Genomic DNA, 60,948 nt, shown 5'->3' with positions numbered 1-60,948 from the left:
CTCTCAGAACCAATAACTAGAGCATTATGATCTTTGCCTTTCAAGACAACCAAAAGTGATGCTCAAACCACAGTCCTGCCAGGCCACAATCCTATGACTCGAAGCCACTAAGGCAACCACAGAGCCCCATGAGTCCCCACACTTCCAGCTGCCCCCGCAATGCTGAGCTGAAGCCTTCTACCGCCGTCGGCTGCCACCTCCGTGTGTTCTGAACCGTGCCGCCAGATCTTCCCACACTAATGAGCTGATTCGTGGCTCTGGAGGTAATAGGACTGTTTTTTCCCTTTTCTATTTCCCAGTGCTAGTTTCATACGGCAGTGATAATAGGAGCGTTCTTGATCCTCTTAAGCTCTAGCATGGAAAAATAAATGTGGATAAATATCCCCCACACTCCTCACCTGTATCAAAGCCCTGTGGAATCAATTCCGCCCCACCGAGCCCTGCTGAAACGAATGGAATAAGCTCCTGAATTCATTTCCATGGGACTTGGCATGGTAAAAATAACTGGATTGCGCTGCACCCTCATGCTTCTTCCAGGAAACAGAGAAAATGTGCCTTCGTTGGAAGGCGGGGGTGGAAACTCCATGGAGGGCAGCCAGGTTTCACCCTGTGTTTTGGGTACCGCCTTGGGGGCGGCCTTATCAAGTCCCCAGTGGGCCTGGCAGCACTACCCTCAACGGGGTGTTTAAAACTGGCTTCCATTGGGAGAAGGGGAACACTTCTTTTGTTCCCATCTTTAACATTAACTGCACAGTATTACCGCTACCAATGAGGTATTTAACATCAAAATCGCCTTCACTGGTGACAAGAAAAACACCATGTTTTCTTCCTTAAAGCTGAGGTTTTTGAAAACTCATTCTATTCAACCAACAGTGGCATAGGAGAGGAGGAGAGAAGATGGGATTTTTTAAATCTTGCCTTTGATTGGTTGCCTGTCAAAGGTTCCCAGCATTCTTTCTAAGTGTCTAGACTACTTAGCCAAACACTCATCTGTCCCTCTGCTTTATTCCCCCCATTATATTTTAATTTTTTATTTATTCATATGAGAGAGAGAGAGAGAGAGAGAGAGAGAGAGAGAGAGAGAGAGAGAGAGAGACAAACCTTGATTTGTTGTTCCACATATTGACATGTTCATTAGTTGGTTCTTGTAAGTGCCCTGACTGGGGAGTGAACCCACCCCTTGGTGTATCAGAACAGCGCTCTAACTGACTGAGCTACTCGGCCAGGGCTAGGCTAAGGGTTTTTTAAGGGGTGAGGGAACAGATGTGTAGAAGTGCTGCTGGGGTAAGTTTTAACTAAAGGACCTTGGAACTTGACTATCTGCGGTAAAGGGGTGCCGACACCAGATCTTCCTGAGCAACCGCCTCTTTGCTCCTGAAGGTTATGTCCTGGTCCTTTGGTTCTGCGTGTGTGTTAGGGGGAGACAGGCAGCAAGACTTTGGTTCTGGGTGCAGCTGGAGGTCAGAGTTCCCTCATCTGCCCATGCTTCGGCTGTCTGACATGAAGCTGTGGTCTGTTGTCTCTGAAAGCAACTCAGCATCTTGTTAAACAAGACAGGACCATTTTGAGCTGGTGCTGTGGGTACGCAATCACACATTTGTGTCCTGGAGCCTCGGTACAAAGAAACACAAATTGTCTATCCTAGTTTCCAAACTGCCTAATAATTAAGTGGATTATTACTGTTGTAATCTTAGTTTTAGCTCAGTTCCTATTTCTTTTGCAGCCACTACACCTTGTGAGTTCATCAAAATTGCTGAGTCATTAAACTTCACCAAGGAGTAAAATGTGTCAGGAGACAAAATTCTAGACCAGAAGTCAGTAGACTACATGCCTTGCCTTCTTATTTTTCCTCTTACATTAACCAGTTGACCTTAGGCAATCACTTAACTGCTCTGACCTCAGCTTCCTCATCTATAATATAAACACAGTCTTCAGTTTCCCTTCCAGCTCTAACTTTCCATGATTCTGAAGGGCCAGGATCAATCTGTTATTTTATGAGAACTGAAACAGTACTTCCTCAAATAGTAACCCCTCTCTGATATCTGTCTGTATCTTTCTCCTAAAGTTATTTTTTAATTTTTTAAATAGTTTATTGATTATGCTATTACACTTGTCCCATTTTTTCTCCCCATTATTCCCCTTCACTCTGCACCCCTCCTCCCACCAGCATTCCCCCACTTAGTTCATGTCCATGGTCGTACATATAAGTTCTTTGGTGTCACCATTTCCCATACTATTCTTAACCTCCCCCTGTCTATTTTGTACCTACAATTTATCCTTCTTATTCCCTGTACCTTTTCCCCCATTATTCCCCTCCCCCTCCCTGCTAATAACTCTCCATGTGATCTCCATTTCTGTGATTCTGTTCCTGTTCTAGTTGTTTGCTTAGTTTGTTTTTGTTTTTGCTTTTTTAGGTTCAGTTGTTGATAGTTTTGAGTTTGTTGTCATTTTACTGTTCATATTTTTGATCATCTTTTTCTTAAATAAATCCCGTTAACGTTTCATATAATAAGGGCTTGGTGATGATGAACTCCTTTAACTTCATCTTATCTAGGAAGCACGTTATCTGCCCTTCCATTCTAAACGATAGCTTTGCAAGATAGAGTAATCTTGGATGTCTTTGCCTTTCATGACTTTGAATACTTCTTTCCAGCCCCTTCTGGCCTGTAAGGTTTCTTTAGAGAAATCAGCTTAGTCCTATGGGAACTACTTTGTAGGTAACTGTCTCCTTTTCTCTTGCTGCTTTTAAGATACTCCCCTTATCTTTAATCTTGTGTAATGTAATTATGATGTGCCCTGGTGTGTGCTTCCTTTGGTCCAACTTGTTTGGGACTCTCTGTGCTTCTTGGACTCACATGTCTATTTTCCTTGCCATATTGGGGAAATTTTCCATCATTATTTTTTTCAAGTAAGTTTTCAGTTTCTTGCTCTTCCTCTTCTCCTTCTGGCACCCCTACCCTATAATTCAGATGTTGGAATGTTTAAAGTTGTCCCAGAGGTTCCTACGCGTCTCCTCATTTTTTTGAATTCTTGTTTCTTCATTATGTTTTGGTTAAATGTTCATTTCTTCTTTCTGCTCCAAATTGTCGATTTGAGTCCTGGTTTCCTTCCCTTCACTGTTGGTTCCCTGTATATTTTTCTTTATTTCACTTTGCATAGCCTTCACTTTTTCCTCCATGTTGCGACCATACTCAACCAATTCTGTGAGCATCCTGATTACCAGTGTTTTGAACCCTACATCTGATAGATTGACTCTATCTCTTCATAGCTTAGTTCTATTTTTAGAGCTTTGATCTGTTCTTTCATTTGGGCCATATTTCTTTGTCTCAGAGCGCCTATTACATTGTAAGGCATGGAGCCTTATGTATTCGCCAGGGCAGGGCAACCCAGGTCACTGTCTTGTGATGCTGTATGTGGGGGAGGAGTCTGAGAGGGAATAATGCTGCTCGCTGAGCTCTGGCCGGTTTTCAGTCACTTCCCCCGCTACCTACAAGCAAATCAGTCCCTTGTGGTGCTGATTCCTGGGTGGGTGGGCTTGTGTACATTCGACGACCCTTTGGGTCTCTCCAATGTACTCTCTCGGGAGGCTGGGAGTTTCTCCTGCTGCCACAACCCCCACAGGTTTTTACAGCCAGAGGTTTTGAGGCTTTCTTTTCCCACGCTGGAACCCTGCATTGGGTGGTCTATCTCGCTCCCCAGCTGTTCCTCCCAGTTTATCCACACATGATTGTGGGACTACCCGGTCCTCCTGCTGCTTCCTTGCCTCGCATCTGCTCCACCTCGGTTCCCATCTCTGCCCCTCCTACTTGTCTGGATGGATATTTCTTCTTTAACTCCTTGGTTGTCGGACTTCCATACAGTTCGATTTTCTGGCAGTTCTGGTTATTTTTTTATTTAAATTGATTGTTGTCCTTCTTTTGGTTGTGCAAGGAGGCAAAGTGTATCTACCTACACCTCGGTCTTGGCCAGGAGTCTTTCTCTTAAATTTAAATCCCCGCATTCTGAGATCAGGCACAGGTGAAGATTTTCACAAAGGAACAGGAAGTACATACAATAATATCTCATCTCACTCACATTAGGAAGAACATGAAGACTAAAAAGACAAAATTGTTTTCAGGAAAGCTCTTCATACAACTAAAGAAATGTGAGAAGTGTGATAAAAAGATTATATCAGTTTGGCTACAATGTGGAGAAAAAGAAGGCCTCCAACAAAATTGTCTTGTGTCATGTGAAACTGCTTATTATCACCCTTTCTGGTATTGGTGATTCTTCTGTTCACATGGTTGTTACCTCCATTTCCTGGAGTATAAATTCTTTCATTTATTGAGTTTATTTTCCTTGCATGAGACTGACCCTACTCAGATGTTTCATTACTCTTAGGATGGACCCATGGATCAGATTTGTACAATCAGAATACTTCATACCCCTAGTTAGAATGTTTATTTAAGGCATACATATATGACCCAATAGAACCAATGGATTCTTAACAGAACCTTGTGGGATTGGCAGAAACTCTCAGGAAAAATAAATCCTGGTGGAGAACATGTGCCGTGGACTACCAGGAACCATCTTACCACCATGCAGGAAGAGCTTGCCCAAGATTGAAGCTAACACAGCGAAAGCACAGAAGTGAAAAGAAAAGCTTCCTAATTACAGCATATTGTTTGAGTACCTGGAGCCCACAGTCTACAGTCTACTCCCTGGACTGTGAGTAACAGCCAATAAATTCCCTTTTTCTTTCAGCAAAAGCCATTTTAAATCATAATTTTTGTCACTGCAACTGAAATTAATCAAACTAGAATTTGTGAACCTGTAGAGAAAGTCCTTAGTTCTCTACGTCTTCACATCAGTAGATGCCCAAGGAGGCTTTCTAAAATCGGGGTAGTCACTAAGCCACAAGGAAAGAAGGTACAGACATACCTCTGAGACATTACGGGTTTGGTTCCAGACCACCACAATAAAGCAAATACCATTCCACCATTATTCTAAACCTGCGTAACTTTTCATCAAATAATTCCTTTCCTTTTTAGCAATTTCTGGCATTGAGAGCCATAGTCCTGAATACCGCAATAGGCATAAAGAACCTAGAGTAACAAAAGACTCTGGGGGTGGAGAGTGGGGGGTGGGGAGGAGGTTGTTTCTGTAACAATACCACAGTAAACAGAGTCACATGAATTTTTTGGTTTCCCCGTGCACATAAAAGTTATGTTTACACTATACTACAGTCTATTAAATGTGCAATAGCATCATGTCTGAAAAAACAATGTACGTACCTTAATTACAAAATACTTAGTGCTAAAAAACGCTAACCATCACCTGAGCCTTCAGCGAGTTGTAGCCTTTTTGGTGGTGGAGCATCCTGCCTCAATGTTAATGAAAATGCAGTATCTGCCGATCAAGGGAAGTACAATTAAACAAGGTCTGCCTGGGCAGTGGAATCGTATTTTTCATTTACATGTTGAGCTTAGAAACTAGCCCCCATGAAAGATAGCTTCACAATCTTACTTCATTCTCACGGCAGCAAACAAATGTACTGACGTTTATTTATGTTGGCTTAATGTAAAACAAAATCATCCAGGCAGAGCCAACGCTTCCCTCCCTCACCAACCCCACCGTTGATTTTCACAAGTTAGTTTCTCATCTTTTCTCTCTGAAACCCTCCAGGCCAGAAAGGCATGTAGGAATTGGTCCCCTTATGATGGGAAGGCCTTTAAAAATAATAAATAAATGCTACTCTTCCCAACTTTGTGGTTCTTGGTCTACGCCCTCAACTTTTATATGCAATGTCAACTTTATAGGAATGAAAAAAAATACATGTATCTTTTCTGCCAAGTACCCACTTTTTTCTAATGAAAACTTCAGCTAATAAAAACCTGAAGGTCTCTTTGCTCTTATTATAACTTTATAAAATAATTTGAAATTCAGGCTCTATTTCTCTCCCTTCAAGGCAAAGAAGCCCACGTGGAAGGCTATAGGGCAACAACCAAAAAAGTGAGAACATTCTTGGTTTAAAATGCTCAAATATTATCTAGGTATGTAATCATAGAGTCTTTTACTTGCTAACTCCCCCTTGCCAAAGAGCTCATGAAAGCAGACCATAAAATTGTCCAGTCTTTTAAATTGCTGAATTTCTGCATTCTTGCACCCCTCCAAAGTTTTGGCAATTTTCCCTGAAGAGCAAAACTAGATGCTAGACCCAAAATTTCAAAATTTCTTTGTGCTTAAATGTTAAGTTTCTTTTGGCACAGAAGCAAAGTGGACAGTTATTTTCACAGAATAGCTGAATTTTTATTGTTCCAGCAAGTATACAGGGTGCGGCAAAAATACGTTTACACTTGAATACACAGAACAGTTTATTCTTGTATACATTCTTAATTATTGTATTAATTTCCATACAAACAACTGTAAGCCTACTTTTGCCCCATGTATAAATACATGGCTTTTTAAAATTGTTAATCTCATCTACGTGATCATTTTTTTGATTATTCTGATTCCAGCATTTTAAAATCAAATCTACATTTAGTGAAAGGACCTTTTTATTTCATAAATTGTCGTTATTATATTACCTATTTTAGTTTATTAATCATATACAGGGTCTGGCACAAATGCCCCTTTTATTACAAAATCATAAGCATGTAATTTTGTGACGTGACAATATCACACTCAAACACACCATATGACATTTTCGGTGAAATGTTCAAATTAAAACTATAAATTATTACACCCATATTATTATTCTACTAGCAACACTCAAGCAGGCATTACTTCTGCTGGACCCTGTACATGAAATTGGAAACATATAATAACCAAGCCAGCAGTTAAGTGCTGTTAGTGGGAGCATTCTATAGTACGGGGAAAAAAACGCAAGGAAAAAATAGCTCTAAAAGGAAAAGGGTTGGGGCGGTGGGGATAAACAGGCACTTTTCCAAACCGCCGCCTGCCTATTTGTCCATTTGGGGGGTTATTGTTAAAGGAAACACGACAGATGCAGAACGTCCTCTGCGGGGCGTTGTCACCGACCAAAAACCACCCCGGGAGCAAGCGGCGATTGCGGGGCAGAACTGCGGAAAGCACACCAAACCCAACCCTGCAGGGCAAGGCCGAGTATCAAAGACTGTGCTCCTCAGGGCAAAAAGAACCGGGTTAATGGTTACACCGTATTATCTCTGTTATTACTATTAAGCTATCATGCACCCACGCATTTCTAAATGCGCGGACACCGGGACAGCCTCAGAAGGCTTCGCTGGTCTGCATTCAGACAGCGCTCCAAGCTGTTTCCGACACAATCAAAAGATGGAGGCGAGCTTTTATTTTGGCTCCGCTCAAAGCCAGAGACTCGGGTGGAGACGTACGGCCCCGGACGCGCCGAGACGACGGGAGAGGACTTTGCCCGGTCGCTGGGCGGCCGGGAGCCCCGCCTCCCTCGCCAGGACTCCCGGCGCCGAGGCGGGCCCGGGCGGGGGAGGGCGGCTGCGGAGCACGCGGCGTCACAAAGCCGAGCCCGAACGCTTGGGTTCGTGCCGAGGTCCCGGGCACCCCGTGAGTCCACTTGCGGCCCGCCCTCGCGGGGCGGGTGGTGCGAACCCCACCTCCCCTCCCTCGCGTCCCCGCCTCCCGCGAAGCTCCCCAGTCTGGGCGGCTGCGCCTCAGCCGCAAGCACGCCGCGAGGCGTTCTGGGAGAGCCGCGCCGGAAGGACGCACGGGCGCTCGGCGGCAGCGAGGTTATAAAAGGGAAGGAGCCGGCGGCGGGCGGAAGTGGGCGGTCCAGCTGCTCCGGGCGTTGTTGTTTGGGGTCTGGGCCTCCTGAGGGGCGTTCTCTAGGGGCCCGCCGGTGCAGGCCGCAGTGACAGGGCCGCTCGCCCGGCGCACCCGCCTCGTTCCCGGTGCAGCGTCTGCTCGCGGCCTCCGCGACCCTGCAGGCCCAACATGGCGCAGGAGGTGTCGGAGTACCTGAGCCAGAACCCGCGAGTGGCCGCCTGGGTGGAGGCGCTGCGCTGCGACGGCGAGACTGACAAACACTGGCGCCACCGCCGGGAGTTTCTGCTCCGCAACGCCGGGGAGCTGGCCCCCACGGGCGGCGCTGCCTCCCCCGACACGGAGGACGCTGCCGACGCCGAGGGCGGGAGCCGCAGTCGGCAGCTGCAGCAGCTCATCTCCTTTTCCATGGCCTGGGCCAACCACGTCTTCCTCGGGTGCCGGTGAGTGAGGAGGCGCCGCGGAGCAGCTCTCCGGGTTTTGCGTTCAGCCCGGGGACGGCGGCGCGGAGCCGTCCGCGGGGAGGGGAAGCTGTGGAGCGCGGGAACCCGCGGGGCCGGCTGCCCTCTAGGGTGAGAAGGGCGTCTCTGCCGGAAGCCGACATTGTGCACGGCCCGTCGGCGCCCCGTCTGTCGGCGCCCCGCCTGGGGGGCGGGGGTCGCCTGGTGGTGTCGGCCGACGGCGCTCTTGTGGCTGGACGCCCAGTTTGAGGTTGGTAAGGGGCGACCCCGCCTCCCAGGCGCTGGGGCACTTGTGTCTGCGGTTCCAGGAAGCAGTTCCTGGCGGTTGGGACACTCTTAATTACAACCAGGAAATGCCGTTCCCGTGGCCCGTGTTCGCACACCAGAAGTGGTAACTTAAGGGAAAAAAGGAAAAAAACCAAACACTTCTTGAAAGTGGCTTTTTCTTCTTTTTCAGGTACCCTCAAAAAGTTATGGATAAAATACTTAGTATGGCTGAAGGCATCAAAGTGACAGATGCTCCAATCCATACAACAAGAGACGAACTGGTTGCCAAGGTGAAGAAAAGAGGGATATCAAGTAGCAATGGTTAGCAGATCATAGATGTGAACATACATAGGAGCTTAGAACATAAGTTTGATATAATTAGGAATTACTGTTGTTATGTTTTTAACGAGCTGGAATTTATGTAATGTTAATCAAGTTGAAATGTTAAGCCTAATTTATGTGTCTGTGTTTTTTAGGCTCTGAGTTTGACAGTTTCCTTTAACCGCTTTGGATTTTGAAGTGCCAAATGTCTATGCTGTTGATTTTTTAATATTAGAAATTAATGATCTTATTCAGTGCTGTTTTAAGAAATTAATGAAGCTATTCCACACATTTTAAAGAAACTACAGTTCCTGAAATATTTTTGCCTTGTGTTTTTATTTTAATGAATATATGTCTTGTAAATGTTCAGCTGATGTGTATAAGGGAGACTTAGTCACATATCTCTTTTTCTTCTTTTTAGAAGGGGTAGAAGAGCCAACGAAAAAACGAGTTATAGAAGGAAAAAACAATTCCGCAGTTGAGCAAGATCATGCAAAAACTTCTGCCAAAACAGAACGTGCATCAGCTCAGCAGGAAAACAGCTCAGTGGGGACGGGGTCCTCTACCAAGTCAGAGAGTGGTGGGAACTCCGCTCGGAGCTCAGGCACCTCAAATCAGAGCGGCTCCACAAGTGACGGAGATCCATCTGTCTCCAGCCAAAGCAGCAGCAGCATTTCTTCTCAGGTAACAACGGCAGGGTCTGGAAAAGCTTCTGAATCAGAAGCCCCAGATAAACATGGTTCGGCATCACTTGTTTCTGCGTTGTTGAAATCCAGTGTGAATAGTCATGTGACCCCGTCCACAGATTCCAGTCAACAAAGTGGATCACCTAAAAAGAGTGCTTTGGAAGGCTCTTCAGTCTCAGCTTCTCCAAGCATCTCAGAGATCGAGGTGCCCTTGTTGGGCACCTCAGGAAGCTCAGAAGTAGAGTTGCCACTGTTGTCTTCTAAACCTAGTTCAGAGACAGCTTCAAGTGGGTTAACTCCCAAAACCAGCTCAGAGGCAAGTGTTTCATCATCGGTTTCTAAAAACAGTTCCTCGTCAGGCACATCCTTACTAACTCCCAAGAGCAGCACATTAGCAAACACATCCATGCTGACTTCCAAAAGCACTTCGCAGGTAGCTGCATCACTGTTAGGTTCTAAGAGCAGCCCACAGACCAGTGGACCTCTTGCTTCCAAAAGCACTTCTTTAGCAAGTGTGTCCCAGCTGGCGTCTAAGAGTAGTTCTCAGACTAGCACATCCCAGCTGCCTTCTAAAAGTACTTCCCAGTCAAGTGAAACGTCTGTCAAATTCTCATGTTCCAAGTTAACCAATGAAGATGTGAAACAGAAGCAACCTTTTTTCAACAGACTGTATAAAACAGTGGCGTGGAAGTTGGTAGCTGTTGGTGGCTTTAGTCCCAATGTGAATCATGGAGAGCTCCTAAACGCAGCCATTGAGGCTCTGAAGGCGACACTGGATGTGTTTTTTGTCCCGCTAAAAGAACTGGCAGATCTGCCCCAGAATAAGAGCTCTCAAGAAAGTATTGTTTGTGAGTTGAGATGCAAGTCTGTGTATTTGGGCACTGGCTGTGGAAAAAGCAAAGAAAATGCAAAAGCAGTTGCATCAAGAGAAGCATTGAAGTTATTTCTCAAGAAAAAGGTGGTGGTAAAAATATGTAAAAGGAAATACAGAGGCAGTGAAATAGAAGACCTAGTGCTCCTTGATGAGGAATCAAGGCCTGTTAACTTACCTCCGGCATTAAAACATCCTCAAGAATTGCTATAATACGTGCAAAATATCACTGTATACAGTATCTGGTATTGTTAGCGAAAAACTGGCTTACTTTTGTATAATAGAAACATGGGCTTTCACAAATTTTATATTGCTTTTTTCCAGTTTTGCAGAAAATTTACATTCTCGTTCTCTTCACACAGTAGATGTTGTAAATAATGAATGACAGTACACATTAAAAGATAGGCATTAACAGCATACCAATATGCTGTTTGCTGAAAAAAATACTGTCTTCTATTTTTAATGATACATTAGGTACGATGTGTAGTTCTGTAGAGTCTTAAAACTTTTGTACTACTATTGATTTGGTGAAAATGTATTAAGTTGTCTACCATACTTTTTGTTTTCCCTAGTGGAATCAACCTCTCACATCAAGAAAAGGGGACCATAGTATTTGAATGTCTGAAAGTCTGAAGCTTAAGGTTTTGAGAACGTTGCCCATAATGTTGAACATGTCTGTTAAAGAATAAAAGAAAAAATAGTTGCCTCAGACTATTTTTATGAGAAGTTGTAAACATTTTTTTGATACAAAGCAGTATAAAGTACTTAAGGTTATTTTATTCTGAAGTTGTTTAAAATCACCATGATTTTGACCACTGAAGATTCTTTAAGTGGGTTAATAATTTATGTTTTAAGGTAAAATACAATTTACACTTTTTCTTAAAAGACATAAATGTGGGTTTCTATATTAAGCATATTTTGTGACTACTGCTATTAACAGATTGATTTGTTTAGATATTAAATGCTTTAAGCTATTTTACCTTTTCAAGAAGTTGTGTTTTTTTTCCCCCGTTAAGGCAGAACCAATTCCTGCAAATAAGTGTCCCACTGGTAATCATTTTAAATTACAACCAAGTCATTTTCATCGCTGATGGACAACTTTATGAGTAGAGAAGGAACAGTTTGCAAATCCAGCACTGCATGGGGTTGTTTTTTTTGTTGTTTACAGATCTTAAAAGAATACTGGGGAGAACAGCCATGCTCCTTTAATGAACCTGTTCAATTGAATTACACTTAGTAGTAGTGAAATGGAATCCTGTTTTTGTCAGGTGATTCTAAAATTGTACTAGTGTATTGTAGTACATTATGTTTCATTTTTCTTCAGACTCTGGCCCAGTAGGTTTTATCTTTGTGGCTTTTCTTCTGGCTTTCAGGGTGCTGCATATTGAGCAGTAATGGGGATAATGTACAGAGAAAAATTAAGAAATGACCTTTCTCATCATGCCAGTTATATTAGACTAGGAAAACTGAACATAAGTAGCACAATTTAAGTATGTGGAAGTTATTTCTATTTTATATTCTAGAAATAATTGACAAGGATACCTCATATACTTGAAATCAGAGTTATTTCACCAGATAACCTTTAAAAATTACTGACTTGAGAATGTTAAATTAGATATTGCAGTTACGTCCACATTCTGTAAGTGGGTTGTGAGAAGCAATAACATGAATGTGTGAAAGCACTTTTGATTACCTCTCTTTCCTCAGTCTTGGAATGTGTATATTGTGGGACAATGATTGTCAGAAAGGCGAGCCAAACATTACAAAGAACAAATTCTATAATGTATCAAATTAGGTAGTTTGGTAACTTCCTAAATTGGCTGTTTTTCACGTTAATATAAAGGTTATTGAAAAGATTTTAAATTCTAGTAACATTTTGGTGCAGCAGAATTGGAGGAAGCTGCTTAATGTAAAAATATATTGTTTAATTTGTAAACTTTTATATGCTATAAACATTAAAAGCTTGTAAAATAAATTTTAAAGAGTTCATGATTTAAGAAAAATGCATAGTTTATAATTCAAGATAGTATAGTGCAGAAGAAAACAAGCTTTGGAATCTGTTCTTGAGAATTTAGGCTCCCTCTGGGAATTTAACCTTTAAACTTCATCTGTAAAGGACTGACAGCTGCCTCAGCATAAGGTAGTACACTTAAGGTGCCCGCTATCGTGAAGTATACCTTAGTTTCTTAACTGCTTATATATGTGTTCTGATTTCCTCATGGTCTTATGGCTAACTTTTCTCATTTGGCCCACTTCTCAGATGGAAGAAACTGAAAAAAGAAATTTGGTCAAAGATCAGTTTAAAGCCCCTGATTCCAGAGCCCAAGCTTTTACTATGTTGCATTGCTTACCATTCTCAACCTCTCCAAGTGCTAAAATTTCTGACACTCCCCCTAAGACAGGTTTTCAACAAATGCATTGTTAGTGTCCACAACATCTTTCCAAAGCCTCATTTCCTTGAAATGAGTCACGTTGATAGCTCTTGTTTATTAATGCTTCTTAGTACTTGCATGACCATGTGAGTCAGCTGGGGAATTATCCCGTATGTATGCAGTTGCAAGTTAAGATTATTAAGATGGGAAGAATTCAAACAAACCGTGAGGCCAGGTGATGTCCTGAGACTGATTTCTCTGGACAGTGCTAAAAATTAGAATTTTTTTGGTTTAATGGTAGTTAGAAAGTTGACTTTGAAGAATGGTGTCATGCATTTTTAACCCAAATCTTTGGGTCCATTTATATATAAAGTCCAGTAAGTTATTCAATTAACCTATGTCAAAAAATAGAACTATCAGCACTGTGAGACCTCACCATGTGAATAGCTACCACTTACTGGATACCTACAATAGGTTGATGGTTTACATGTCTTAGTTAAGCCTTTCCAAACCCTATGAGGTGGGTTGGTATTAATGGCTTGGTTCTAAATTTGGGCACTGAGTGTGAATACCAATGAGACGTGCTAGCCTGTGATATTTGTTTCCAGTGTTCTAGAAAACAAGTGTAATAACACTGAGGGAAATTTGAGAAATTTTATTAAACGAGGGAGTTTCTAAAGTAAACTTCAAAGGAAACTGCTCAAATATGTGACTGACATAATCATTGGGAAATACTTTCTAGACATTTGGGACAATGCAAAGGGACAATTTACAGAAGAAATGATAGAATCAAAGATGTAATCAGTAGTTGGAACAAGAATCCTCTCATTGCCGTTTACTATTTGATAATTAAATATTTTTCTATACTAGCCAAGAAAAAGATGAAAAAAGTTCCTCATGAAATAAAAACTAATGGAGGTCTGTGGAGGCATTTCTAATTTATCATAGCCACATGCCCTGTGGTGGTGGACCATGCTTCATAAGGGAGTTATCACCCACGTTCAACCTGCAGTTTGGAAACCAATACGTGGTAGAGCATGTACACCTTTCTGTCCTTGTGTTTCAAAATTCTGAATGCAATTAACCAGGGAAATGCATGTAAAAATAAGAATCCTATTTTGAATATACTCATTTTCCCTGTAATTCACATTCATTAGCTGTCCTTCTGCTACTATGGCTCATAGAGAAAAGGAGAGAAGGATGACGTGACTTTACAGAAGTTCTTACCAGGGATAACGAGGAAGTGAAGATCCACTTGTCCAGTCCTGGTACATTTTCAGAAGTGTAAAGAAGGGAAGCAGGCATTTGAGACGTGGGTCCTGACCTCTGCTTTATAGCCTGAACTTCACCTGTGTCAGAAATGCAGCAGTGGAAGTAATAACAATTTTCATTTGATGAGCTTTCTTGGGTTCTGCGACCATAAACAGTGCATCACTTTGTGGGAGGTTGCAAGAGATAAAAACAGAGGCTTGAATAAGAAATAGCAAAAGTCATCAGGACCATAAATACAGAGCCACTGAGTTGCACAACACCAGGGGGCACCATTCGCATGGACTACAACGCCATTTGATAGAATGAATGATATCTTTTGAAGTTTTGGAATCCCTGAGATTACGAGTAAACTTACTAAAAAGTCTTACTTAAAAAAAGTAATTGGAAATAAACGTTGGTTCTGTGAAGCACAGATAACATATAAATTCTAAAAACTTGGGGGTAGCTGAAGTTATTTCTTGACACTGGGGGCACTGCTTGTTAACAAGTTACTTTTTCCAACATTCTTTTATATAGGGAATTATTTCAAGACAATAGCCTAAAATCAAATTGTCAGGTGAAGTAAGGCTGCTTGGGTTAGATTAAGGATTTTTTCCTATCAACAAACATTGGGGAGAATTGTAGGAACAAGGCGGATGAAGTGTGTCAGCTCAGGTGTGGAATAACACTGACTCTTCGTGGTGTCTCATACAGATAATGTCCCTTAATTACATCAGGTTTGCTTCAGTACATTTGATGTAAACCCATCCTTGCTTGCCCAGCTTCCCGTTCATCTTTTTCTTTGCTCCATTAATTTTTTCTTGGTAGTCACTTTTTGCTGATGTGAGCTAACCTAAATGAGTAAAGATTTTAAGATTTTTACTTTCTGAAGCCAGAGAAGACAGTACTTCAGAAGTTAGACATCCTATAAATATCAGTGTGAGTCTGTTTCTGGGAGAATAGTGAAAAAGCAAAAATTGCTGACCCCTTTTGACCTCCACCCGTATAAAGCAAGAGGGGGAAAGAATGACAAAATAATACAAGGTCAGCTCAGCTCTGTTCCCATGGAACAGATCTGTGAATTTTTTGTTGTCTTTGGTGGTTTTTTAGAATTTAAAATTCCCTTTTTAAGGGAATCCATGCCATAATGTATCAAAGCCAAGCTTCCCTACTGAGCCTCTACCTACAGCAGACAAACTAAACATTAATAGCATATTGATTTTCTGTTGCTGCTATAACAAGTTACCACGAATTTGGGGTTTAATATTTATCTGTAGGTTAGATCCAACATAGGTCTCCCTGGGCTCAAATCAAGTTATTGGCAGCTCTGTGTTCCCTCCTGGAGGCTCTGGGGTGGGAATCTGCTTCCTGCCGTTTCCAGCCTCCAGAGGCTGCTCGCATGTGTGGCTCAGGACCTGCTCCCTCAACTGCAAGGCTAGTAAGGGGGCAGGGGGTCGGGGGGTGAGGCCTCGAAGCACATCACCCTGATCCTCCTGCATTGCATCTTTTTCTGACCCTGACTTCTGATTCTCTCCCACTTTTCTGCCTCCCTGTTCTTTATAGGGACCCCTGTGACCGATTACATAGGTTTCACATGGATACTTCCTATTTTAACATCTTACCAGTTTCATGAATTCTGTCTGCAACATTAACTCTCCTTTGTCATGTAACATAACCTGCTCACAGGCTTTAAGGGTTGGGACATGGATACCCTTAGGGTCCGTTACTCTGCCTACCACAGAGGCCTGAATTCACCACCACCACCACTATTTTTTTAAATCAAACTAAAGTGTTGGCTTTCAAACTTCATAAATGACAAGTGTTGACTGTCTTGCTTCTGAGCAAGTTACAGCATAGAAAGTGGTATAGCTTGAAAAAGAGTTCTGCAGTGCAGTTCAGTAATTGCCGTAAGACTGGTATTTTCAGTGGTGTCAGATGGCAAGTAGTCTCTGCCATGTAATCCTAAAAGTCTAATAAGGGAGCCTCCTGCTACTCCAGGTAACCTTAAATAAGAAAGACTTTCTCTTAAGAGTGAAAATATATTTAGAAGTAAAATCTCAGCTGTAATAGCAAACAAGTTGTTGAGTTTTTCAAGACTTCTTTTGGGGCTCAGGAGACCAGAGTAGAATGGCAACTTTGCCACAATGAAACTAGAGTGTATCGGAATAGCTATGAAATAAGTGCTCCAGGGCAGACTTATTTACTTATTGCCTGACCAACCTCACAAGCATTAAATATCCACTTCTCTTCACTGAGAAAAATACATCTTAAATGTATAGTTCTCAGGTATAGTTGGATGAAGAGTCAAATGTCACATCTAATTATTAAAACACTTGATTGTATATTCTTCATAGCCGTAACAATTAAATCCATCCTAGGCATTTTAAAAATCACATTAAATACCTAAAACTTCAGTGCAGGTATCCTAAAGAGGTTAAAGGGAAGTATCCATAAGGAACATAACAGTATATGTTTCACTTCGCATAATATGTATCATCCCAAAAATCAAAAATTGTTTAAAAAAATTTACAAATCCCAATTTTGTGTAGTTCAAAGAAAGAATATCTTTATTTCATTAGTCTACCACTTTCAAAACATTTTTAAGTGTTCAAACACAGAAGAAAATCAACTGAATTTGAGAATAGTATGCATAATCATTTGGAAACATGTATAATAGTGTTGTGATGGTTAATTTTTCTTTTTTAAATACATACTTTTATATATTTGTGATGGTTTATTTTGTGTATCAACTGGCATGGGCCATGAGGGTGCCCAGGTTTTGGTTAAACATTATCCGGGGTGTGTCTGTGAGAGACGAGATTAACATTTGAATCCGTGGACTTTGAAAGCCCATTGGTGGCCTCGCCCAATCCCCGGAAGGCCTGAGCAGAACGAAAAGGTGGAGCAGAGAGAATCTGCTCTTTGACCATTCAGGCTGGGACATGTCTTCTCTTGCCTTCAGACTCGGACTTGGACTGGAATTCATATCATCAGCTGTCTGGGTCCTCAGACCTTCAGACTCAGCCTGGAACCACTGGCCCTCTCGGTCTCCAGCCTGCTGGCTGCAGATATGGGACTTCTCAGCCTCTAAAACCATGTGAGCCAACTGCACATTCACACAGTCATGTTACATATATTACATATACATATTTTATGTACATATACCAGAGAACAGTTATGTGACTGATGCAGCACTGCCACCCCCACACATACGAAAGCACCTAGAAAACAGTACAGTCGGGTAGAATCAATTTCTTGGAGTTCTTTGAGCCATACAACAGAAATATTATATTAATAGCTGCTTCCTGTACCTCATCCTCTTTGCTGTATGACATCCAGGCTCTTTCCCAACCCTTTTCCTTTCTCATCACCATCTGTGTACACATTCCTCTTTATTAGACACTTCTGCTAAATCCTAATCCTGTAGAGAAGACCACACAGATCATCAAGAGACTTCGGGGACACTTCTTGGGTAAACATATTTCATAGGTCCCTTCTGAGGTCATAAGCAGATGTTATAGGTGGTATTAACACATCACATCAACCTAAATATGAATTTTCAAACACCTGTTCCTTAAAAGGATAAAAATTATTCCACCTTAAAGTACTGAAGTGAGATCACACAAAAATTAAGAAAGGTCAACACATCGAAGGCTATAATGAATGAGGAAAAGGCTACTCATAAACCTCTAAACTGTTAAAAACCGTCACAAAAAAATGTGTTTCTAAGTCCAGAAGGTCGCCGGTTCAATTGCTGGCCAGGTCCCTGGTTGGGGGCATGTGAGAGGCAACTGATCAATATATCTCTTGCACATTGAAGTTTCTCTCCCTCTTTCTCCCTCCCTTCCCCTCTCTAAAAGTAAATAAATAAAATCTTTCAAAAAAAGTAAATTAGAGATGCAATTTAAAAAATTTGTTATCCTCAGGAGGTAGGTCAATATTCACCAAAATGCTTGACCAGATTAACCATGCCAAGGGTAATTAATGTAACCATGACTCCAATAATGCCTCATTAAATAATCAATTAGAATTATTTAAAGTGCAAAAAAGATTTAACAAAAAACTCCTGGCCAGTAGCACTAGTTTATTTATTTATTTATTACAAAAAAATTTGTTGAAATCCTCACCCAAGGACATGCTTAGGGAAGAGGGAAACACTGATGTGAGAGAGAAACATGGATCAGGACACCCTGACTGGGGACCAGACCCTCAACCCAGGCATGTGCTCTGACTGGGAATCAAACCTGTGACCTTTCGGTTTATGGGACAACGTTCCAACCAACCAAGCCACAATGGCCAAGGCTTTAGTTTATTTTTAAAAGACCATTCATACTTCAGCTAGATGACATATATAAGTCATTTGCTGTTGAAATTAAATAAGTTTTAAGGGCATATGCTTTCTACTACTTTTAATCTTGTGATATTCTAAATATTATTGTTCAAGAAATACTAATTTTCCTTTACAGTTAATCTTGTTAAACTTGTCGTAAAACTTCTCCAAAAAAGTAATTTTATAATACCCAGGTCCTGCCCTGGCTGGTAAGGCTCAGTGGATTGAGCATCAGACTGGGAACCAAAGGGTTATTGGTTCGATTCCCAGTCAGGGCACAGGCCTGGGTTGTAGGCCAGGTCCCCCAGTGGGAGGCATGTGAAAAGCAAACACATATTGATGTTTCTCTCCATCTCTTTCTCCCTCCCTTCCCCCTGTCTAAAAGTAAATAAATAAAATAACACAAAATAAAATAATCTTTTAAAAAATATATTTTTTAATCCCAAATTCTTTTTTTTTCTTTTTTTTGGCCATGGGTACCTTTTCCCTTTCCAATGATTATCAGCCAGAAACTATGATTAACTAACATTTGTTTTACTCAAGTTTTTAGGTATAAACGTACTTTGTGAACTGGTATGTGACCCTGGGCAAGTTCCTTGAACTTCTCTGGCTCCCCACATCATCACCTGTAAAACGAAGCCGGTAAGAATGGATCTGTAACAGGGCGCCTCAACCTCTTCCCCATCTCTGCAGCTATGATACCTTAAACTGCCGCCAGTGGCAGTGGCTCCCCCTGCTACGCAGTCAGGCTGCCTGTTGCCTGCTTTCTCTTCTTTGGGGAAATCCTAGATCCAAGATTACCTTTAGCTAGAGAATGACTGAGTCTATAGCTGATTGGGAGATGAAAAATAACCGTCTGAAACTGTGCAACTTTGAAAAGCATTTTTTTTGCCTCTTCTTTCCCTCTATTGATTGAGCACTTTGCAGGGTTCCTGCGTAAGATCATCTTTCTGTGAGGCTGTTAGTAAAACAACAAAAAAGAACATATAATTGTAAGGAAAGGTAAAGTCTATGCCACCACGGCTTTCAATATATTCCCTCCCTACCACTCTTGTGTGTCTATCTGATGAAATTAATAGGAAAATCCCTAAAATTAAGAATTTTAACTCACGCAGTGGCTGATGAGCATTGAGCTAAACTTTAACCTCAAGCTTCCAAAGGTAAGAGGTCGAAGCTTCAATTTACATATGGCTTGGCTACTTCAAGATGCTAGACTATTGTTGGATTCACCGGTTAGCTGCAAGAAACATTTTAAGGTAAGATAGCTCACAAAGATAAAGTGGTATCTGCAACGTGTTGGCATCTCTTCTATCGCACCTATGGATCTAGTCATTACATTTGTATAGGTTGAACAATTAATTTAATTTTTGACAAATTTTTGAGTTTCACCAGCAAAATTAGACAAGTTTGAACTTTGAACATGTATCCTTCCCTAAATTTTAAACCCTTTCCCCTGCTTTTAGGAAACATAATTGCATAATTCAAACTCCTACAATATTGTGACCTAGTTCCTTCTCTTGAAGTTATAAACAGCTCATGTAACTATGGTAACTATCCAGGGAAAATGGAATGTTTTTCTGGTCAGCAATATGCAAAGTATACCATATGCACTTATTCTTTTTCTCTCTGGGATAACAAAGTAGATAATGTTTTTCTTCTTGGTTATGGGTCAATTTTATTATAGTGCATTTTCTCTTGACTACAGTCCCAGGCATTCACTCCCTTCATTAAAATATTTTAGGATCATATTTTGCTGTTAGTAGTCATTCTAAATGTCAAACAGAACTAGATCCACAGTAGGATTGACTGTATATACCAATTTTAAATTTGTTGTCTACCTCATAAAATGTACAGGCTGACATTGCTCGGATTTCTAATATTCATTCTATTTTGAGAACCTGGTGGTTTAACTTTGCCCTGTAGTCCTAACCAGTGTTTCCTTAAAGCAAAAAAACTAAAATGGAATTACATCTTGGAGGTATACTTAGACCCTGGAGTTATTTCCAGTTTGTAGTTATTTTTAAAAAGCTTCATTTTAGCTCTACTTTTTTCCCTACAATTAATGTGTACTACATATGCAATAACGCAATTAAATCTTTAAAAACTGAGCTCAGTGGAAATGCAAGTGGTTTCTTTTTAAGTTACATATTGTACTAATAAGTTGATTTAAAAGTTTTAGGGGTTTTTCAGTACAATTTAAAACGCTTCACTAGACCTCCTAGATCAACTTATACTCTAAATCAATACAAAGTCCTCGATCCTTTAAGGATTTATTTCGTTGCATTAGGTACAATTACACTTCTAAGCAGTCTATCAACTGGTGCTTTTTAATTAGATTGTTTTTAAAGTGGTTTTCTTGAATTTTCCCATATTTTTAACAGTGCATTCAAATATTTCTTAGAAAAACACTGCTGCTTCGCTGAATTAAATAGGGAACTAACTGCCTCTTACTGGTTTAGAAAAGACCTCACTAACAAAACGCAAAGTGTGGAACTTGCTTGAATCCTGCTGAAGAAAGTGTAAAAGGCAATAGGGAAATTTAAATTGTGTAGATATTAAATGTAGTGGTATTTTTTTATAAGATAATGGTATTGTAAATGTCCTTTACAATCTGTTATCCTTTCATATTTAAAGTATTTATGGATTAAATAATAATCCAGCAAGGGTAAGGGGGTCGGAGATGAAATATTGGCCATATATTAATAAATGTTCAAGCTAGGTGAATAGTACATTATGATTCATTGTACTATTACCTCTACTTTTGTGTATTTGAAAAGTTCTATAATAAAAAGCTTTTAAAAGTTGGAAAAGTAAAGGATTTCCAATTTAATTGCCCTGACTCATGCGGCGGCTGAATTTTATCAGGTGACTTTAGGGACCCTTCAGAACTATTTGCTAGTTTTCAGTCAGAGTTTGAAGTTGTTACTTTGCCCGCTCAGTATAAGGACTGTAGGATGTAGGTTTAGGGGCCTAAACATTTTCTACCAGGAACTTTTCAAAGTATCTGATTTAGAAATTAAAGGCAATCCCAGATATGCCTATTAATTTGGGGATTTCAGTTAGTTATACGTTTTAGGGTTACTTTATGGTAGAAAACATATTGAAGAGCAAATAAGATGCCTTTAAAATTTAAAAAGATTTTATTTTTTAGAGAAGGGAGAAAAAGAGGAAGAGAGACATCAATCAGTTGCCACATGCTCCCAACTGGGGACCCTGCCCACAACCCAGGCATGTGCCTGATGAACCAGTGCCCTTTCGGTTTGCAGGACAACGCCCAGTCCACTGAGCCACACCAGTTAGGGCTGTCTTTTTTGCTTTACTCATAGGATTAAATGTCACCAATTAACTTCTATGTTGCAGAGAATGGGGAACTTTTAAATATTGCATTTAACAGAATAAGGGAACCCAGTCTGAAAAGGAGCCAAGTATTGGCTTAGCCCAAGAGTCCATATGGTTTTCTCTGTAAAATAAAGACACATTTTTCATTTTCACCAATAACTTTATTGATTTGGATATTTTGTCGGCTATCTCCTGTGTGGTATAACACTGACTGTTCTCAATTAGTTCCTTGATTGATCGTTACCAACTTCAACTGGATAAATTTTTAGTTACCACTTCGCCCCTTATGTGGTTGGAACCAAAAGTGGCAATACTTGAAGGGGCAGTTGTTCTGCGGGCCCAGGCAAATAGAAGTCCCAGAATAACTAGCCCAGGAGGTGATTATGTTGGGAGGTTTGGGGTGAAAGGTACTGTTAAAGGGAGAGCTGGAGTGGTCGTTAGGGCCGCCAGGTGAGGAGGTGTCTAGGGAGACCACGTCCTAGTGGAGGGCAGGGTAAACAAAGCGATGGCAGGCCAGGGTAGGTTAGAGAAGGAGCGGATCGGCAGCCCCGGCCCCAGCCTCGGCCCCGCTGTTGGACAACAGAGGCACCTGGCCCAAAAGTTACTGAGGAAAATAATGGTCCTTGAAGGTTATAATGTGTTTTTTGGTGTAAGTAGTTAAGAAGTCTGTGGTCTACCGTGGGCCAACGCTGTCACTGACAGTCCATTCCCTGGAAAAAAGTGGGTGGGCTCGTTCTGAAGCAGGGGCCAGGAACCACTAGAGCCCCTCCCTGGGAGACGTGCTAGCACAGAGCCGCCAGCTCCCTAAGGCTGAAGCAGTCTTCTTGTTGAGAACAGTAAGGGTTTCCTGGGTGGCAGGGGAGTAAGGCTTGGGGGGAAACGCATCACCTGAGGAAGAGAGTATAAAAAGAAATAGAGAGGGGTCATAGCTATGGTTCCCAAAGGGACAAGAGAGTCTCTGCCCGGGGATATAAGCAGGGCTAATGGCATTCATAACAAGCTCCTGGGGAATAGAATGAAAGGGAGAAAAATTTTAAGGCAAAGATACCAGAGCATATAGGGGAAGGGCTCGTATTTCTCAGTCGTGTTGGCTGTGTGGGCTTTGCATCCCTTGGCTGGATTCTGGTGAGTCGGAGCGTGGGGTCAGGAAGAGCCTGGCTGGGGAAGAGGCGGATCTGGAGCTAGAGGCCTCCAGGCGAGTCAGATGGATCCAGGCAGGCAGCCCACAGGGTCCTGCAGCCATAGGAGTGGTCAGACTCCCCGGGAAGGGCCCTCCTGGGAGGCTGGAGCGCTTGGTCTGCCCAGCGAGGTGCTTGAGAGAACCCAGTCCCCAGGTGGGAGGTGCTGAACGCAAGGTAATTCGGCAGGTTGGGGTAGATGGGTATCTGCGTACTGGCGGAGGGGTTAGGTGGCTGGTTAGTCCTAGTGTGGGAAGGTCATTGCCTAGGTCTGGACGCAAGGCAGTTGGGAAAGGAGACAGGAGCGTCGTACATGAGCTCAAAGGAGCTGATACAGAGAGGGTCCCGAGGAGTGATGCGAAGTCTGAGGAGAGGATGTGGAAGGAGCTCGATCCAGCTCTGAGTTCCAGGGAAGGTTTGCTAAGTTGTTGTCTGAGGGTAGAGCGTGTCTTCTCAACCTTTCTGGAGGACTGGGGGCGCCAGGCCACATGTAGCTTGTAAAAGATGTTTGGGGCCTGGGTGGTCTAGGAGGTGAAAGTCTTGTCTGGGTAAGTGTCCCCGCAGCTGGTGTGTGGGGAGGAGGCGGCCTGAGGTGGACCCGCCGGTGACCTGCTGGCAGTTGCGACAGCCTTTTAGTTTGTCCTCTAGCTCGTTAGAGTGTAGAAGAGGAGAGGGGAGTATTTAAAGAGGCCGACTCCCTATGTGGCGGGGTGGGGGGGGGTGGAATGTAGATCTTGTAAGATGGAGGTCTCCTGGAGCTGGGGGAGAATAAACCGCCCCCCCAGATAAGCCAAGGTCCCTCCTGGGGGGCCCCCGACCGAGTGTGTCTGGAGATTTCCTCGGGAGCGTAGCTAGGTGTTTGCCTGGACAGTGACAGAAGCGGGAGAGCCTGTGTTGCTGGAAAGGGGAGCGAGGCCCCAGCCTAGCCCGTCTGCTTCTTGTCTCCTAAAGCCTCAGCGGACTGAGCGCACTGACGTGCCTTGCAGTGACAGCTGCCTGTGTGAGCTCGAGGACTTGGCCGGCATGCCCGATGGAGGGTCCGCGAGTGGGGAGGGGACACCCTTCTCTCCAGAAGGCGGCACGAGAATGCAGACTGGGATAGGCATATTTGGAATCTGTGTGAATGCTGACTTTTAGGCCCTTTCCTAGTTGCACTGCCCTTATACGTGTGGCAAGTTCAGCTTTCTGGGGTGAGGTGTAGGGTGGTAAGAGAGAGCGTTCAACTGTGCGAGTGGCCGTAACTACTGCATATCCCGCTTCCCCTGGTCCACTGAGGGTGTAACTGCTGCCGTCCACGAAGCGATTGTGATCAGGCGAGGACAGGGGAGTACCTGAGGTTGGCATGAGCTGTGGTGGTTTGTCCTACGACCACGATGCAAGAGTGCTCAAGAGGAGATTGCTGGGGGTCCGGAGGTAACGTGTTCAGGACCTGCAGGGTAGGAGTGTGACCGAGGGATTGTTTAGGAGCAACATCTGATACTGAGTAACGCGGCTGGAGCTGAGAAAATGGAGGCTTTGTTGTTAAGGACATCAGCTACCTGACATGGCACGTAAAACCTGGGTAGGCTGGGCTTATGTTAAGTCGGCCTCAGTTATGAGGAGGGCCGCTGCGGCTACGGCCAGGAGACAAGGAGGCCAACCTCTGGCAGTACTGTCTAAGGCTGTGGAAAAATATGCTATGGCCTTAAAATCAGGGCCATGCTTTTTCCCATGAACCTCTAGTGCGACGGCCTCCCTCTCGTACGCATAAAGGTGGAAAGGCCTTTCGAGGTCAGGCAGTGCAAGAACAGGAGCGGAGTGTCCTAAGGGCATTAAAGCCTGGTGTCCAAGCGTCTTCCGCTCTAAGGGCTCACACCCTGGACCCTGAAGCGCCTCGCAGAGAGGCTTTGCTGTGAGGCTGTACTGCGGAGTCCAGGATCGGAAGTATCCAGTGAGCCCTAGAAAAGCCTGAAGTTCCCTTTTTGTCTGCGGTGGTTTCAAGGAGGCAGTATGTTTCGTGTGCTGTGTCATGATGGCATGGTATCCGTGTGAGAGGAGGAAGCCCAAGTAGGGGACGGTGTTGGCTGACTGGCCACTCGGTGGGGGAGACACAACAGCCTCTTTCTGCGGGGCGGGTATCAGCGAGGGCAGCCCCGAGGTCAGTGCTGCGTGACAGCGAGTCACCTGCACGCAGGAGGAGAGGGCTGCCAGGGGCTGAGAGAGTGGGCAGCCCTGAGCTCGGGCGCGTCCAAGGAGATGGGGGCTACGCCGGAACCCCTGTGGAAGCAAGGCCCACGTTAGCTGTCGTGAGTGCCCTGTGCCGGGATCGGTCCAAGTAAAGGCTAAGATGTCCTGAGACCCTCGTGAGACGGGGATGGCAGAGAAGGCGTCCTGGAGGTCCACGGCAGTGGATACTCGTGTGTTAGAGGAACAGTGCCGAGTGGGGTGCAAGGACTGGGAACGACAGGATGGAGGGGAACGACAGCCTCACTGATTATGTGTAGGTGCTGGACTAAACAGTGCGGGCCGCCTGTCTCCTTGATGAGTAGGGCAGGGTAGCGTTATAGGGCGAGTTCGTGGGCCGCAGCAGGCCAGAGGCGAGCAACTTGTTAATGAGGGGTTAAAGGCCCCGGAGGTCCTCTGCCTCGAGTGGATGCTGCAAAAGGCAAGGGAAATGTGTGGGATCTTCATGTGGATAGTGATGGGATGTATGTAACGTGCCTTTCCTGGGACGTCTATGTTCCAAACCTCAAGCACTACTTTGTCTGAGGCTTCAGAGGGTATGTATGAGGGAGAGACGTTGAGATTGAGAGGCTTCCTAAAAGTCCAAGGAATGAGGCTGGGGGATGTAAACTGATTTGGGTGCCTTAGTCATGAGATCCTGTCCCAGGAGGCGGGTGGGACAGTTGGGAATAGAAATGAGTGAGCAAAGACCTGATCTCCCAGCGTGCAAAGGAGGCTCGGGGTTTGCAAAGTGGCCCACGGTCTTCCCCCGATGCCTCTAATAGGTGAGGGAGAAAAAGGGCCCAAAAACTCAGAAAGAGCAGAGCGAGTGGCTCCAGTATCGATTAAGACATCCATGAGCTTACCTGCAATGGAGTTACGCGAGGCTGGGCCAATTCCATGGTGCGAAGGCGAGCCCGGTCCAAGGCCCGGGCGTCAGTCCCAAGTCTGGAGGAGGCCGAGGAAATCTGTGGGCATAGAGGGGGCCCCCTTGGGAGTCTGCCGGTTTGGTTCGGAAGCGGAAGCGGGACTCGGCCTCCTCCTTTGAGAGGCCACTCCCTCTCCCAGGGCCCCGCCTCCTTGCAATGAGGGCGCTGTCCCCGCGGCTGCCATGTTTTCTTAGGCCAGTCCTTGCTCCAGGGACCGTCTTGTTCGCAATTAAAGCATGTCAGGACCCTGGTGCCATTGAGAACTGCCCTTATTGCTGCTTTGGAGGCCTCGGGTAAGTTCTTCCCTGGACCTGAAAAGCCCCCTCTATCGCTGAGGCCGCCATCTGGAAAACGTCCTTCTGCTCCCGCGACCGCTGTCGCTCCGCTGTCTCTTCCCCACATGTCCTCATCGCGATTGTTAAAAGCCCTTGCAAGCCAGGTCAGCAAGTTCCGACTGTGGGGTCTGAGGGCCCTTTTCTAGCTTTTGGAGTCTGCGTAGAATTATCAGAGGCCGCCTGGGTAATGAAGTGTATCTCAAGGATAGACTGACCTTCCCTGAAGTCGGGATCCAAACTGGTATAGAGGCGAAGAGCCTCCGAGAGTCTGGAGAGGAAAAAGCAGGCTCTCATCTGGGCCCTGTGACCTCCTTAACTGTATCATAGTTGACAGGCTTAGCCGTGGCCTCTTCTTACCCTCAACAAGGCAGGAAAGCATGGAGTCGCACCGTCAGCAGTCCGGGGAGCCTGCCTGAGAGTTCCGGTGGGGATCTTGGTCCGGCCCTGCTGTGGGGCCAGCACGTAAGTCCTGGGTTGCGTCCGGGGTTCACATCATCCCTATATCCCAAATGCGACCTCTCTCCTCTGAGTTTAGTGCACACATGTGGAAAAAATGATGTGACTCTCTCACCGTGAGAGGTCATAGGAGAGAGTGAGATATTCAAATTCCTCTGCAAATTTAGCTGGGTTAGCAGAAAAACTGCCAAGCTTGGCTTCAATTTGGGAGAGATCTGATATAGAGAAAGGAACTTGGACTCAAATAATGCCCTCGGGTCTAGGAACCTCGCAAAGGGGAAAACGAGTAGCTGGGTTAGACCGGCCCTGAAGGGGACGTAGGCTAGGATACGTGCAGCCTGGGGAGGGAGGAGAGGAGGGTTCGGCAGGAGAGCCTGGAGGAGCAGGGCGGCGGAGAGCAGGGGAAGTGGGGGGGGGTTTGAGGTTGACCTGAGGCGAGTGCAGAGGGACAGTGGGGAGGGAGTGCCAAGGCTGCGCGGGAAGGGAAGAGGGAGGAGGTAAGGAGGTGGGAGTGAGGAGCATTCGACCGGAGGAACGGAGAACAGGCCGGCAGGGGTTCAGAAAGGGCCTGAACATAAGGGACTTCAGGCCGTTCTTCGAGACGGTGACAAGCGGTCAAGCTGGAGAGCAGTGTTATTAGGAGACCCGCTTGTGGGCCAGATCTCCTGGCCGTCCAGCTTGTACTGAGGCCCGGCCGCACTGCAATAGAAAATCAAGCGCTTGAGCTTGAGTTGGTTAAGTCCCAGCGCCTTCAAGTTCTTAAGGAGACATCCCAATGGGGAGTCCTTAAGTGGGGTCGGTTGTGTGTTGCCCATGATGACAACTAGGAAAAGAAAAGGGAAGGACATCTCAGGGGTGAGAACATGCCACGGGAGGGGGAAGTTTAAGGAGGGCGTCCCCAGCTCGAACCACCTAGAGATCTGTGCTGGGGGTGGCTGTCCCTGAATCCAGGAGCAGACGGAGACCAGAGAGATCTGTCCTGGAGTCAGGCGTCCCCAAGTCATAGGATGAGACTGAAACTAGAGGGATGGTCAGGAGGCATCCCCTGAGGCTGAATCCGGAGAGGAAAGTGATAGACCCTACGCGCAGGGATTTCTACCTAGGATACGATAGGATATCACTTTCGGTTCTTTGGATTTTCGCGTCCCAAGATTCAGAGACTTACCGATTGCTGACTGTGGACATGGGTGACAAGGAGGCTGTCTGCAGGGATGGATGACGCGGAGAGGAGGTGAGAGGGAGGGTTCCTCTAGGCCCCAAGGCAGGGTCAGGGGGTTAGCCTGGGACAAGCTGACCACTGCTCCTCTGGTCACAAGTCTCAGAAGGTGGAGAGGAGTTAATGGTCTCCATATGGGCCACAAAGAATAGAAAATATGGAGAGCAAAGTTTTTGTCACTTTCCAAGAGAGGAAAGGAGCCAAGTGTAAAGAGTTACACCAGCCCCAAAAGGTTGGGGCCGTGAGCTTTCATGGAGTTATAAAGGACAAGGGGCTTGTAGTTGGGTAATCAGGCCAGATGCAAAATAGGACGCTTCAGCTGCTTTTGCACAGGTTTCAGTTTGCACCTATGTTATCTTTAGGTGCAGGGTCCACCAGTCCTTGTGACCTGGCACGTCCTGTTTGGCAATTTTTCATGACATCTCCGCCTTTAAGATGCTTTCGGCAATTTTCCAGTCCTGATTAAATAGAGAATCAGAAAAACAAGTTAATTATGGCTGACAGGGTCAAGGAAAGGCCAGCTAGCTCTGGCAAGAGGGCCTGAAAGGGGCTTTTGTCCTTTACTTAGTTTTGGGTTGAAATTTAAAAATTTCCTCTAGATCAAGGTCTAGATTTCTCTTCCCAGGCCAAATGGTGACTTACTATTAACAGCTGTTTCAAAAAGTGCCACATAGGTGTGCCACCGCTGCAAAACCCCAAATTTATCACCCGCTCGCGTTTTCTTTCTTAACTCAAAGGTACTACTCACAATAGGGCTTGTTTGCATAGATATTCCATTAAAATTATCCGTGTATTCATTCTACTTACATCCAATTCTTTCACAAACACACACGTTATTATATATGCTTAGAAACCATTTGGAATTAAAACTACACAGAAATTAGACGTGACAGTCGATCACGTAGTGAAGGCCCTGGGCCTGACTCCCGATTACATTTTACTCCGGTCTGCCCACCCCGTCTTCCCTCCGGCTGGCCAGTCAGTGGCTTTGGTCTGAAGGTAAAAAGATAGGAAAAGGTGGCGGCGTGCCCCTCACGCCGCAGGTAACCCCCGCCGACATTCAACGCTTAAACGTTCTGACCCACGGGGAAAAAAAGTTTTTTAAAGGTTGCCCGCTGGTCAAACACGATCCTCGGATAGGCGCAGCCTGAAAGAAACCGGATTCCGGGAGAGCAGGAGGGCGGGCGAAACTTGCCAAGCACTTGGGCGCCGGGAGACGGAAGCACGTTGAATCCAGGAGGGAGATTTAAAAGGCCGGCAGAAAAAAGGAGAAAGAAAATGCAGACAGCCCGCGGGAGCACCACCTACCTGCGCGATCAGCCCCCACCCTGCCCCGCGAGACCGAAGCCCGGGGCGGGAGGAGGAACGGAGCCCGAGGGCAGCGCAGAGACCGCAGCCGGGCCAGCGGCGCCGGCCCGGCGGGAACACATCGGTGGCGCACGCCGGGAGCCGCGCGCGCTGCATGCTGGGTCACGTAGTCCCCCCTAGGCATCACTTGCTGCAGGTTGCTGCGAAAAGCGGCTGCTTACTGCTCCTTTTAAGGCGCGCGAGGGGGCCCCGCTAGATCCACCAATGGGGGAAAAATCGGTAACAGTGGGCCAAGGGAACCGGGCCAAGTTTCCCCCTCCCCGTGAGGAGGACGGAGGGGAAAAAGTCAGCCAACCTTCCTCACAAGTCCCATTCCGACACTGGGCAGAGAGGTGGGTCTGGCAGTCTTTCTCCTTTAAGAGGGGGCGGGGCGCAGCCTGCCGTTTGGCCGGGCCGAGAGTTGACAGACCAATCGCCCGGGTGGCGGAGGGAAGGCGGGAGAATGCGAACCCTTTGGTAGGGCGGTAGAGGCGGGCCCCCGGCCTTAATAGGAGTGAGTCCTGCGCAGGCGCAGTGGCGGCCGCAGGCGGAGGGGCGGGGGCAGTTCAGTGAGAGACTCTCCGACAGGCTCGGAGGGTGATTGGGAGAAAAGGGGGCAGCGGAGGGCTTGTCATGGGGATCCGAGCTACGAGACGGCATTGGTAGCATCTGGGGACTCCGAGGGGGGCAAGAAGTGTCAACGCCCGGCACCCCGGCGCCAGCTCCGCTTGGGGGATCCCCGCTGCTCTAGTCCTGGGGAGGGAGGGCTAAAAGGAGGGAGCACTGATCTCGCCCCGCCCCTGGGCTTGTTACCACGGGGGCGGGGAGTGAGGGCTTCTTTTGGGGGGAGTGGAGATCGGGGGACTCGGCTGTGCCCTCCTGAACGGCGGCCGGTGTCCCCGCGGCGCCGGGCTGCGGAGTAGAGGGGCCGCGGCGGCCGCGGCTGTTGCATGTGTGGCTGCTGGATGCGGAGGCGGCGGCGACGGCGGCGGCGAGGGGCAGCAGCGGCGGCAGGATGTTAGGGCAGCAGCAGCAGCAGCAACTCTACTCGTCGGCGGCGATCCTCACCGGGGAGCGGAGCCGGCTTCTCACCTGCTACGTGCAGGACTACCTCGAGTGTGTGGAGTCGCTGCCCCACGACATGCAGAGGAACGTGTCTGTGCTTCGAGAGCTGGACAACAAATATCAAGGTAGGGGGCCGCGGGAGGGTCCTCCCTTCGCTTGGACCCGCTCGCCTACAGGCACGGTGGCTCGGAGCCTGCCCGAGGAAGTGACACTTTCCTTTTCTCCTGGGACAGTGTCCTCGAGTGCACAGAGCGGGTCTGGTGTGTGGGATCGGGGAGAGGGACGGAAGACCGGGCTCGCGGCCCTCCATTCCTCTGCTGCGGTCGGCGAGGACTTCGGTGGGGTCTCAAGGGTGGGGGTGGGGGCTGCTCGTCAGCCCCCGCTGCAGACCCAGCGGCTGCAGCTGGCGTGGAGGGGAATCAGCCATTTTAAGTAGCAAGCATTTGTTCCGGCGCTCGGTTGCCCCGTGCCGCAGACCCGTCTGCCCAGGCGAGGGAGCGTGCAGCCAGGCGGTGGCCGTAGGGAGTGAGTGGCTGGGCTCCCGCTGGTCTCCAGGGCCTGGCTTCCCCGAGCCCCCTTTGGCCCCTACTCCCTGAGAGCATATGCATTGGAACGTGCGGGGGGAGGGAGCGAGACAGGACCGCGAAGGCGGACTCCGGGGAGGTCCCACCCTCTGCTCTCTGGCTCCCGTCTCGGGAATCGGGGAGTCCCTACCCCTCTCCCGCCCCAGGGAGAGTTCCGGATTGTAGCCTTTTTCCAGCTCCGTCAGCCAAATGGTTAAAAGGGGAGGGGGTCCCTGCGGGCAAAGGGAGAGGGGTGTGTGTGCCGGGGAGGGCCCCTGTTCCTGGGGGCGTGGCCTGCGGGCGTGACGTAGACACGGGAGGGGCGCGGACGCGCGCTCCCGCCCGCCTCGGAAATGGCTGGTCGTTGCTAGGTTTGGGCAGAGCTGGCTGGTTGGGTGGACGTCGGAGCCGTGCGGGACGTTAGGTCGCCCCTTTCAAAGCCAGTGTTGGGGGTTGGGATATGTTTGTTTTGATTTTTCGAGTCTTTCCCAACCACTTAATTGTGACGAGGACACAGCCAGCTACTGGTAGCGTCGCAGACCCTGGCAGCTCGTCTGTTCCGGGCCTTGCGTCACTTCCGGGCCCCAGGAGGAAGTAGGTGGTTGACTGGGCAACCGCCTGGCGTCCTTTAACCCCTCCCTCCACCAAGTTTAAGTGATGAGGCAAAAACCACCCTTTGTGGTCAGACCCAAGCAGCTAGTTCAGGGGATCAGCGTTTCTTACGAAGAGTATCATTCATCATCTGCTATTGGTGGACCCCTTCACCTGCTGCCAGGAGGGGAGAAGTTTAAATGGGGAGCCGCTGTACTTTTAATAACCCTGAATCAAGGAACAGACCTTGGACATAATGTGGAAACAGCCATATGGACTTTAAAGAGATAACTTCTTGGATCCATTCCCAGTTTTTCTAGACACGTCATTAATCTAATGTTTTAGTCTAAGGAACCCACTTCTGGGGGTGACATTTTCTGGCCCTTAGCATGTAAGGATACTTAAATGTTTCTGTTTTCAAATCCGTAATTTATTTCTGCCTTCTGAATCCATGATTGATAGGACTCCTCTCTGTTAGGGAGGAAAAGAATTAATATTGATTATTTACTGTGTTTCATTCGCTGTTTCAAGTCCAGAACATTATCTCATTTAATTCTCACATTCATTTACTGGAAATTAAAATTTACAAGGAGTTTAAGTAACTTGTCCAATTAGGTGGAGAACGTTTGACTCCACAGCCTGGCTACTTCAGGTGCTGGGCTTGTTTCTAAACTATTTTAACTTTTTCTTTTTTTCAAAGAAAAGCTCTCCAAAGGTATTTTCTACAGACATGATGGAGCAAAAATACGCATAATACGTGCATTGTAACCTAAAAATGATACATATATCCTTAAGAATTTTATATTTAACATTTTTAATTTTTCTTTTTTTACATCACTTTTTTAATTTGTTTTTTTATTGTTCAAGTTAATTTTTCATATAACTCTGAAATTAGTAAAGTTTGCAGGTTTTTACATTTCTATAAAGACACATACCTATATTTGCCTTCACAAAAGTGAATATTCCCTTTCATTTGAATTGGGGAAGGACAGAGTGTTACAGGAAATCTTCCATCTTGACCATCTAAAATTGTCATAAGCAGCTCTGGTAATATGAGAAACAGTATTAGGCCTTAAAAAGACTGAGAGGTAATGAAATTTTCAGGTCCGTTAAAATTGTGGTTAGTTTCAAGATTAATATAAAAACAACAATCTAGTTTTCACTCTGCACATGCTTACTAAATTCAGCTTTCACAGTTTTATATTTATTAGCTTTAAAAACTGTGTGTTCTTGGTTCAGAAATTCATGTTTTTAATCCTTTGCTAGTTTTAAAGTATATTCTGATTTTGGATCTAATACTACAATATCTAGTGGTATAAATTACATAAGCAATCAAAGAAATTTCTCTCCTACCTATTTGAGGCACTTTAGAAACTATTGAGGAACCTTAAAAGTGGCCTTAAAAACTTAAAAATAGAGAAATGAAAATTTTACAACTGAACAAAGTAGTTATTATGGGATATGGTTATTAGAGAACCTCAATTTTTATTCCAGTATTTTTGTTCATAATTCCTTGGATAATTAACCTATGAACTAAATTTAATAATTTCAAGTGCCTTCCTTTCAGCTTAGTAGAAAATGCTTAAATGGTGTAGCCAGGCATTCGTATTCGGCAGAGGTCAAAGTCTGGGGTTATCCTTGAGTTTCATTTCTTCAACTGTAGAAGTGATGGCTTCCTCGCAGGGTTGCTGTGGGGATTAGATGGTAAAATCGTTATCACATTGAGGAGTCCCAATAAGAATTGGTTTCCTTTTTTCACTTTATACTGTGTTTTTAAAACGTGAATTTTTATCTCATGTATCAATGTGTTGGTGTTATAAAATTACCTTGTAAGTCCTGATGGTTAGGTAAAGAATATTTGAGATAGGGCTTTCCTTTATTTTTTTAACCTTCAAATTTTGTATCTTGGGTGGGGAGCCTGGGAATATATATATATCTTCCTGGTTTTCCTGGAGGGAAATTACATTCTTTTTTTCCCCCCAATCCTCACCTGAGGATATATTCACTGATTTTAGAGAGAGAGGTGGGAGACAGAGAGGGAGAACCATCCATGTGAGAGAGAAACATCGATTGGTCACCTCCCACATGCGCCCCAACTGGATGGAACCCACAACCTAGATATGTGCCATGGTGGGGAGTCACCGCACAGCTTTTTGGTGTTTGGACGGTGCTCTCACCAACTGAGGCACACCAGCCAGGGTGGAATATTAAGTTCTTAGAAATTCTCTTACATAGCCAGCTAGGCAAATGAGCTAGATATGACCTCTGTTTAAAATATGCTTTGCAAGTATGAGCACCCTCAAATGTGCAGTGCCACTTTGTCATAGAGCTGAGGTCAAACCGTTGTCCATCATTTGTGGGTACCTACAGTTTCCAGGGAGGAGCTAATTCATAAGAATTAGGTGCATATTTGCTTTATATTACCTTGCTTGCAGACAGCCCCAATGTATGTATTTTACTTGTCTTAACATTCTGTTCTTAAGATTAGAATAATAACATGGGCATATAAAGCAGTGATCTGACTCGTGGTGTGATAAATTTAGAGTTAAATTTTTGTTTCTCCACCTTTAGTAAGACAGAACTCTTTCAAATAGTGTTAAACCTCATGAGGGTAAAAAATGGAGCAGATTTGAATAAAAACTAATCTTATGTAAATTTTGCTGATGTATAGAACTATATTTTAAGATTTGTGTATACCTTCTAGTAACTCAGATATTTTTTATTGATTTAAATGTGTTCCAAATGCTCTACAGTACCTAAATCAGCAGTTCAAACAGCTTAGAATCAACTGCTGAGTTATCTGCAAAAGTATAGTGACCCAATGCTGACTTTACTATAATTCTGTTAGTAGCTTAGTCAGTTGATGCAAGAATATGATTCTAAACCTACTCTGGAAATAGTTTGGGTTTCAGAATTCTCTCTCATGTGATAATAAAAAAACCATTAAAACTAATGTAATGGGAATCTAAGGGTATGATATGGAAGTAAAGGGGTGATGTCTGTTCTGGGGTCATGCAAGTTGCTGATTGAACTGTAAATCCTGTAAATGCTGTTGGACACTAATCTGTAGCCTAGTCCTGGAATTAGTATAAGTTTTACAGATGGAGCCTGGCATGTATTGAAAAATTTTATATACAGGATTGTTTTTAAGTTCAAATAAAATAGAGGCCATAGGGCACTAAGTGGCATACAGTGAGCCTGCCCACATAAAATACTTTTGATTATGAATTAGCTGCACATCTCCTCTTTAATATAAATTAGTGAGTATCAGAGTTTTCTGTTGTTCCTTTTTATTTATTTCTAAATATACTTCTTATTGCGTAAGATATGGTCTTTATATGGGAAATAATTTTTTAAATGTCCACATACTAAAGAAGAGTGGTTTGAGTTCATTCTAACTTTTCCAATTCTGTGAAAGATAACTAATTTGAACAATATTGTATGTGCCAGCACACAGTAACATTCTGATTTTTCTTTTCCTTTTTTAGAAACATTAAAGGAAATTGATGATGTCTATGAAAAATATAAGAAAGAAGATGATTTAAACCAGAAAAAACGCCTACAGCAGCATCTCCAGAGAGCACTAATCAATAGTCAAGAATTGGGAGATGAAAAAATTCAGATTGTCACACAGATGCTCGAACTGGTGGAAAATCGGGCAAGGCAAATGGAGCTACATTCCCAGTGTTTTCAAGATCCTGCTGAGAGTGAACGAGCCTCCGATAAAGCAAAAATGGATTCCAGCCAGCCAGAGAGATCGTCAAGGAGACCCCGAAGGCAGCGCCCCAGCGAGAGCCGCGATTTATGTCACATGACTAATGGCATTGAAGACTGTGACGATCAGCCACCTAAAGAAAAGAAATCCAAGTCTGCCAAGAAAAAGAAACGCTCCAAGGCCAAGCAGGAAAGGGAAGCTTCACCAGTTGAGTTTGCAATAGATCCCAATGAACCTACATACTGTCTATGTAACCAAGTGTCTTACGGGGAGATGATCGGATGTGATAATGAACAGTGTCCAATTGAGTGGTTTCACTTTTCGTGTGTTTCGCTTACCTATAAACCAAAGGGGAAATGGTATTGCCCGAAGTGCAGGGGAGATAATGAGAAAACAATGGACAAAAGTAATGAAAAGACAAAAAAGGAGAGGAGATCGAGGTAGTAAAGGCCATCCACATTTTAAAGGGTTGTCTTTTATATAATACTTTCAGGATTTACTTTCAGAAAATGTTTTAGGGTAAATGCATAAAACTATGCAATAATTTTTAATCATTAGTATTAATGGTGTATTAAAAGTTGTTGTACTTTGTCTGTGACGTTAATTTTCTGCACTGAGTTACCAAATACTTTAAACCGGGTAGTCTTTAGATCACCTGATGAGAGGGGCAGGAAATAGGGGGAGGGCGGTGTGAACATTAGAAAAACTTCCCAAGCCATGCCTAGTTCATCTTCACTTAAAACGCAGCGCTGTTTTTTGGGTTAACACGAAGGTTTTGTTAGCATTTTAATTCTACATGTTTAAACAAATTTAGATAATAGTTGGAGTACTCTGCAAGCATTACAACTACCATGGGAATTTAAAATACGAACACTATACACCTTTTAGAGCTTCTTTCCCTGGGCTCTATTCATACACACACTTGTTCATCTCCGGTCTTCCCAGGATCTAGGGAACTAGAGATAGTAACATGGGATTCCATGTGGAATAATATGCTCACACTAGAGTACTTGCTGCTGTCTTTTCATTAGTAGCATTTTTATAACACCGTTAGTAGCCCATTTGTAAATGCCTTGCTGCTGCTTCATAGACACATTGGATCTATCTAATGTTTAATGAGGAAGCGGTGTGTTGTTTTAGCTGGAACAGGTAAGAGTAGTTACAATACCAAAAATGCTGCCATTGGCTTATGTTGGCAAAATTTGGATTATGTAGATCATGGTTCAAGGTTGAACAACTTTTAAAATGCGTCTTATTTAATATTTTCTAATTAACCCACTGCTGGGATGCCTAGACACAGGTCTATCACTGGGAAAAGGGCATATACTAATCTTTAAATATTGCCTTTATGTCAAACAGTAGCTTACATGATTTTGCTGGTGGCTATAGTTCATTTCTGTCCCAATCAGTGATTATATATTAAGTAACAGTGTATTTACTCTCTTCACTTTCTGGTATTGGTGCTGTTTGATGTCCTCACATTTAATGAACTAATTTCATTTTAACAATGCAATTAATGTATTTGTAAATTGAGTTTTCCAAAATCCTAGTATTTTAAGGGTAAGCATCTTGATGGATATTATATCCACATATTCAGAGAATTTGGTGGGGGGAGGGGGCAGCAGATTGACTAGTCCTTTAAATCTATGTGTAACATACTTTTTATTCCTTATTTCTTCCTAAGCTGCTGACCTTGATTCTTTCTGATTAACATGTGAAAAATTCTGTCTGCTTGTTTGGAAAAAAAAAAAATGGTTTTATTTTTCTCTTCTAGCTCTCCTGTGTGACTTCTAGGCATGACACCTGACCTGGGTGTCAGGTTTAACCTTGTGTACGTAACACGAGGTTGGCTTCAATACCTCCAAGGTTCTTTTGAAATCCACAGTATTTTCATTGTAGTGAGGGATTTTAATAATCAAGTGACTTGATTTGCTCTTTCATTAATTTTGTCCTTTATTCTGAGGTATGAAGACACTTGAAAGGTGAGCTTAGAGACAGGTCATTGCACAGTATATGGTCAACTTCTGTCCTAAGGCTATTTTGATTGATGACTAGAGTGTAATATATTACTTCTTGAGCAAGGAACATTAGACAGCATGATTAAGAATTTATTTTATTGTAACTTGTTGAGTATAAAATTCTTTTCTTTCTTGAGAGTTCAGCACTTCGTCTTAGTAATTACATCCTTATTACCAGGATAGAGGTATTTACCTGATGCCATTAAAAATATGAGTACATGCAAAGCCTCTGAAAGCTTTCAGATGTGACTTATGTAGAAGTGAACACTTTTTCATACATAAACTTGATTCAGCATATCAGCAAATAATAAACTTCGACATAGAACCACCTGAAATTGGATTAGTTTTGACAGGAGAACACATGTGAAAAAACCTGAAAGATGTGCTCTCTTTAAGACCTAATGTTTGAAGCAGTTGTATTTTCACAACTTTCTTTTCGTTTTCTATACCACATAGGAAATAGAAGTCTTAAGTTTTCACAACAGTGTGACTGGGATTTTTTTACATGTATGACGAATTTCATATCTGACCACCTGCTTACCAACACATACTGCACAGCAGTGGTTCCCAAACTTAACTCACAGTGGAAGTACCTACAGAGCTTCAAAACCTCCTGGTCCCCGTGTCCCACCCCCAGCAACTGCGATCTAGTTCATTTAAAATGCCTCTGAAATGTTAGACTTTTTAAAGGGCCCCCAGGTGGTTCTAATGTACAGCAATGTTGTAGAACCAACTGCCATATTATAAAAATCTGAGCCTATTGAAAAGTGCTGGTGGATTCTCTAAATCCAGGTCTTTGTGTGACAAGCAAATACAGAGTCCGGGACAAATAACACCCCTTTTTTTAAATTACAAAATCATAAGCGTGAAATTCTGTAACAACAATACCACACTCAAGCACACCATACGACATTTTAGGCAAACTGTTCAAACTAAAACTATAAATTATTACACCCATATTATAACCCTACCAACCACACTCAAGCAGGTGTTACTTTTGCCGGACCCTGTATAAGTGCTGGTACATAGAGGAGGGAGAATTTGCCCCAGCCCCAAACAGTTCCCCCAACAACACCTGAAGGGTCAACCTTTGAGTCCTTCTTGTGTGGTAGGCACTGTGCCAAGCAGTGGCAGTTTCAAAGGAGGAAAAAGTCCCCGCTCATGGACCGTATACTCTAGTGGGAGCGTCAGATACCTGTATTGCCAGAGCTGTCTGCAAAGAGAAAAGCCCCGCAAAGGAAAGAAGAAAAATGAATGCAAAGGGAGGTCAGTCTTAGTTTTGATGATTAAAGAAAGTTTCTCTAAGGAAGGGACCTTTGAGCTGAGACCAGAAAGAAATTGGGAAGTAAGGCAGGCAAAGATTTAGGGGAGGGAGTAGAACAAGCCTATCAATGTGACTTAAGCAGAGCATTGGACATAGTGTGGAAGGGGCTAGAAAATGTTGGTTCCTGGAAGCCATGGAAAGAAATTTGGACTGGGTATATGTTCTTTAAAGGTCATTCTGGATACTGCATGCAAAATTTATTGTAGGGAGCCTTGGTGAAAGTGGATTTTGGAGACACAGAAGTCTTTGTACCGAAAATAACAATGACTTAGACTAGGGCAGTGACAATGGCGGTGAGCGGTCGGCTCTGCCTGAATTGTGGAGGGACAGCCATCGGGAGCACCTTGGTCCAGGGACTGGGGAGCAAAAAGATGACCAGGATGACTTCTAAGTTATTGGCGTGAGGGGAAAAAAAAAATTAAGAATTCTGCCTTGCACTTAGGTTTGAGATGTCTAACAGGTTTTTGTGGGGTCTAGCGTGGGATCGAGGGTGGGAACAGAAGATAAACATTTCTGCGTTAGCCTATGAATGGAGTCTGATATGTGACTGAAATCCTGTAAGTAGAGTAGTGCTTCTCAAATTTTAATATGCATGTGAGTCGCCTGGTTTTCTTAACAATGCAGACTGATTCACTAGGTTTGTTGAGGGGCCTGAGAGGCTACATTTCTCACAAGCTCTTTGGTGATGATGCTGCAGGTTCAGGGACCCACATTTTGAGTATCCGCCATGATGAGGAGCAGAAGGGGTACGGTGGAGGGGGATTGTGATACTATAGTCTTTAAAATGGGGAGGAGCCATCAAAGGAGACTTGGCGATCTCTCAGGGAGGCCATCCAGAAAAATGGCACATCAGAAACAAAGGTGTAGCACCTTTCGATAAGAGCGATCTCTCAAGTGCTGTCCAGTACGAGGAGGACTGCGAATTCACCACAAGATTGGGGGGATTGTTAAATTTAACCAGCTGCAAGTTTAGGGGATGAAGGACCTGTTGCAATGGCGTGGGAGCAGAAAGGATTTGAAGTAGAGTCCGCAATTTTGGACAACTCGAGTTTTGATGCAGAGGAGATAAATGGGCTAGGTGAGCTAAGGGAAAGTTTTCACATTTAAGGAGATAACTCAGCGTGATTGTATGCTGATTGGAATATTGCATTAGAACGGGACAGTAGGAAGGAGCGGACTGTTCGAGTGAAATCTGAGCAGGCAGATGGCAAGTGAGAACCAGGACTTGGGTCAGTCTCAATAGGCACAGGGTCAGTTCCAGCTCATGTGCGTCAAAAGGCAAAGGTGGTATTTTTACTCATTTATGCAAATATTTATCACACAGCTAGTATTTAAAAGGCACTCGTTTAGGTCCCGGGGCTAAAGCAGGGACCAAAACAAGATGAAAGTCTGTAGCCTAGTGGTGCTTAGATTCTGGAGTGAATCCGTGTAAACGCAGACAGCCTGCTAAATTTGGTATTGGGAAAATGAGATCATTCTCCTCTAACAGCTCCCCCTTTCCTGGTGGAGGGCTGGGACGGGAAGGGCCTGCTGGGAGTCCCTAGGTGGCGAGAGGGGCGCGTGAACTCTCGCTTCGAGTAGCAAAGCGAAAGGGCCAGGAAAGCTAGTTAGAACTGTGGGTCTCCGAGAGTCTTTGGTCGTGACTTCAAATGAACTCGAACTCATTTGTTGCCTGGATGCAGGCATGAAAAAAAGAGTATAAAATCTCTTAAAATTTCAAAATCTCTACAGTAAGCCAGGAAGCTGCAACTCCCTGTCCTTTTTATATACCCAGTAGGCGGCTTCCTCTGAGAAACCTGCCCTCAGTCCCCCACTGAAAGGGAGAGGATCCTGCCTGGAAGGAGCCGTTGGCGTAAGAGCCAGACAGCCCTTCATCCTCCTGAATCATGACCTTAGAGTCTGATGTCATTCAAGTCTATTCTAAGTGCAGTGTAAGTTATCTATGTTCCCACAGTCCATACGTCAATTAGAGACTCCAAAGCTCCTTTCTCCTGTCCCATGTCAGTGTGAGGGCTGTGCCTGGACCCAAATTCCAGAGCTGCAGACTTCCTGGGGACCGCAGCAGGTGACTGGTCCTTGGCCTGTGGGTGGTTCAGCTGTGAAACAAGTGATTTAATATATGGTCATCCTAAAAATGGCATTATTCATTTCCTTTAACATTAGTCAGATGAGAGTTCTAGTCACAAAGTTACTGACAGTTTATAAAATAACAGCTTTTAATTCCTGTGTGTGGTGATGACTTTAAAGCAGCATTTTCTAAACTTGAGACAGAATGATCTTGATGGATTTTGACATTTCTGCATACCATTCTAATTTTATATTTAAAAGTATTGTTTGCTTAATACTTTTTAAAAAAGATTTTATTTACTAGAGAGGGGGAGGGAGGGAGAAAGAGAGAAACATTGATGTGTGAGGAAAACATTGACTGGTTGCCTCTCACACACCCCCAGCCGAGGACCTGATTCCGCAACTCAGGCTTGTGCCCTGACTGGGAATCGAACTGGTGACCTGTTGGTTTGCAGGCCAGCACTCAATCCACTGAGCTGCACCAGCCAGGGCTGCTCAATACTTTTCCTAATAATGACTCACTTGTTGATGTCAATTTATTTTGTAAAGGAAGCACATTGCTTTGGTAAGTGGAAAATCGGTATTACTTTCTGTGAATAGAAGATTCCCTGAAAATATAATGAAAACAAAGCAGTGTTATTAAATTCCAGCTATGTAGCATTGCCTATGAAAACTCAGTCCAAACTCAACCCTCCGTTTATTAAAAGGTGTGACTAGTAAATAATAATCGGTAAGGGTAAAAAAACATAAACAGCACATTTAGTTTTTCTGCATGATGTGTAATCAAAAGGATTTGAGGGAACTTCGAGCACTACTGCCATCTTGGTCTGGGAAACACTTGGAGCAACAGAAGGTCAGTCACCAGTTTCTTGACTATCAGTATGAAACAGAAATATTAACATGTCTCAATTTAAAGGCATTTATCTAGCTACATGTGGATGGAATATGTCTTAATAAAGGGTTTCTGTAAACCCCCAAAGGTATCGACCAGCGCCGTCTGTATCAGCTTTAGCGTAGCTGACATGACCCCGACTCCCCAGGAGCCTCTAAACCTTACCCTGTTTTCTCATCTCAGGAGAAGCATCGCAGCTTCTCCCATGTTCTTCTTTGGCTGTAGGGCAAGAGCCCCAGGGCCGACTTGCCTAAGGTCGCCTTTGGGCCTGGTGTTCCTGAAAAAACCCTTAGAATCTTAGATGACTTCCTCCGCGGCCCACTTGCTAGTAGATTCTTGATTTAGCAGTCTCCGGTATTTAAAAAAATTCTAGGTTCCTTATGAGTTGGGTAGTACCATGCCCATGCCTGTTGTAAACACCGGAATGAACTTTTTGATATAACAGTGTGTTTTGGTAGGTTGGGTAGCTGTGCCCCTACAAACACTAAAGTAGTCTTTCACATTTTTACCATATTGAATAAAAATTGTCCTGTCTTAAGTATGTCCTTCAATCCCTTTCCACATATGGTAGCACTTAACGGAGATTTGAGGTCTTCGTTCTTTGACCTGCCACTGAGTTAATACACAGTGATAGACTTCATTTTTGCCCCAATATGGGGGACTATTTATTATCTCTACTTGCTTCAGCCTGGTGTTTAAAATAACTTGGGTGCTTGCCCTGGCTGGTGTGGCTCAGTGGATGGAGCGCTGGTCTGCAAACCAAAGGGCTGCTGGTTCGATTCGCAGCCGGGGCACATGCCTGGGTTGCAGGTCAGGTCCCCAGTGGGGTGTGCGTGAGAGGCAACCACACATTGATGTTTCTTTCCCTCTCTTTCTCTATCCCTGAAAATGAGAATTTTTATCCCCCATCCCTAAAAATGAGTAAAATCTTAAAAAATAATTTGGCTGCTTTTAATAATTTTCGTTCTTCCTTGCTTCTAAAGCTGTCTGCCTGGCAGCCTTTATTCCTCTTTTAGTTAATTGTCTGCTAGAAAAGCATTTAGTCAGATCTGTGTCCAGCTTCAAAACAAATAGAGTCTAAGAGAGGATCTAGTGCTTGAGCTTCAATGTATGGCTCTTTTTAATATGTGGGGTTTTCCCTTCCCTGTTCTTGACTGTGTTCAGATAGCACTGTTTTGCTACATACTTGCTTTGAACAGCAAGATCCAATTTCTCTGACCAGAGCCCTTAACTTATTTATAAAGCTCACTAATCTTAGAAGTTTCTCACCTAGAAACAGAGGTGTTAAGCCAACTGGCTAGTTTTCTCTGCAGGGGTTCAGGTTTTAGATTAGCAACATGGGATCGTGTCTTCCATGGGCTCTAACGATTTTAGTACCAAGAGAAGAACTTGCTGTCATACTTACTGAGGGTGCAAAATGGTAGCAAATAGCAATTCCAAGCCTTTAAGATGGACTTTTACTGCACTTTTGTGCCTTCCTGAGACATAACATCCCCCAAATGTCAGAAATTTTCTTCTGTGATTTATAGAGTATGTTTTGCTTTTTGGTTTTCCTCTTGAATATCTCAGCACATTTTTTTTTTTAAACAGTAAGTTCTCACAGATTAAGAAAAGTAGTTATAGACTGTAGCAAAATAGTGACCAAAATGTTGTTTTGAGCACAGAATGTATGTAGTAGCTTTGGCTTTGGATGAATGGTGCTTGAGTGTTGAGAATTGTAATAGGGTAATCAAGTGACACCTAAGAATAAAAATGCATCATTAGGGTGCTATTTTGTCAGGGAAATGGAGTGAAAATGTAATTTCAGGGGGAAAACAATGTTAAATTTTAATTTGTTGGTATTTTAAAAATGTATGGTGTGCTGTTTCTATTCAACCAAAAGTATTTGAGTGATAAACTGGTTTTAAAATGACAGTATAGAAAATATGGCAGAAGATAAATTCTTTGCACTCATGAAAGCTTATGATGAAACATTTTACAGGTCGACTTGTATGTGTGAGCAGAGACACAATTTTGTTTTTAAGTTAGTAGATGTGAGAGCGAAAATATTAGAAATCGTTGACAGAAATAGTCTGTCCGATACTTTGGCCTTAACCCTCTCACCTCAGATGATTTCTCCTACCTGAGCCACCCTTCCATGGCATTACCTCAGACTTTGCAGCTGCCGAAATCTTCACCTACTACCAAGAAACGAATTCTCACTTCCCAGCCCCCGACCCCCTGGCCACCATCTGCTGTGGTTCTAGCTCTCTCCCTTCTGCACGCTGACTTGAGCCAGGTCCTCCAAAATACTGCCACCGAACCACCACCCTTCCGCCCGCTCAGGTCGGCTTTTGCTTCTTTACCTGACTCAGATGCCAAGGCCCACCATGCTAATTACCCGCTTACACACCGAGTTGGACAAAGACTGTACCAAGTCAGTAAGCTGTGGAAATGTGACAAGATGAAGGGACTTGGGCTTGGGTAGTTCTTCATGGAGAAGCCACTAGGAAGATAAGGGTTAGCCTAACAAGGTCGGTTTGTACAGCCGTCCCCGCAGCCTCGATTCCCACTTCTGGTGACAAGAATGTTCCTTTCTTCCTGGAGCAGGAAGGGTGTCTTTCCCGTGGGAGCTTCGTCTCCTGACTTCAGGAAGGAAAAGGAAAGTCAGAGAGTCCTTCTGGCATCTGCTTTATTTTAAGTGCCTTTAACTTAAAATAATCCTTAGCCAAGGTGGCATATTTTGGGGTGTACTACACCCTCCAGTAGTACATTGATTCGATTAAATAAATAGAGGGGTCACAGGAAGAGGGCCACAGGGCAAATGTCCCTTCAGAGCTTGTAACCCGAGGGGACGATGCATGCGCCCCTGCAGAGAAGCGCTCAGGTAGGCCCTCACCTCCGCACCGCACTCTGCCCCTTCCTGTTTGCTCTCATCTTAAACTGCTCCCCCCCTATGTGTTCTGGACCCATCTCTTGCCTTGGTAGTGACTTATCCAACTGCCTAATTGATTTGTCGACTGACAGATTTATTAATTCCACTAATGATTAGTAGACATAAGAATATTGTGTCTACTCACATTCATCCTATGTGCCAGCTACTCTTCTAGGTGTGGAGATATTTAACAATGCAAATAAGTAAACTAGGTGGTATCTTACTACCTGGTAGGTACTTGGAGCAAAACAAAGCAGGAGCAACCGTGAGTGGTGAGTGTCAACGTGGAGGAGTGGGTGTTGCAATTTTAAGTAGGAATGTCTTACGGCAGAGGTGACATTTGATCAAAGGCTCAAAGGCGGTGAGGGAGGGAGGGAGCTATGCTCTATCCTGGGGAAGTGACAATGGAGGCAGTAGATGCAGCAAGTGTCAAGCCAGGGCAGGAGTGTGCGTTTTTGTGTTCAAAAAACATCAAGGAGGTCAACCCGGCCGGAGCATCGGAGCATCGTGAGCAAGGGAGAGTCGGAGAACAGAAGGTCAGAGAGGAAATGCAGGGGTGGGGCGGGGCCAGAGCCGTGCAGCCTGCTCAGCCATAGGGAGGACTTCGGTCTTTATTTTGCCAGAGATGAAGATCTTTTGGCAATTTTAAGCCGAAGAGAGATACAATTTGATATACTTTTTAAAAGAAACCTTTATCTGCTCTGGGGAGACTAGGGGAGAGGAGAAGAATTAGGAGGTTACTTTAGGAATGTAAACAATGGACCAAACAGAAGCAGTGAAGGCATAAAAAGTTTCAGACTATGGAGATATGTTGGAGGTGCCAAATCCCCACTGGGACCTGGATGTTAGATTGGATAGGGGACGGGGACATGAGGCAGAAGAGCAGAGCAAGACGTCGTCAGCACCTTTGGCCTGAGCGTTTGGAAGAATGAAGTCGCTGTCAGTCGGGATGAAGACAGCGTGTGGACCATGTTTTTCCGAGAATGTTGCCAGATTTAACAAATGAAAATGCAGGAGCCCAGTTAAATGTGAACTTCAGCTAAACAACAAATTCTTTCTTAAAGTAGGTCCTACACACAAGGAATGCTTATAAAACTAAATGTATTATTACACAGAGGTTTGATAGTTTGTCATAAATCCAAGGTGGGAAGTACAAACTCTGTATTTTTTATATTGTGTGCATTAGTATATTATTACAAACATAAAGACTTAAAAATTATATTTTAATTAGTCATTTCCTTTATGAGGTCACGTCACTGTGTTGGGTTCATTTTGTTACAGCTGCCTTAGTTCTCATTGGTCTAGATGCCCTCTGCCCATCCTTTTTTTAAAAAAATATTAAAATGAATGTTTTGGGGGAAAAAAGTATGTCCCATATAGTGGGATTTATACTTACACTAAAAAATTATTTGCCATTATTCTTCTCTAACTGGGTGTTCTTTGTTTTATCTGGCAAGCCTATTTTTTGGAGGGAAGCTCTAATTGTCTGTTAGAGATGTGGAGCAGGCAGTTGGATAAATGGGCCTGGATTTCAGGGGGAAGTTTTGACCCAAGGATTAACTCTTGGGCAACATCAGCATAGAGGTAGCCTTGAAAGCGCTGAGACTGGAGTGATGGTGACAGAGATCAGGCCTAAGGAAGAAGCTTGGGGCTTTCCCGTGGGAAGAGATGGGGGAAGTGAGGAAGAACCAGCGGAGACCACGGAGAAGAAGGGGGAGGAGGAGCCAGTGAGCTAGCACACAAGCAAGTCCGTGCGCCTACTAGCTCCCTAAAGTTTAAGGTGGCTCAAACACAACTGTAAACCCCTCCCAAAATCTGTTTCTCCCTGTATCCTAACCCAATTCAAGAGAGAACTGCATCTATCCAATAGCTGAGTTTAAAAATCTAGGAATTATCTGTGTATATACATATATATCTCCTCTCTATCAAATCTTTTAATGGCATCTCATTGTCAGTATCCGTACAATGTTATCAGTACAGTGTTATCTCTGACTTTACTTAATAACTCTCTGATCACCCAGGAGGATCGAGCCCCAGTGACTGGATTATGCAGGATAACAAAAGGGAATTTATTTCAGTGGTCCCCACCCAGACAGAGGGCTTGGTCTAGGGCAACGAGGGGTGTTTGTGCAGGTGCTGGACTCTTGAGGAGATTCCAGAATGTGGCGCAACAGCGTTGGTTCTTGATTTCTGCCTTTCGTTTAATTCTTTGTGGCTCTTGATTTTAGGTCGCAGATAATGAAGAATTATCAGAAAAGGCAGGGCTGTAAACTTCTGTCTCTCAGAAATAAAAGCCTGGCTTTCCATTGATTTTCCTAAAGATTGGTTGTTGAAAGCTGCAAGTTCTGAACAGTCGTATTAGGAGTTCTTCGTTCTGTGTGTGTGTGTGTCTGTGGGCACAGAAGCTGTAGGAGGGAAACACTGACATTAGAGACAAAATATTGAAAAAACACAGTAATCAGGCAGCAACTTACTTTCCCCGTCAGCTTCCAGATCCTCTAGGCTGGCGCTCTTCAGCCTTTGTGAAAAATTACCTAGATGACAACTATATGCGTTATTTGATAAGAGTGTCCATAAAGGGGTTTGTGAGAACCAGGAAAAAAGTGACTGAAGTGCATTCTAAATATTTTAAAAAGATCAGGGGATGGGTGAGAAATGTGAAGGGATTAAGAGGTACAAATTGTTTGTTACAGAATAATTATGGGGATGTAAAGTACAGCGCAGGGAATATAGTCAGTAATATTCTAGTATGTACCCTTTTATATATTTTGAGTCTTGTGTTTATGTCGTACCTACTCATTCAGAACTAATTTTTGTAAAATGACAGCTTCAAAGGGCCAGAAAAATTAAAACTTACGTGTTTACACTTAGTATAATTTTGTATGTAAATTTTAAATATTTTTCCCAAAATGAGCAAGTATTTTCCAAATTTTTGGATGATCCTGGGTGTCGCGCTGGGAGCCCCCGGACCTCGTTCAGTGATGGAGCCGTTGGAGTTACCCACACTGGAGCAGATCCTGTGCTACTGTGAGTTCCACTTCTCTCATCCGTCATAGGAGGGACCACATGGGATGATGGGGTGATGACCTCCATCACCCTTTTCCGCTTGGACAGTCTGGGGGAGTCTACTCACCTCAAAGTGGAAAATGTATCTCCTGACTTTTCTATCGTAAGAGGCGTTTCAGTCAGCATTGCCGAGAACATTCATCGCCCAGAGAGGCTGCCTCACTGGTCCCTGCCCGCATTTCATGCCAGGAAGTTGGTGGGTTTGCCAAGGGGCTAAGAACTCATGGGCACGCTCACGGCTGGCCAGCGATCTGCAGGTCTACTCTTGCCAATCCATATGGGTTGGCTCTGAATCCGAATACTAATTCCACCCTCAGAAGCCAACACATACGGAAGATATTAATACTTCCTTCAAATGGAAATCTTTTCTTTTTGGAAAAAACGATTTTTAAAGAAGCTTCTAGTTACTATGCTACAAGCACACAAATTATGTCTCCAAACGCCCATAGAGTTATTGCATTATCAGAAGTAAAGAAAAAAAGTGTTAATTTAAGGGAAGAATAAAAATCAAGCCCTAACAAAGGGAGCGTTCTATCTGCCTGAAAGAAGCCGGGGACGTGGGTGTCAGCCGTCTCCACGCGCTGCTTCCTCCCTGCATGGCCCGCCGGACTGAAACGTGGTCCCGGCTTCTTCACTAGCCCATGGAAACAGTCAGCACGTGGATTGCAAGTACCGAACCACGCCTGGCTTACCATGAGAACCTGCCCTCTGGGTCTCAGAGATTTCGTGTTTGCATTTTTAGCTCAGATGTTCTTAATGCTGTTGTTTACCGGAATGTGGCATGGACCAGGGAGGGTTTTTGATAAAAGGGTCTCTCCAGGGACCTGTGAAGGCATTTAGATTTAGTGTTCATGCCTATAAAATCCCACCTAATGTTTCTGTTCCTCATCGCCCGAAATCTAACAGTCTAACAAACGTGGTTAACGTGTTTGGGTAACCGGTCCCCGTGTTCTCTGGGCTACGCGAGGTCAGTGGGTCCTGAGTTGCCAGACTCCCTGGGTGGATGAAGCTCGGGACGGCCCAATCGGGAGGATTTCCAGGAGGCGGGAGTAGTTGCTAAAACCTTCTGGAAATGGCATTCAGTTGTCATCAGCACCCCCCACCACCCCCCGCCCTGACCAGCACCATGGGAAGGACGCTGCTGGCCCTTGGGGCGCGGGGGGTTAGGGGACTGTGCTGGTTCCTGCCAAGGCACGGGCTGGGCTTGCTGGTGCAAAAGGGGCCGGGGGCAGAGAATAAGCGTGTCTGGGAAAGGACTGTTCAAAGGGAAGAACGTGTTGTATGAGAACACAAACAGACGAAGGCTGGTGCGTTCTTCCTGCCCTTGACAATGAGACCTCCTGGGGGTCAGTGAGGACCTCGGGACCCTGGACAAACAACCCCCCCGACCTGTCCTCTAATTTCTCCCCTTGAAATAAATTTAAAAATGAAAGAATAAATAAAATTCCAGTTCTCTCTATCTCTGGGGACGGTGAAGTCTGTAAAAGGGGCGCCCAAAATCTGGGTTCGGGGGTTACTTTTTCTACTTGGCTTTGCGTCCCCGCAGGAGCGTGGCCCCTTTCACTCTCGGAGCAGGTGAGCAGGCCAGCTCTCCCATAGACCTGATCCCTCTGTCGTGACAGCCAGCAAAGCCTTGTTTTCTGTGCAAGTTATTTGCTGCTGCACTAAGTTCACTGACGGCGGGGGCGGGGGTGGGGGGTGCGGCAGGGGGGGGGCGGGGAGGTGCTCAGTGTGCGTTGTGAATTTGCGCTGACTTTGTGGCTGACGTCATAATCCCCCTTCTGAAAACACCCAGCCTGCCCCGAACAATGAGCACTTCTGTTTCTATATTGTTTCCTAATCGTTCCATACGTTTTACTCCTTACTCAGGCCTCTGGCAGCGTCTGGACTGAGACTTCTTTGAATGCCCAGCGCGGTGCTCCTTAGCTGTCCTGAGTAACCCCATCACCGGTGGGGATGGTGTTTTAAGAAACAGGCTGTAGCACAAGTATCAACTGATTGAATTATTTGCGAAAAGGTTGGGCAATGCCAAAACTAGGTTAAAAAGAAAAAAAGGAGTCATCCTAGGATATTGAGTGAAATCATCCGTCGGTCAAGCCCCAGTCCCCGATGGCAGGGCCTGTGTCTGTTTCACAACTGCTGCCTGTCCAGCGCCTGGCCCGCGGCTTGGCAAGGAGCAGGCACATGCGCTGACTATTTTAAGGAGCTAACGGGGAATCTCTCGAGCACCTGCTATGTCCAGGTCCCGTGCTAAGTGACAAACATACGGAGACCCATGGCAACCTTCTCTCTTCAGGAGTTACTGTCTGGGGAAGAGGAGGAAAGGTAGACTTGAAAAACATCACTAGAAAAGCTATTAAAATCCCATTTAAAGCGCTTTGGAATTGCAGAAGGGAGCCACTAACTTTGGAGAGCAATCAGAGAAATTTAACATTAAAAAAAAAAACAAAACCATAAAAACATTTAATGGGTTTTGAAGGGAGACTGAGACCGTGCCAGCTGGAATCTGGGGAGAGATTCCGAGCAGAGGGGACAGCTGGCACACGTTCTGGGAGCTGGGAACACGCGAGCTTTCTGGGGACCCTGGAGTTGTTCCGGAGGCTAAGGGATTTGGTTTCTGAGGGGGGTGGCAAAAATGAGACCCGTGAGCAGAGTCTCATTTGTGAGGGTTTCAGGAATGTGCGTGTGGGCGGTGGGGCCAGTGAGAGTTTTTGAGCAGCGAATTGGTGAGCCGTCTTGGATTTGGGGCAACCACCGTGGACAGTGCAGAGGGCAGACGGAAGTGGAAGAGACTGGAGGCAGAAGGGCCACCGCCACGGCCACACTCGTACCCGAATAGAGAGTGTAGAGGCAGGAAACCAGGCAGTGGGCTTGGGGGCGGAGAGGAACGGACTAATTTGAGAGCTACGCAGATTCTCAGAAGGACTGTGCAACTCCCAGGAGGCGGGGAGGTGGGCAGTGGAAAGGCGGGAGCCCTGAGTGATTTTTAGTGTCTGGTGTAAGAGAAGGGAGGCCCCCGGCAAAGCAGTGGGATTGGTGTGATGGGAAAGACAGGTTTCCAGGTGGGACCGCAATGAACAACCTCTTCTCCCACCTGCACAGGCTGCAAGGAGCCTCGCCCTCACGGGGAGGGAGGCGTTTTCCCTGGGAGTTCACAGTTCTGTCCCTGTCTTGGAAGAACGGCGTTTCTCAACCAAGAAGCTGTAATGCAACACGTGGGCTGAAGGCCTCTTTTGATTCTAGGTTTCCAGAAGCCCTCAGGGTGGAGGTAGACTGCAACCTGCCACACTCCAAGAAGGATATATTTTATAAGCTGAAGGGTTTAGTTTTATGTTGTCATGTGCTTTTTCCTTAATCTTGAGCAAAGTCCTGTGCAAACAATCCAGTCTCATTGCAGCAAGCTGTGGCAACTTCAGGAGCACACAGGTCATGGGACAGCCCTCCCTGCCTCGAACCAGCGAGGGTCAGCGACCCCACTCAGGGAGAGGTTTCCGAGGGGAAGAGAAAGGTGAGAGGAGTAACACCTGCAAAGGGACAGGGGCCTCTCCCTCCTCGGGATTCGCCCTCATCCGCCGACACTGGAAAGTGAGGCTTTCTTTGGTGCGAGTGGACAGACCTCTCTCTCCTTCCGGGGCTGTGTGGTCTGGGCCCCCAAGGCTGCCTCGTTCCTCATGTTCGGTGGGAAACGCCGTCTCCTCCCCACCCCCACCGAGAAGCGGGGAGCACCCACACTCTTTCATTTATCCAGCCCCTGGTCCAAATGTCGACCAGCTTATTGTAAACAGGTGGGAAACAGGTCTCCAGCCACTTGAGTTAGGGTGTTTGCCGCCTGTTTAGAGAACTCTTACCTAACAGTTGTACCTAAAAAGGCATCCTTCCCCCATCTTGATATTGTCTATTCTTTCTTAAAATGTTAGTTTTAATTGTAGTAAAATAAACATAACATGAAATTGACCCTCTTGAACATCCTTTAGAAGAGTTCATTTGAGCCAAATTGATGACACATGCCAGGCAGCGAGAGCTCCCATGCTCCCTGAACCGTGGGTAAGGGCATTTCGATGACATTAAGCACATCACCGCCATCCAGCTGCAGAACCCTTACGTCTGCCCAACAAACTCTGCAAACAATAACTCCTTATCCCCCGGCTCAACCCCTGGCAACCGCCCCTCCACTTTCTGTCTCCAGGAATTTGACTACTCTGCGTACCTCACACAAGCGGAGCCTTACAGTGGGTGTTGCAATGGGCTTACTTCACTCAGCATAGCGTCTCCCAGGTCTGTTCATCTTGCAGCACGTGTCAGACTTTCCTTCCTTTTTAAGAATAATATTCCTTTTTTTGTACACATCACATTTTGTTTGTATGAACTGCGCTTGATGGGCACTTGGCTCGTTTCCTCCTTTTGCTTATTGCGAGGAACGCTGTTATGAATACGGGTGCCCAGGTCTCTGCGTTTTGTTGTGCTTAAATTTTTCTAGAAAGCTCTTATCACTGCCTGGCATATTTATTGTGAGTGACCTTTCCCTCCCAACCAGAATGCAAACTTTTTGAGGTCAGAAACTCGGTTTTGTTCACAGCTGTGCTTCAAAAACTGACAGCTGAGTTTGGCATATGGTAAGTTGGTCAATAAATATTTGCTGAATGACTAGATAAATAGACTAATCGTCTTGACGCAACCGAAGTTTCCATACTGAGTTCTGTTCTGTTCTGACGCTGCCATTGCTGGGTGCAGGGGGATTTTGGACAAAGTTTTCAGCCAGATGGTGCCTCACCTTCCTTTATCTCTACAACGGGAATCAGCGTTGCTTTCTAGCGATATTTGTGAGCTTCCCGTGAGTCAGGGCGGGCCCAGGGCACTGTATCTCCCGGCAGACACCAGGCTAACTCACCGGAAGGGACAGAGAACCCCCTGATTGTGGCTGTGGAGGATTTTTTTCCTCTGGTTTACTACTGCCGAGGAGAAAGAGCTCTGTTTTAAGGGGTTACATTTATTTTAAATTAAAAAGTAAATTTTTTCATAAGCTATCATCCAATGACAAAGTATTATGCTAAACCATAATGAAATGGTTACAAATCTAGGCTTTGTCATTTAGACAGATTTAGATGGAGTATGTGTGTTTCTTAGCCATTCTAAGTCTATGTCTGCAGCTGAAAAAATAGGGATGTTAACATCTACATATGCAGAGATAAAAATAAATCTGATTCTAACCTAGCTGGTACATGATAAATGTTAGATTCCCTTACTTTGTAGTTCTACTACAGCATAATGCAAAATAGTCTTACAATGAGGACAAGAACAACAATATTTATTAAGCTTTGCCATGTCCCTAGTGCTATGCTAGAAACTTTAGTCTTTTAACAACATTATCACATAATATTCCTTTTTTTCTCCTCCCCGTTGTTCTTTCTAAGCCCGATTTTCTAAAGAGGCCAGAGATTTTTCTGTAGCTCACGTATCTCTTGAGGCTCACGAAAGCTTCATATCCCATTCCTATCTTGTAATTCCACAACCTCTTATCTAAATGGTCTTTGCATTATCTCACTGCTGTGATCCAGCGTTTACCGTAGCTCTTAAGGGTATAACAGAGAGATTAACTCTCACCCGGCCAGCCTCACCCAGGCAGCCCTCCAACGGGGGTTTTGTCAGGAGAGTCCAGCTACTCTTCCTGACTCTCCTCCTCGGGTCTCCATGCAGCCTCCGTCTGCACATGAACGCCCCACAGCTCCCTACCCATTTCCTTTATGTAAACTTTGCTTATGCTCCTCCTTTGCCTAGGACGAGGATTCCTCCCTTAGTTCCCTTCATCTAAATCCAAGACCAACCAAAGCTCAAACCTACTGTATCGTGCCGTGTATAATGTGTACTTTTTGCCCACATTTTTGAGGGAAAAATAAGGATGCACATTATACATGGGTAGTACTAATTCTGTACCAATATAAACGTTTTAAATGCTTTTATTTATGCTTATACATTAAAAGTATAACTCTAGTCCTGGCTGGTGTGGTTCAGTGGACTGAGTGCTGACCTGCAAAGTGAAAGGTCGCTCTTTGAATTCCCAGTCAGGACACATGCCTGGGTTGTGGGCCAGGTCCCAGGTTGGGGGCATGTGGGAGCCAACTGACTGATGTTTCTCTCCCTCTCTTTCTCCCTCCCTCTCCCTCTCTCTAAAAATAAGTAAATAAAATCTTTTTTTTAAATGTATAACTATAAAAAGCAATAACAACATCCTTATGCAAAATAATACCCTGGAATATGATGATCCTTTTGTTTCTAAATAAATAAAAAAATTGAATTAAAAAAATAAAACGAAAGATTTTTTTCCTGAAAGTTTGGGCCAAAAACATGGGTATGCATTATACACAGCAAAATACAGTGTAAAATTTAAATTTGTTTTGCTTTGAAAAGTTTTTTTCCTGGTTGATATTTTCCAACGTCTCAGCCACTACTGGTTATAAACTTTCAAGGAAAAGAAAATTATTTTCTATTACTTTAAAGTTTCTCTCTACCTCTGTGCCCAATCAGACCTACAGAAAACAGTATACACTTAATAAGTAAAGAAATAAATCACTATGGTAATGATTAGTAAGCGACAGCTGCCTGCCACAGAAACTTCAACTCCAGAAGATTTCAACTTCAGTCTGTGAAGAAACTTTTGCTTAATTGATATATGTGATGTGTAGGGTTAACTTTGTTTTAAATTCATGCCTTTTTAAAGCCAGACTACTCAAGAAGATTCCAGGAATTTGCCATCAGAGCTACGTAAACAATGATTAAAATGTGGATAGTGTCATAAGAATCACGTAATGAAGGAGGGAGAAAACTGCACAATTTAGATTCCAGATTGGAAAGGGTTAGTCTCCTGCAATGTGACCTCTTATCTGCTGGAACCTAACATAAATCGTGCACGTGAACACACACTGTACACAAGGGAAGAGAATGCCATCTAACCAAGATATTTGGCAGCAACCACTACCACTGTTCTTCATACATTAAAAAAGCATGTCTAATTTTAAGTGTAAATAAGTGAGTTTTTAAAAAAAATACAAATATAAAGCTCGGAATCCCATAGCATATCTTCTTCTCTGTGCTGCCTTGTGTAAGTGGATGGGGCAGCAGTTAATGAACTTCCATGGGAGACTGAGGAAAACAAAATCATTGTAGGCAGGATGCTTCCAGGCACTCACTGTGGGACAAAACCAAGTGGCATGAATAAAATACGCGTTGTCCACACATGTTATGATTTTACGGCGTGGAAGTCGCTGGCATGGCAGCATGCGGTCTGCAAACCTCTCACACGTGGTTTCCTGAGCCGGCGTCTCAGCTAAGTGCGACATCAACTGAGCTCAACGTTTAGCGCTGAGCTTCACGGCACCCGAGGAAAAATGATAACTTGCATGTCTTTTGTTGTTTGACATTTAAGAAGTTGCCGGTTTTTTGGGAGATAACTTCAATCCAGCATCAAACTGTGGGACACTCGACCGCTGAGGCAGGGACGTCAGTGGACGTTACAGACACGTGCCCTTTCTTGTCAAGAGGCGAGAGCACAGTGTGCCAGGGTAGTTCTGGAAAACATGCTGATGGGATGCTCAAGCGATTTGATCTTCCGAACCTTCTGAGATGCTAAGAGGAGGACACAGACCGGACTGAGCGGGCTATTTGGTATTTACAGCTGAACACAGGGTTAGAGAGCGACTCAAATCGAGTTTCAGGAAGGCAGGGTTAGGGAAGCCACTACCTCCCTTATCCCTTTTCCTGAGTGTCTTTTCGTTTCTTCTACATTGGTTCATTTGGGAACTAAAAAGTAAATAATTTATGCTCCATTTAGCTCTCCTAAATGAGTGAAAAAACTTGAAATGCCAGATGCTCCTGCAGCGTGTGCCGCCTGTGTGGATTGGGTGTCCACTCCTAGGCCCTATTTGGCCACGGGGGCACTACGGGGGAGTCCGCTCTCCTGTCAACATGGAACCCTGGCTTCGGCCGGGGAGCGCGTGGGAGGACGGTGTTTGGTCTGGGCTGACCTGTGTCTGGAACCTGTCTCCTCCTTCCTTCTGGAGCTCCACTCTCCCAGGGGACTCTCTCAATGTAACTGTCTACATTACCCTCCATGCTGGGCCATGGTAACGTGCCATTCTACTTTTGAATTCAACCTCAGCTTTGGCCCAAGCACTCTTTCTCTGGCTCCTCGGAGCGCTCATCCTGCGTTTGTTGGGTGATGGTTAAAGCAGCATCTTTGCTGTGCTGGGTTCTCTTCCGGATCCAGAGCAGCAGAGATGAATGAGACCGACTCCTCAATTCCTCCCCTAATGCAGTGGTCATGTTAGTAGAAGAAGACAAATAAACACATAAATATAAAAGTTACTATTAGCATAAAGACAATTAGAGACTGTTGAGTGTTTACAAGGAGAACTTACATCCATTAATGGAGAATAAGAAGAAATAATTACAGAAGACGTAAATAACAAGGTATTTAGATGTGAAGTTTTCTCAGGCACAGGCTTTTTGAAAAATGACCACCCTCTAGTGCTCTCTACCACCTTTCTGTGCCGCCCTGAGGGTGTGCGTGACTGTTCTGGCTGAAGTGCTCAGGTGTCACCGATGCCGGAAAGAGGTGAATGCCAGCCAGTTCTTACTAGGCCGTGCTCCCAAGTCATCATCTGGTTCCTAACTGGGATGACGGAGCATGGTGACATTGGCGGATTTGAAAGTATTGATGACCGCAGCTCTGGGAAAACTGCTGTGAACCTCACAGGCAGGTTAGACGAGAGTGGAGTGATCAGCCCCAGATGTGATGTGCAATCAAAGATCCAGAGAAATGGCGGAACACCCCACTTCCATCCCAACAAGTTGGTTCCGTTGTACTGATCACCTCAGAGGGCTTCGTGGACCATTAGGAAGATAGAAACACACAGGAGGGAAGATCCCAGGATTCTTTTTCTAGGGATGTAATAGATACGTGCCAATAACATGCCTGAGTGGGTTCTGGTGCTACAATGAAATAAAATGACCGTCCTCTGGCTTCAAAGAGTTGGCTGTTTGTCACCAGCCTGTCTTTGTACTGTGTAGTCTCAAGCCACCTTGCGGCTTTAGTTGTTCTAACGCTTGGCTTGTCTCTGAGACTCAGCACTTTTCTCCTTTTAAACATCATTGCCAAGAAGCCCGCCATTTCACGTGAGTCAATGATCCAGTAAATTACCTACCACAGCTCCACCAATCACTAGTACAGGCTCAGAATTCTCCAGTAGACATGTTCCTTGGGGCATGGCACTACCAAGGATTTGGGAATGAGGGAAATAATAGCCAATGAGAATGACGGGAAAATCAAAAATTCCAAGGGATTAGAAGAGTGATATGCAAATCTCTTTGATGACTCAGTCTGATTAAAGGGTCTAATAATGCAATAGAAGAGGTTTGCTTATCTAAACAATATGTCCCTGCAGTAAGGGGCATTGATGGCAAGAGGGTCAAAACAACAGTCAGAAAGGTTGATGTTGGCAGCGCCATCCATGGACAGGATGCAAGGTCTTGACCTGCTAAGCATACCCACCAATTATAAAAATGAAGAAAATCTGGCAGTTACAGACATATGTTATTAAACATTTGAATCATAACTTCCCTTTCCCTGAATCTATACTTATCAAAAAATAACGCTGGCTGGTGTGGTTCAGTGGATTGAGCACCGGCCTGCAAATCGAAGAATCGCTGGTTCAATTCCCAGTCAGGGCACATGCCTGGGTTACAGGCCAGGCCCCCAGTAGGGGGCATGTGAGAGGCAACCACACACTGATGTTTCTCTCCCTCTCTTTTCTCCCTCCCTTCTCCTCTCTAAAAAAATAAAATAAAATCTTAAAAAAAAATATTCTGTGATTTGGTTTGCCATGACCTACATGAGCTTGTGCCCACTCGTACATTATATTTCATATTGAAATGAATAAATTGGAATTTTGATTAATATGATTCAGTGTATTCTCAATGTTTTCCCCAAGTTTGATCACATCTGCAACACTGACCAAATCTACTTTTTAAGTTTCCCAAAACTGTGGGTTGCATTGGTAATTCATTTGGTCAACCATTTACTCAATTAAATATTTTTGGAAGCTCCTTATAGCCCAATCACTCTGCTTCGGAATGTAGCATTGAAAAAGACAGACAAAATCCTGACAATCAGAGAGCATATGATAACATTTTTTGGCATCGATGTTTACGAAAAGGAAAAATGTTGAGTCTAAGAAAATGACTTGGTTCAGGAAGACATTCTGGAGTAAACAGTGTCTGAATGGAGACTGGGTTTGGAGTTCGCACAGTGGACGGGGCAGAGAGGGAGCAAACAGCAGAGGCGATGAGGGGAGAGAGGCGGGGTGAGGTAAGGGAAGAGAGAAGTTGTCAGGTTGGCCTTTTAAATGCGGGGGTGTGGGGAGGCCAGACAGGGGGCAGACAAAGGGCCTAGGGATCGAGATCTAAGGAGTTAGGGGCCCCTGCGTAGCTCAGCCGTGAACGAGCATGATCAGGTCTGCATTTGGGAGAACCCTCTGGCCAGGCAGTGACTGCACTTGGGGAGACGGGGGCGAGGGGAGTGGACAGAACTCGGGCAGGGAGTGTTACGTTGTGTGAGAAATAGCGGTGGCCCAAGGTAGACATGGTGGCGGGGATTGCGGGAGAAGTGACTGGATTTGGCAGACCTTGCAGAGGCAGGACTGAGAGGCCTTGCAGACAGCTCCAGCGGGGGTGGGGGGGGTGGGAGAGGGCAGCGCTCAGCCGAGGCAGCTCCCGGGCTGGGCAGCGGAGCGGCTGCGTGGCAAGGGACGTCTTGGCCTAGATACTGGTCTTTCGTTTGGCTTTTCCTTGGACTTACACTAAGGAGAAAGATATGCACGTCTGAAGAGAAGGCTCATCTCCCAGCAGAGGAAGGAGGGCCGCTTGAGAGAGAAAGAATTGGCTGGCCCACCTTAGGACGTGCCCAACCTTCGAGAGCCAGGCGGCTGGTACTCAGCTGGGAACGGAAACGTCTGGCTGCTTCTCGCCCCAGGACTCCAGGGGACAGAAACTTCCTAACAGTGAGGGACCAAATGACAGAAAATGCCGGTACATTTATAACACATTCTGTAATTTCTGCCTCTGTTCCTTGTCATTCATATCCCTCCTAGAACGCTTGTCTTCCGCATCCACCATCTTCCCCCTCGTTTACTCCATGGCCTTTAGGACCATGTCAGCTGTCAGGTGGCCTCTGGTTGTCCTTCACTGTAAGTCTCACGCAGTCCTTTTCAGGGCATCATAGCTTCCTTGCTTTGGACACTCAAATTCTTGGCTTTGTTTAATTTTGAGTTTGGTTTTACATACTCTCTCCTTCGTTGCTTCTTAGTGACTCCTTTACTCCTCACGAACCATTGAACTCTGCACAGTTGTAGCTGATCCCGCCCCCAGACCCCCCCTCAAGGGCACTGTCCTAATGCTCTTTTTTTGGGTCTGTGTGCCCTTGTAGACATTCCAAATATGAATTCTGAGATCAGTATTTTGGGAGGTTTCAAAGGTCAGTTTTTCAGCCACTCTGGTACCTTTTTTTCTTTTTTTTAACACTAAAGAAATAAAAAAAAATTAGATTCCGTTATCATAACTCTTTCTCATGAATTTGGGTTTGATGATCAAGGGTGAGGAAAGAAAAAGATACACAGTTACATATATGCAGAAGAAAGCAATCACTCCCATGTCCTTCTTTTAAAGCCATTATCAAAAAAGACATGAAGATCATTTAGTAGGCGTTGGCAGTCCTTCCCTGAGAGGGTGAAAAGGGGCACTGATAGGCGACTTGCCATCATTCTCACAAGGACTCAGCGCTGTGGGGAAGCGCTCGTGTTTTTCTGGCTTACCCCCCGTTTCTCTGGCTTGCTCTCTCTTCAGTGCCTGTTTTGAAACTTTCCTGCTTTCCTCACACCTCTGATCCTGTCTCTTCCCTTCGGATGCTCAGCTTATGAGAGTAATTTGAATCCCCCCCCCTCCCCCAAGAGCTCTCTCGACTTCCTCTAAACTACCTGACACCCGTACTCAGCCTCTCGTGGTGCGTTAGGAGGTCGCTTCCTCCCTGACCGCCACGCGGCCTCCCCTTGGACCACTCACAGCGATCCCTCGCTCTCCTGTGGCTTCAGCCTCTCCCCTTTTTTTTTCCCAACTGGATTCGGTTCACGACCCGCTCATCTTCATCTGAAAACAAAGCAAAACCAAGCCAGAAACTCGGCCTTGCTGTGCACACCCTCCGCCTGCCGCCACGTTCCTCTTTGCTCCTTTACGACCACATTTCTTGGTAGATGGGAAGAGACGTGTTTTCTGTTTCCTCGCCTCTCATTGCTCAACCCACTCACCTCGCGTCGACATTGTCTCTGTCAGGGTGGCCCACGTCCTGCGCAGCTCTCTGTGCTCAGCTGTCCTGATCGCTGCACAGCATTGAACGCCATAATGATTTATCTTCCTTCTTGATGCTTTCATCTTTGGCCGTTAAATAGCAGGATTCCTTGATGCTCCGTCCTAAAGCTCTGTTCTCATTCTATCCTCTCCTTGGTGAACCTCACCTTTGCTGACAGCTTCATTCTGGATGCTCTCTGGATGCTCATGACTTCCAAGCTCCTTTTTCAACTCTAGCCCTTGCTTACTTTACTTCTCTGCTTGGGTGTCTCAAATGTTTCTCAAGCCCCACAGGTTCAAGGCTGAATTTGTTGTCTTCCTACTTAATGGTGGTCCTTGCCTGTTGCTCCCTAGCTCAGGACCTGGACCCACCATGCAGTGCACAAGCAGGAACACGTGTGTTGTCTTCAACCTACTGCTTTTCACCTTCCTAATTCAATACAACTATTGAACCACCTAAATAAGTCTTGATTTTTCCTCACTGTACACTTTGTCTAAACAACTTCTAAGGAATTTCAATGAAACCGGGTAGAAGACAGCTTTTTGAGGTCCCCTCTCTCGAAGATGTCCTCCTACCCCCGGATTTAGTGAGTACCAGCGGTCATCGGTTTTCGTAGCATCTAATTATGACCCATGGGATAACATGGGATGTTTAAGGGCTCTAGGAGCAAAATAAAAATTTATGAAAGTGTAATATCTAAATTCTTGCGTTATTCATTTAGTTACATTTTACTTAACTTGTATTCTGAAAAAGGCTGACATTTGAAAAACTTCAGTGTGTACTTGACAACTGTTAATTATTTAGTGGCCAGTGATGAGGATTGTAAAAGATTAAAATAGACTGAAAATAGTGCACGGAGCAGATTTTTTAAAAGGCTACGTACGCACCCATACGCAAATTGATTGCAAAACCCTCCTTTACACACACTCAGTTTAAAGGGAAGGGAAAAGTAAACACACGGCGGAAACTTAATACCAAGCAGCTTCAAATAAGGAAATATGAGTTTTCAAAGGCACCTCCGTTGGC

The 60,948-nt window shown here is 44.8% G+C and overlaps 2 protein-coding genes and 1 long non-coding RNA gene across 4 annotated transcripts; 2 read left to right on the top strand and 1 right to left on the bottom strand.

The window, feature by feature from the left end:
* Positions 1 to 7,754: 7,754 nt before the first annotated feature.
* CDKN2AIP (CDKN2A interacting protein) lies at positions 7,755 to 11,308 on the top strand. 2 transcript variants are annotated; one of them, XM_054566191.1, is made up of 3 exons: positions 7,755 to 8,198; positions 8,674 to 8,804; positions 9,226 to 11,308. In XM_054566191.1, the coding sequence occupies exons 1-3, from the start codon at positions 7,927 to 7,929 to the stop codon at positions 10,572 to 10,574; spliced, it is 1,752 nt and encodes a 583-aa protein (XP_054422166.1). In that variant the 5' UTR covers positions 7,755 to 7,926; the 3' UTR covers positions 10,575 to 11,308. The 2 variants fall into 2 exon arrangements, with proteins under 2 accessions (XP_054422166.1, XP_054422167.1); XM_054566192.1 differs by having other exon boundaries at positions 8,674 to 8,773; positions 9,226 to 9,361.
* Positions 11,309 to 23,906: 12,598 nt separating this feature from the next.
* LOC129064705 (uncharacterized) lies at positions 23,907 to 29,394 on the bottom strand. Its single transcript, XR_008528514.1, has 4 exons — positions 29,278 to 29,394; positions 27,919 to 28,427; positions 25,900 to 26,001; positions 23,907 to 24,260 (listed from the first exon to the last, which is right to left on the bottom strand). It is a non-coding gene; the product is annotated as an uncharacterized LOC129064705 (long non-coding RNA).
* Positions 29,395 to 30,169: 775 nt separating this feature from the next.
* ING2 (inhibitor of growth family member 2) lies at positions 30,170 to 35,741 on the top strand. The gene is made up of 2 exons (XM_054565815.1): positions 30,170 to 30,506; positions 35,024 to 35,741. Exons 1-2 carry the CDS (start codon positions 30,332 to 30,334, stop codon positions 35,692 to 35,694), a joined length of 846 nt encoding a protein of 281 aa, XP_054421790.1. The 5' UTR covers positions 30,170 to 30,331; the 3' UTR covers positions 35,695 to 35,741.
* The last annotated feature ends 25,207 nt before the right edge of the window (positions 35,742 to 60,948 follow it).

This window comes from Pteronotus mesoamericanus, unplaced genomic scaffold (assembly GCF_021234165.1).
Source record: "Pteronotus mesoamericanus isolate MK-2021 breed Mesoamerican mustached bat unplaced genomic scaffold, CSHL_Meso_final contig_169, whole genome shotgun sequence".
In the NCBI taxonomy this organism is placed as follows: Eukaryota; Metazoa; Chordata; class Mammalia; order Chiroptera; family Mormoopidae; genus Pteronotus; species Pteronotus mesoamericanus.
This window is presented reverse-complemented; position numbering and strand designations above follow the sequence as displayed.

Excerpts from the sequence above, each read along its gene's own strand:
- CDKN2AIP (XM_054566191.1), top strand. The coding sequence starts at position 7,927 with ATGGCGCAGGAGGTGTCGGAGTACCTGAGCCAGAACCCGCGAGTGGCC. Across the intron at positions 8,199-8,673 it reads CACGTCTTCCTCGGGTGCCG|GTACCCTCAAAAAGTTATGG; the intron begins GTGAGTGAGGAG and ends CTTCTTTTTCAG. Across the intron at positions 8,805-9,225 it reads AGGGATATCAAGTAGCAATG|AAGGGGTAGAAGAGCCAACG; the intron begins GTTAGCAGATCA and ends TCTTCTTTTTAG.
- ING2 (XM_054565815.1), top strand. The coding sequence starts at position 30,332 with ATGTTAGGGCAGCAGCAGCAGCAGCAACTCTACTCGTCGGCGGCGATC. Across the intron at positions 30,507-35,023 it reads GCTGGACAACAAATATCAAG|AAACATTAAAGGAAATTGAT; the intron begins GTAGGGGGCCGC and ends TTCCTTTTTTAG.